Source organism: Cherax quadricarinatus, chromosome 46, assembly GCF_038502225.1.
Source record: "Cherax quadricarinatus isolate ZL_2023a chromosome 46, ASM3850222v1, whole genome shotgun sequence".
Taxonomy (NCBI): Eukaryota; Metazoa; Arthropoda; class Malacostraca; order Decapoda; family Parastacidae; genus Cherax; species Cherax quadricarinatus.
The window spans coordinates 12330736-12399886 of record NC_091337.1 but is presented as its reverse complement, the minus strand read 5'-3'; the positions used below and the strand labels follow the sequence as shown (position 1 = coordinate 12399886).

At 39.9% G+C, this 69151-nt stretch overlaps 3 protein-coding genes across 5 annotated transcripts in view; 1 reads left to right on the top strand and 2 right to left on the bottom strand.

Annotated features, from left to right (window-relative positions):
* Positions 1-9971: 9971 nt before the first annotated feature.
* Positions 9972-37437, bottom strand: LOC128696747 (dnaJ homolog subfamily C member 30, mitochondrial-like). Its single transcript, XM_070094529.1, has 3 exons — positions 36835-37437; positions 36547-36652; positions 9972-11156 (listed from the first exon to the last, which is right to left on the bottom strand). The coding sequence occupies exons 1-3, from the start codon at positions 36954-36956 to the stop codon at positions 10671-10673; spliced, it is 714 nt and encodes a 237-aa protein (XP_069950630.1). The 5' UTR covers positions 36957-37437; the 3' UTR covers positions 9972-10670.
* Positions 37438-42610: 5173 nt separating this feature from the next.
* LOC128696701 (UPF0390 protein zgc136864) lies at positions 42611-55297 on the top strand. Its single transcript, XM_053788069.2, has 3 exons — positions 42611-42819; positions 47553-47686; positions 55131-55297. Exons 1-3 carry the CDS (start codon positions 42720-42722, stop codon positions 55173-55175), a joined length of 279 nt encoding a protein of 92 aa, XP_053644044.1. The 5' UTR covers positions 42611-42719; the 3' UTR covers positions 55176-55297.
* Positions 55298-66654: 11357 nt separating this feature from the next.
* LOC128696697 (putative uncharacterized protein DDB_G0282133) overlaps positions 66655-69151 on the bottom strand; it is an 84544-nt gene continuing 82047 nt past the window's right edge. For all 3 annotated transcript variants that reach the window (XR_008408191.2, XM_070094528.1, XM_053788058.2), the window contains one exon: positions 66655-69151. This exon is cut by the window's right edge. The gene's annotated coding sequence lies outside the window, so the exon portion shown is untranslated.

The following is a 69151-nucleotide window of genomic DNA, read 5'->3' as shown; positions in this document are numbered from 1 at the left end:
GGTGTCTTAATTATACAATGTGGTGTCCTTAAAAAAAATGACAAAGGTCAAAAGACACTACAAAATGGCTCCACAACTAAGAAATATGTAGTTAACTTTCAGTTTGGGAAGAAAAAATGAGGAGACATGAGAAACATGGGACACAAAAATAGATAAGGAAGAATATTTTAGCACTATCAACAGGGAGAACAAAAGGCCACAAATTGTAATCTTAAGGAAAAAAAAAATAGTAGTGCCAAATAGACAGTAGGTAACATTTCTTCCCAGAGTGGTAGAGTGCTGGAATGGGATCCAACAACAGGAAGTGTGTGCTACATCCACTTTCAACTTAAAAAATATAACAAACTGAAGACTTGGATAACATGAAAAGAGCTCAGCTCCTGTAGAAACAAATTCTGTAGCTGTGTTGTACAGGCTGGTAGTTAAATTCCTGAAAGCAGCTATGTATAAATAATTCATGCCATAAAAGCACAATAAAATATATACAAAAAATCAGGTTTTCCCGAAATTTGAAAATCTGCACACAAAAAAATCTACAAATTGTTAGTATAGATAATGTACTATATAACTTACTGCCCATTCTGTCGGCTCTAACTTCCCAAGGTTGAATGCTGTACAGTACTCTATTTTAAGTTTAGGCTTTTAATCACCTAGAGTTAAATTTGCCATGCTTTGAAGGAATAACCTAACATTATATATAAATGATACTTTTGCTTAAGAACAAAATTTTGTCACCTTATGTTTATAGTACTGGTGACTGAAACATCCAATAATCACAAGACTTTGTGATTCCTTTATATATGTATGTATACACACATACATACAGTACATATGTACACAGTTGTATACACACTTCTTTCTTTCAACAAACCAGCTATATTCCATCAAGGCGGGGTGGCCCAAAAGGAAAAATAAAAGTTTCTCCTTTTAAATTTAGTAATATATACAGGAGAAGGGGTTACTAGCCAATTCCTCCTGGCATTTTAGTCGCCTCTTACAACACGCATGGCTTACGGAGGAAGAATTCTGTTCCACTTCCCCATGAAGACTGCATTCACACACCTTAATAATTTCACTATAATGTGAAAATAAATGTTAGAAATAGTGTGAAGCAAATGCCTATATCAGAAAGGAAAAAACAACTAAGGGTGTATATAATGCAGAAGCTATTGCCTGAGCCATGTAAACAGGATAACATAAGCATCATATGCAGCATTAGCAAACATAAGAATAGCTTTCAAGGAACATCAGCAAGGAGTACTGTACTTCAAAATCATGTACAATAATTGTGTAAAGTCAGTATTGGAGTATACAGCACCATCATGGAATCCATACATATTCAAATGTATAAAACTTGAGTAGGTTCCTAGATTTGCTTCCAGGCTAGTCCCTGAAAATAAGTACCTGAGTTATGAGAGTGAGCTTGAAGACCTGAATCTTCAACACTGAAGGCATGAAGAAATAGAGATGAATTGGTCACGACATTGACAAGGTGGATGTGGATAGACTGTTTGAAAGGGGCAGAAAAGATCAAGGGAAGACATATGAATTGTAAAACTAAAATAAGAGATGCAAAAAGACTCATATAGTATGAGTACAGTGAGGAAGTGACATGCACTGTGAAAGGAAATATAATAGTAGAGGCTTTAACTCCATAGGAGAGCTGAAGTGTAAAGATGACAAAGTTCATCAGGCTAGTAATTAGTTCAGAGGCAGGGCATTAAGCTGGAGTTTGATTCCTGCCAACACAGGTAGGTAAGTACATGCATGCATGAATTACGAAAAAGACTGAACACATTGGAAATGAACTTGCTGATAAACAGGAGGAAAAGAAAAGATATACAGTAGATCGTTATATTACTCGGTAGTTACATTCCTGAAAACGCCGTATTAGGTAAATCTGTGTTAGATAAACTGAAGAACTTGTGGGGAAAAATAGGGTTGCATTCCTGGGAGCTCCCAAAAAGCCAAACAACTCTTTTTAGACCTCCATATCTTACAAAAATAAAAGTGAATATGTAATAGTAGTTCATTTTCGTGATGTATTATGTTGTTTTTTACTGCTTAAGACTACAAATGCAACAGAAATAATAGTATTTTGTACCTTAAATTGTGGGTGCTGGTGTTTGTGGATGATTGTGAAGAAAGTAGAGTGTTATGCTGTGGCCCTACTGGGCTGAGGTGGATGGTAGAGGTTCTGGTACTGAAGTCGATGGTTGTACTGGAGTGTGCATAAATTCTGTAATGGATTTCCATTCTATTTTATCCCACAGTACGTTATACAACTGACGGTAAGGCATCAGCTGCTCTAGACATCGTTTCAGGGCCCTCTTCAGTGAAAAAGTCTAACTTTAAGTCAGTCAGTCAAGTCAGTAAATCAGTCAAGTCAGTCAGTCAGTAAATCAGTCAAGTCAATAAATCAGTTAGTCAGTAACTCAGTTATTCATCACACAAACTCATATATTTACTTCATTTATATTTACTTCATTCTTTTTAATTGCACAGTGATGCTTCATTACAGCCACAGGCTATCTCTTGCCTAATATCTCTTATTTTCTTCATTAATTCTAAGACTTAAATGTTTATACCTTTTCTTGCTACTCTCAGCAACACTGGTGTGCTTACTGGGTGCCATGATTTCTTGGCAGATACAAGATATGGTAATTAAAAGATCAAAACACAATTCACAAGCACAGCTAGCTCCTAAGACAGAATGGAACTGAACACATATTCACGAAGGCTGGATTGGTGGTGGCAGGAGTGTTGGGGGTGGCAAGGGATGGCAGGAGGTTTCTCCTGCTGACCCACAACAAGGTGGCAGCTTGAGCTGGGAAAATTTTTTCTGCGCACGCAAATGGAACCGTGTAGTTAATTTTACAAAGTGTTGTATAAAATTGTGCCACAATTTTTCAATAGTGCAATAGCCAAAATGTGGCAAATAAATCTGTGTAATATAATGGTCTACTGTAACTACATAGAAAATCACAAAAAATCAGAGAAAATAGTGAGGGAAGCTTTCATATTACAGTACCTTTAACAAGGAAAAAAGGCACACAACAAAGAAAAAACTGTGGAAGGGCTCAAGAAAGTATTTTGTTAGTACATATTAGGGTACTGAAATAATATCAAAATAATAACTAAAAGTCTATATGAAATAATAACTAAAATAATAACTAAAAGTCTATATGACAATGTATATGTAAAAGACAAGACATCACAAACACAGGAAAGTATAATTGATTGCATATGCACAGACACTAGGAAACATTTTCATAAACAGTAGTAGATAGTGGGAATGGAATACAAGCAAAAGTAGACTGTAAATTACAAATTAATATGACAAACTTAATGACTGAAGATGGGACACCATAAGCATAAGTAGGCTCCTGTGATTACCCATAGGTAATCGTAAATAAGTAATATGCACAGATTAGTAGTGTATAGCACGTTGGTCTTATTCTGAACCACAACCCATAAAATGATTGTAAAATATTCAAATACAGAAAAATTTGAAAAAGATATTCAGTGAAGCAAATTATTAACGTACATAGGTGGCAGGTTTTTTGGTACTTCAAAGTAAAGTTTGTAATTACAGTATTTGTTTATAAGCACAATGTTGGTAATATTGTATATACTGTATAAGGATTCTGGGTTACCAAAATGTGGGTTTTATACAATGTATTGCCTTTTGAATATTGTGTGTGTTAGGCATTGGTTTTCTCATAACATGAATTTCATTTTTATAATTTAAATGTTAATTAGATAAGTTGATGTGCAATTGGACAGCCTCTACTGCACTTTGTTAGGCCCAAGGAGCCAAGTAACACAGTTTAATCCAAATTCTTAATTTTTGTGTTGAGGAAGATTGTGTTTTATTACACTGAGATATGAATATGTCAGTGTTACAGAAAAGACAGGATATTGAAAAATCCATTAATCCATTGACATCGTTATTTATTTTTTAGATGCATGTGAGATATGCATAATGCTGTGAAACCCATGACTCTCCTTTTATTTTATATTCAGTTTATTGCAGTTTAGTAATAATAATTGTTTAGATTAAACTGAGTGATATTATAAAGGTACAGTACTATACAATACAGTGGAACTTTGACTTAGGAGTGTCCCAACATACAAGTTTTTCGAGAAACGAGCCATTGCTCGGTCAATTTTTTGCTCTGAGTTACGAGCCAACATCTCAGTGGGAGACGGCCGACTTGTTAAAAAAAAAAAATTATAATAATTATTATAATAATAATACATAATACGTAATAATAATACAACAAATTGTATCAGTTAAGTTCAATGATAAAACAAAACAAATTGTGTCAGTTAAGTTCAGCGATAAATGTAGCATTAAGAGTGTAGCAAATAAGTTAAGCGATTCAGCGATAGAAAAAGGACGAAACGAAACTAACTCCTCTAGTGTTGTTGGAGGTTTATATGGCCACTGACATCATATGCCGCACTGCCTCTTCCACCCTCCCACCAGCTCTGCTCCAAGTGTGTAAGTATACACTTTATATAAACAGTTTATTTCTTTACATTCTCTATTGTTTTTATACAATATTTCTTATTTATAAATACATTGTTTCAGTGTTTTCCTTAGTAAACTAGTGATCTACTGCAGTTAGCTTCACAAACACACTGTTTTCTCTTATAATAAGAGCATGGGAAGATGACTCAAGAAATCGTAATGACACGATTGCAAATAAACCATACCCCCGGCCGGGATTGAACCCGCGGTCATAGTGGCTAACGCGACGGGCTGGAGTTTTGAGACTCTATGACCGCGGGTTCAATCCCGGCCGGGGGTATGGTTTAGCATGGGAAGATACTATAGTCAGTGGGAGAGGAAATGGCGGATGCTGCTGCTGCCACCATCACTCACCATATTATGGCCTATTTTAGTCATTCTAGAGTATATATCATGTTTCTTTGTTAGTTATATTGTTTATTATGTCATATTAGATGAATTGTGATAGATGTTATTATAATCAAAAAGAAGCACTAAGCCACAAGGGCTATACAGTTGTGATAGATAAATAAGCCTTAGTTGATATTAGCATCATATTCAAGTATTTTGTCCTGCCTCCAGAGAGCTGGATTTCCACTGGAACGGATTAATGGCATTTCAGTTAATTTAAATGAGGAAAACTGATTTGATATACAAGCAAATTGAATTACGAGTTAGGTCACGGAACTGATTACACTCGTAAGTCAAGGTTCCACTGTATTCCTTATATAGTATGCACGTTATTTAAATAAGGGGGATTGTCAATTACAGACAAATAATTTGGATTTTTGAAATTAAGAAAGTTTTAAAAGTAAGGTGCTCATTTTGCAACACATTGATATGTGTGTATAATGTATATCACAGTATTCTCAATGGATTTATTTAATATAAGTATTAAATATACATATGCTCTGTTTTCTGTTAGTGTAATCAAGCACATGTAATAACTGTATGTACAGTACTGCATGTTTTTTCTGTTTTGCTTTCCTTTGATACCGATAATCCTTGATAACCGCTAATCAAGGGAGAAGCAGTGCTGAGGGTACTCCAAATTATGCAGTTAAGAAACAAGGTGTACAGTAATGTGATGTGTGTTGCTCCCTGAATTTGCTTTTTTCCAAATTTGCATGTTATGATTATCTTTTTTTATTTTCCAAGTTTACACTGTGCCTATTTTTTGGTTTGGCACATGACCCTTAAATTGAAAATCAGCCATAGGATTGTGTTCAAAATGTGCTCCCTGGATATTCCACATTCATTACAAATGTCAGTAATACAAGTACTGAAATACAATTATCCAAAATAAGTTATTATTTGGACAGAACTTACTGGTAACCCTATTCAAGGATTCTAACACAAGGACCCCATGGAAATGAGTCATATTATTTGACTTTATTGGGTCATTCTAGGTTAAATTCTACATAACTTATTACAACCATTGTGAGCTTGCTGGCCCACATATATCTCACAGTCTGGTTGATGAGTGAGATAGGTTGCATTTGAGAAGGACTTGCCTAGCATGGGCCAGCAGGCCTAATTACACTAACTTACCACATATATATTAGTTCTGTCCAGCTTGTACAGTATTACTTGTGATTGATCAAGTGGGGGAGTGAGGGCCAATAATTGTGTGTGCTAAATACACTCTGCCACCTTTGTTGCTGCTGCTGCTCCTACACACATTTTTCTCAGTTTTCACTTAGTCAGATTTATATATTTGTGGTATATGTTTGATTAAGAAATGTGGATTTTTATTTAATTAATGATTGATTAGGGGAAATATTCACAATTACGTATTTTTATTTTATTTTCTCTTAGATTTTTTGATAAGCTATACTGATGTTTGGCATGAAAATATTCAGTGACATGTTCTGTCAGACTAACAGCATGTACATTCAAACCCGGTTTGTTGATGATGGTTGCCTCTGACATGAGGTTATATGAGTGGGAACTGTCATTCAGAAGGGGAGGCTATCATTGGCTTTTCTGGGTTATTTAGTATTACATTCTGCAAACAGTTGCTAAGCAGGCATTCATTGTATTCACTCAGAATAATAATAGTAAAATTGAAGAGGCTCGAATTGAGAGTATGGTACGGTACGTTTAGTACTCTTAAATTATATTAAGGATTTACAAACCTTCTTAGGGACAATTAATAAACCTTAATGCCAGAGATATTACCATATGTTTTAATATACATACAGTATTCTTTTTTTTTCTTTTATTATTCATGCAGTCATTTGAAACAAATGTCATTTCAGTTTTTTAACGAATTGCTAATTATTTTTGGACATCAGGTTTTGTGACTGAATGCCCCCACATTATGTTGTAAATAAATTCCAGCAGTGAAAAATATAGGCTCATGTTAACATATTCACCTGATGAACACCATTAATATTTTGCCATGATTATGTGCAGACTAAATACATAACCTGGATAATTTATTTTTACAACAATGGCTGTTTAACACCAAAGTAGGCTGACACAAAGCAGGAAACACAGTCACCATTGTTCACTCAGTAACTGTCATGTCAGTATTGTGCAGATATCACAACATTTCACTCTGTGCAGAACTTAATTACAATAAAAGTTTGTGACAGTATTTCTCTGTGTGGAGAGATTAATCACAATGCAGACTTTCTCTGCTTCTGTCTTTTCTCCTTTCTGCTATTGTATCCAGTTTGTAAAAATTCCGGCAATATGAAGAATTCATTCAGAATATAGATCACGCTGACTTGATAAAACTCTACAGTGTGAAAAATTGTCACAGTAAAATCTTGCTCTGCACCTGTGGTTTTTCTTCATTACTATTGCTAGTATACTGCTGTATTCAGTAGTTTCTATAACTGGGCCAGGAAAATTCATTTAAAGCTGGGACTCATATTTTGCAGATTTTTTAAACATTAAGGCAACATGAAAAGCATGTGTCATAGTAATTCTTGTTCGTGGTGTTCATTGTTATGATCATGTTCTGTACTAACTTTCATATGGAGCTGTCCTTAATTGATCATTTAACAATATAAAAAAGTGTGAGATTAATATGAATGTAGGAGTAATATAGGAGTAATCATTTTTTGCTCTTTTAGTTCAATATTTGAACTTTACTTTTCTCTTGAGTAAGATACCGAATTATGTTCTCTATATTATTTAATCTGTTACTAAAACTTCAGATATTATATTGCTCAAATATTGTAAAATATATAGTCAGCTGTAATATGCTTGTGTTAAAAAACATACTTATGCCTAAATGACATCTTTTAAATTGTGCTTCTGATAAAAAGGCTAAATTATCTCATAAATAGCATACATCAAACAAGGTCACATTTCTTGTACAGTAGAATTTAATTATGTATCATTTGATGTTATAATATCAGTGTTATTAAAGTTTTTATATAATGTAGCTTAAATAAATTCTGTTTAATATATACATTAAGAATATATATATATATATTTTTTAACCTTAAGTAGGCAAGAACAGAGTTGCAGATGAACATGGAGGGAAAGTGTAGACCAAGTGCTTACATTGAAACATAAGTGAATAATATTTATATAAAATTAAGGAAGATTTTCTTGTATTCATGGATTTAGAAAAGGCATATGATAAGGTGGATAGGGGAGCAATGTGGCAGATGTTGCAAATATATGGAATAGGTGGTAGGTTACCAAAAGCGGTTAAAGAGTTTTTGTGAGGATAGTGAGGCTCATGTTTGGGTATGTAGGAAAAGGAGATTATTTTCTAGTAAAAGCAGGCCATAGACAGGGATGAATGATGTCACCATGGTTATCTAACATATTTATCAATGAGGTTGTAAAGTAAGTGAATGTTAGGGCATGGGAAGATGTGTGGGATTAAAAATAGGCAGAATCTAATACAAAATGGGAGTTTTCACAGTTGCTTTTAGCCACTGACATTGTGCTTTTGGAAGATACTGAAGAGAAGTTGCAAAAGTTGGTGGGTGAATTTGGGAGGGCATGTTAAAAGAAGGAAATTAAAAGTGAACATAGAAAAGAGCAAGGTGGTGAGGGTAGCAAATAATTTATTTAATGGAAGATTGGATATCAGACTGGAAGGCTGGAAGGGGAGAGTATGGAGGAAGTGAATGTGTTCAGATGGACTTGTCTGCAGATGGATCTATGAAAGACAAGGTGAACCATAAAACTGAAGAGGGGGAAAGGATAGGTGGTGCAGTGCACTGAGGCATCTGTGGAGACAAAGAACGTTATCCATGGAGGCAAAAAATGAAATGTAAGAGTATAGTGGTACCAACACTCACATGGGTGTGAAACATGGGTTGTAAATGTTGCAGTGAGGAGGAGGATGGAGCAAAACAGATGACTTGTAGGATGTATAAATCTGTGGTGGAGGGAATGCTGGGAAGAGGTCATCCTAGGAGGGGTTGGAGGGAGTAAAGGAGGTTTTTTTTTGTACATCCAGAAAGCATGTTTGAGTGTGCTAGATATGAGTGAGGGGAAGAAAATGTTTTTTTTTGGACTTTACAAGCTGTTAGAGTGTGAGCAAGGTAACATTTGTGAAGGGATTCAGGGAAACTAGTTAGCCAGATTTGAGTCCTGGAGGTGAGAGGTAACAGTGCCTGCATTCTGAAGGAGGGGTGAGGATATTTGCAGTTTGGAGGGGCATCTGAACTGTAGTATTCGCACACGTCTGGAAAGATAGTGATAGAGTGAATGATGCCGAATGGTGTTTTTTTTTTTTTTTTGGTAACCTTTCCTTAACCCTTTCAGGGTCCGTCCCGTAGATCTACGGCTTTACGTTCAGGGTCCAAACCGTAGATCTACGTCATGAGCTCAGCTCACTCTGATAAACTGTGAGTGGTAAATTTGGGCCTAGATATGAGAGAATACATCTATGTGGTATGTGTGCACCACATAAAACAAATCCTGCAGCACACTGTGTATAATGAGAGAAAAAAAACTGAGACCATGATTTTTTATTAAAACAGCGACTTTGCAGTGTTTTTTCGTATGTTTTTTATAGTTATATTTGTGATTTCTTGGTCTCATTTGATAGAATGGAAGACATACTACAGAAATAGAGATAATTTTGATTGGTGTTAGCACTGGAAATGGCTTGAAATTGAGCTCAAAGTGGCGGAAATGTTAAATTTTTGCCGATGTTCAAGAGTAAACAAACGACCTCACACGTCTAATACACGCCAGCTGGTGGGTCTAATATACATTCACAAATGTGGTGATGATATTTATACAATTATTACAATATTGCATAACAGTAAATCTTCTATTTTTTGGTGTGAATAAAAATTCATTATGTGAATAAAAAATAAAAATGGAATTTATTTGTAAAGCCTCAAAACATAACTAATGAACAGAGGAAATGTTAGTTTAGTGCCAGGAATACCTACATTGTTTATTCTGGACCCTGTTTTGAAATTGGAATATTTTGAACTTTGTGTTAAATTGGCCAAATTACCAATTTCCGGTCACTTTATTTTGTAGTTGAAACAGTTGACTTGGCGATTTCTTGTGCTCAATCGATAGAATAGAAGTAATACTAGTGAAATAGCTGAGAATTTGGTCGACTGGAATATTGTAATTGGCCTAAAATGGGAGTCAAAGTCGGCAAAATCGCCGATTCGTAAATATTGCTGACACATCAAAATTCACGAGAGCATAATTTCGTCAATTTTCCATCAAATTTCGTACTTTTTGTTTTATTACATTCACAAAAAGATTCTCTACCATTTCATAAGAAAAAATAAAAAAAATTTTTTTTTTAAATTCTTGGACACTGGGGCACCACTTCAGATTTTGGCCTTGGACCCTGAAAGGGTTAAAAAAAAAAAAAAAAAAAAAAGGATGCAGCATCAATCTACTGGTACTTAATTTTGCACTATATGACCTATACAGGTGTAGCTCACTTTTTAATATACAATAAAAATACAGTAATACTGCATGTAACCATGTAACTTAAAGTTACATGCAGAAACTAATGAATAACTCGATATATATCCAGTTACGTGTATTAAGAATTGCTCACTTTATATTAGGATTATTCCTATATACTTTCACTATTCCATTTTTTATTCCTTCCATTAAGTGTTTAGTTCAGAAAATATATACAATACATAGAAATTACACACTATTTACATTTAAAATAAATTATATATGAAATGTACTATTTACCTTTATCTTTACTAGTATCATACTCATTGTGACGCATCATGTAAAGCATGTAAAAAATTACTCCAAGCAAAAATAGTGCAACAACTGAGTCTGTTTTTGCCCTTTCAATACGTGCTAACTTCCTCTCCTGATATATTTTATGTCGAATTTTTGCACCCTCTCTTCTCTCACGATTAAAATCATAATGAGCCTTTGACCATTCATCAAAGTTAAAAATAGGAGTATGTCCCATTGTAATTGGAGAACTGTTTTTCTTTCTTTGTGATTTATAAAGTTTTGCTGCATACTGCTCTGCTTCAGCTGGAGTTGCAGCTGGTGAAATATTAAAAAATCCCTTGTCATACATCTTCCTCTTTTGAAAGTTTCCCAAAACTTCATAAGCTTCTGTTATCTCTCGGAACTTGACAGAAGCATCCTCAGTTCCTTTATACTGGTCAGGATGATAGGTTTTGGATAAGTTGTAATAAGCCTTTTTCACCTGAAACAGAAATAGTATTTTAATACGTATTCTATACAGCACTTAATAGATAAAATTAAATGGTAAAAATCTGTGACTTCACATTTATTCAGACTAATTTGTACTGCACTTTGGGAGTCCAAAACTCCTGTACAATGAATGAAAAGGAAGCTATGGTTGCAAAGTGACAGCAACAAGTATTGCATATAATTTTGCTATGAAAATGCTGGTCAACTCTGTTGGATATCCTTGAATTAATCTTCTCGAAAAACATAAAGGAAGGAGGTAATATGATATGGATAGACATAATTATGGAAGGAGGTAATATGATATTGATGGGCATATCTGGAGTATAACTGGAGAATGTTCTGGGAGTCAACACCCCCATGGCCAGGACTTGACCAGGCCTTGTGGTGGATCAGGGTCTGATCAACCTGGCTGTTACTGCTGGCTGCACACAAATCAACATATGAACCACAGCCCAGCTGGTTAGGTACTGACTTTACGTGCCTGTCCAGCTCCCTCTTGAAGACAACCAGGGGTCTATTGGTAATCCCCCTTATGTATGCTAGGAGGCAGTTGAACAGTCTTGGGCCCCCCAATTATTATTATTATAATCAAAAAGAAGCGCTAATTATTATTATAATAAAAAAAGAAGCGCTAAGCCACAAGGGCTATACAGCGCTGCAGGGTAGGGAAGGAAGCGAGGGTATTGGATGGCAGAAGGGAGGAGGGATGATCAGCAGGTTACAGAAAACAGCTGGGCAGGGGATAGTACGGGGGTAGAGGGTAGCAAGAGATTGAAGTAGAAAGGGCTGAAGGTATCAGAATTTGTGAAGTAAGTCAGTTGTTGTCAAAAAGTCAATGAGAGAGTCCGGATGAAAGGTGGGTCCATCAGCAAGAAGGGAAGGTAAAGAGAGAGCAGCGGAGCGAAGACGACGACAGAGGTAAATTATGAGTGCTCGTTGATAAAGTGGGAAGTCCAACAGAACGTGGCTGACTGATAATGGAGCTTGGCAATTCTCACAGAGAGGAGCAAGACGCCTCTCCATGAGATATCCATGAGTAAGACGAGTATGGCCAATGCGAAAACGGGAGAGAGTAGTCTCCCAACCTCGACACTGGTGATAAGAAGACGGCCAGTAACCTATACTCGGTTTAATTGATTGAAGTTTGTTGCCGAGCATAGTAGACCAACGTTGTTGCCAACGGGTGTGAAGGTGGGAAGATATTGCAGCAAAATAGTCCGTAAATGGAATACCTCTATAAGAAACTGGTAGGTCATGTACTGCTGACCGCGCAGCAGTGTCTGCCTGTTCATTGCCCTGTACGTCAACATGACCAGGGACCCAACAAAAAACAATATCTTTATGCTTGGTAAAGATGCGGCGTAGCCAAAGTTGGATAGGGAGGACTAAGGGGTGAGGTGTATCAAATTTTTGTATAGCCTGTAAAGCACTAAGGGAGTCTGAGACAACCACAAATGATGACACAGGCATAGATGCAATACGGATAAGTGCTGTAAGGATGGCTTAATGACAACAGCATTCTCCATAGCTATCAATCGGGCTTTAGAAGATCCTACTCAACCGATACCTCCCTTATTAATCTGATGGATTACCTGAGAACTGAAATGTCAAAAGGGAACCTCATAGGTATGGTAACCTTAGACCTGCAAAAGGCCTTCGATACTGTCAACCACAATATATTATGTAAGAAACTTCAAGCTATCGGTATAGGTTCTGTAGACTGGTTTAAGTCCTACCTTAGCAACAGGAGACAAATAGTCAAAATCAACAAAACGGAATCAGAACCCCTGCCGATAACATGTGGAGTTCCCCAAGGTAGTATTCTGGGTCCCTTACTATTCTTATGTTATGTCAATGATATGCCTATCAGTGTCAAGTGCAAACTCCTACTGTATGCAGATGACAGTGCTCTGTTAGTGACAGGTAAAGACCCACAAGATATTGCTAATGTTTTAACACTGGAACTGGAGTCCTGCAGCAAATGGTTAGTAGACAACAAACTATCAATTACACCTAGGGAAAACTGAAGCCATTCTCTTTGGAACGAAACATAAACTGAGAAGGGTAAATAATTTTAATGTTCAGTGTAATGGGGAGTCCATCACTTTGGTTTCATCAGTTAAATATCTGGGAATCCCCTTTGACCCATGCATGTCAGGAGAATTGATAGGGAACAGTGTAGTAAAGAAAGCGAATGCCAGGCTGAAGTTCCTGTATAGACAAGCACAGTGTCTACCTACTGAGGCTCGCAGGACCCTATGTCTAGCCCTTATACAATGCCATATGGATTACGCTTGCTCTTCTTGGTACTCTGCCTTGACAAAAAAACTGAAAGATAGACTGCAAATCACCCAGAACAAAATCGTAAGATTCATCCTGAGGCTGGGACCAAGAGAACATGTAGGCCAGGATGAATTACAGCAGTTGGATATGCTGAATGTTGAAGACAGAGTAAAACAACTGAAGCTAAATCATGTTTATAAAATTGCTCACGAACAGTGTCCAGAATATCTTGCTGTCAATTTTGTCAAGGTTGGGAACCAAAGCAATCATAGTACTAGGGGGAGAGAGCACAACTTTGTAGTACCCACAGTCAGTGGCCAGGCTTCAAACACCTTTTATTGTACAGCAATAAAGGAATGGAACAGACTACCCACAAATGTCAAGGCCAGTCATAGCTTGAACCAGTTCAAGAAGACTGCCAAAAAGTGTCTGATGAATGAAGCAACAGATAGGGAGGGGAATGATTTTCTATTTTTTAGCTAAAATACGTGTAAATTTTACCTTATCCCTAGTAATGACCCTCGTATTGTAGATAGTCGTAATGACCCTCGGGTAGTAGATAGTCTTAATGACCCTCGTATTGTAGATAGTCTTAATGACCCTCGTGTAGTAGATAGTCTTTTTAGTATGATAATAAGATGTTATCTTCATTATAGAATAATAAGAAAATATTATAACCTTTATATTATAATAATAAGGTAAAAGGACCCCAATGGAAATAAGTCACTCTGTCTGACTTTTTTGGGTTATCCTAGGTTCTCTACACATATGCTGCTATGTATGATAATTCTATGTAACTGTATTGTGTATACCTGAATAAATTTACTTACTTACTTACTTACTTACTTATATAATTCAGCAGTAAAAATACTAGCCGAAGATAGTAAATGCCCTTGTACGACGCTGTCCGGAAACACTGCTGCGAATCCTACGCCGTCAGAAGACTTAGAGCCATCTGTGTACACAGCAATGGCATAAGAATGAGAGTGAAAGTGGTCAAGAAAAAGAGAGCGGGAAGCGACCGTAGACAGTTGGGTTTTCGAGCAAGACTCGAACAGCTGGAACTTCCCAGGGGGGTAGGGAAAAGTGAGATGCTACAGGTACATAGAAAGGTGATAGTTGAAGAGAAGACAAGAGCGAATGAAGGCGAAGAGAGAAGGGACGGAGTAAACAGGGGCGGCGAACAAATAAAGAATGTCTACTAATATCAGTGATCATTCTATAAATGGAAGGATTGCGGAGATCATGAGAGCGTACATAGTAGCGCAGGCAATGGGCATCACGGCGATCGGATAAGGATGGAACGTTCGCTTCTGCATAGAGGCTCTCGACAGGGGAAGAGCGAAAAGCACCAAGGCATAAACGTAATCCTTGGTGATGAATGGGGTTAAGGCTAGAGAGAGTAGCAGGAGATGCCTCTGAATAGATCTGGTCACCATAATCAAGTTTCGATAAAATAAGGGTGGAATGTAGGCGAAGGAGGGTTCGACGATCAGCTCCCCATGAAAGATGAGCAAGGGTTTTAAGAAGGTTCAGCCGGCTGTGACAAGTTGCCTTCAGAGAGGTAATGTGAGGTTTCCAGGATAACCTACGATCAAAGAGGAGGCCCAGAAACTTGACTGTATCACGTTCAGGGAAACGGGAGCCATAGAGGTACAAAGGATGATCGGAGATGACAGAGCGTCTAGTGAAAGTAATTTGGTGGGTTTTAGTGCTAGAAAATTTAAACCCACGTGTGGTGGCCCAATTGGAAACACGGTCGACTGCATGTTGGAGAGAAACTGTAATGAGGTGACAGTCAGCGCCTGCACAGGCAATAGCGAAGTCATCAACATAGAGTGATGACCAAATATTTGATGGAAGACTAGAGGCCAAATCATTAATAGCAAGGAGAAAAAGTGTTGTGCTCAGAACACATCCCTGGGGGACACCTTCAGCTTGGATAAAGTCCGGGGAGAGCACATTATTAACCCGAACACGGAAATGCCTGTCAGTTAAAAAGTTCTTAAGGAAGGATGGTAGATTGCCTCGAAGGCCTAAGGAGTGGGCTTGGGCTAAAATATTATACCTCCAAGTTGTGTCATATGCCTTCTCAAGGTCAAAAAATATGGCAATAACCGAGTGGTTATTCGCAAAGGCATTACGAACATACGTATCCAAGCGTAGTAAGGGGTCTATGGTAGAACGTCCCTTACGAAAGCCATATTGACGAGTGGAAAGACTGTTGTGTGTTTCTAAATACCACACTAAACGTCTATTTACTAGGCGTTCCATTACTTTGCAAACTGCACTGGTAAGAGCAATGGGACGATAGTGGGAGGTTTCATGTCCCGTAGTGCCTGGTTTGCTGAAAGGGAGAACAATGGCGGATTTCCACAGCTGTGGAAGAACTCCTTGTGACCAAATAAGATTGTAAAGGCGTAATAGGACTGCAAGGGCTGACTGATGTAAATGTTGTAGCATACGAATATGAATGTCGTCGGGCCCAGCTGCCGATGATCGACAAGCTGAGTGTGTTGCCTCCAGTTCTTGAAGTGTAAAAGGCACATTATACTGTTCTTCTCTGAGAGAAGAAAAGTCCAAGGGTGCTAACTCTCTGGCAGACTTTGAGGAAAGAAATGAGGGGCATAGATGGAGTCCCTGAGAAAAACGGACCAGACGATTGCCAATTTCATTGGCAACATCTAGTGGGTTTGCTATATCAACACTGGCAACCCGCAGAACAGGAGCCGGGTCAGGAGAATATTTACCACTCAGTTTTCGTACTTTTTTCCAGACTGCACTCATAGAGGAAGCAGAGGTGATGGTGGAAACATAATCTCGCCAGCAAGTGCGTTTAGCATCATGGATGACACGGCGAGCGATCGCACGCTTCTGTTTAAAATCAAGGAGTCTCTCTGTGGTTCTATTGTACCGATACCTGCCCCATGCAGCGCGTTTCAAACGTACTGCACGAGCACAAGCAGGAGACCACCAAGGCACGCATTTCTGAGAATGCCTGCCCGAAGTTTGGGGTATAGAATGAGAAGCTGCGGTGAAAACGGAGGACGAGAAGAGGTGTAAAAGCTCATCGATGGAGGATGAAGAAGGAACCTCTTTAAAAACAGTTAGGTGTGAGTAAAGGTTCCAATTTGCCTGATCAAATTGCCAGCGTGGGGTGCGAAGAGGTGGCGAATATGAAGGGGAAGTAAGAATGATTGGGAAATGATCGCTGTCATGTAAGTCCGGGAGAACAGACCAAGTGAAGTCTAATGCGGCGGAGGAAGAGCAGACTGAGAGATCGATGCAAGAGAGAGTATGAGTCCGAGGATCAAAATGGGTGTGAGTACCTGTATTTAAAACATGGAGGGGGTGGGTGGTAAGAAAAGCCTCTAACTGAATTCCACGGGAATCACAGTGAGACCCCCCCAGAGGAAATGGTGGGCATTAAAATCACCAAGTAACAGAATCGGTGGCGGTAATGACGAAACAAGAAAGGCAATATCCAGAATAGATAATGCCCGAGAAGGAGAGAGATATAAAGAACAGAGCATATACCACCTATGTAAGTGGATACGGGCTGTTGTGTAATGCAGCGAAGTATGAACAAATAGCTGATGGTACGGAATATCAGTGCGTAGAAGAAGGGCACTTTCATTAAAGGTCCCTTCAGGAAAAGGATCTGAAGAATACAATAAATTATAGCCTGAGATGGGAGAAATAACAGCAGAGTGTAATTTTGGTTCCTGTAAGCAAACACCAACAGGGGCAAACTGGGAGAGTAACATCTGAAGCTCACCCCGATTACCCCTGAGGCCGCGTATATTCCACTGTAAATAGGCCATGATTGGCAATGATAAAGATACTTGAAATCCGCAGGTAAGGGTTCCTACGGACTAGAGGGGTTAGAAAAGTCCACATGCGGAGGCAGTGGAAAACGTTCAAGCAGCGAAGGAACGGTGCGCTGTGAAGAAAGGGGTTGCGCAGATGGAGTAGAGGAGAGAGAAAGAGAGGAAGGTGGATCAGTGTCCATTGATGGTTTGGTCTCTGCAATATATTCAGAGATTGCTTCAAGTGTTTCGGAATTCAGAGACGTCGTATGGGAGACAATAATGGAAATGGTAGGGGGAGGATGAGTAAAGATTGGAACTGTATTGGACTGTACCAAGGTAGGGGGGAGGGCGAAAGGGTGGAGGGAACTGGAGAAGCGTGGCAGGGGACAGAAGAGGCAGAAACCTGGGAGGTGGCAGAAGAGGAAGAAACTTGGGAGGGAACAGGGGAGGAAGATACAGTACGAGGAGGAGGGTGAACCTCTACACTTGTAACTGAGCCAGTGAGAGGGGGAGAACCAGGGACAGAGACAGGGAGGGTAAAATGAGGAGGTGGAAGATGGGTAGGAGGTGTTAACGGACCCTTTTTTGACTTTTGAGAAGTAGAGGGACGATTGGGAGGAGGTGTCGTACGAGGTCTCGTCGATACTGAGGCTTGTGAAAGAGAACACGAAGAAGCGAGATCAGACTGAGGCGTTGAAGTAGGGACGTCTGAGCCGAGGACAGCAAAAGGATTAGATACAGGAGTGACTATGGGAGAGGTAACCACAGAGGTGGGTGTAGAAGATGGGATACCAGAAGTGGGGGGACGTTTTGAAACACGGGAATAAGAAACACATGGGAGTCTCCCTTGGAGGCGGAGATGAGAAACTGCCATGGCATAAGGGAGACCTTCTGTCTCTTTGAGGTAACGGACTTCCCACTCGTTTAAATAGACTTGACAATGGCGAGAGTACGAAGGGTGAGCCACATGACAGTTAAGGCAAGAGGGAGATCGATTGCAAGACGTATTAGAATGGTCATCAGCACCACAGACTGGGCATTCGGCGATAGATCTGCAATATTTCGCTGGATGGCCAAATCGCCAGCAATTTCTACACTGTTGTGGTGTAGGGATCACCTTTCGAACTTGTAACCGATGTCCTGCTATATAAACTGAGGATGGGAGTTCTCGGCTGTCAAAAGTTAAACGAGCCACATTGCTAGGGTATCGTCTCCGCCCGCGGGCAGGAAGAACGTAAGTGTCTACCTTGAGGATTGGGAGATCTTGGAGTTCCAGCTGTTCAAGAATGTCAGTGCCACATGTCTGGAAATTTTGTTGAACTATGGTATGGGGGAGAATGACGGTACCACTACAAGAATTGAGGGAATGATGTTTTTCAAGAGTGACAGGAACAGTATCGATATGGGAAAGACCAGAGAGCTCATGAGCCTGGGTAGCATTCTGTACGGTGATGATGCGCGTACCGCTCTTAAGAGCATGAAAAGAAATATCTTTCCCAACATGGCGTAGGAGTGCCTTGCCAATACTGTGGTCAGAAAGATAGGCAGTAGAGGAAGTCGGTCGTAAAGTGAAGAATTTAGTCCATTGTTCAGTCTGAAACTGAGCGTGGAAAGGTAGTGAAGGACGTGTCGATCGTTTCTGAGAAGAACGAGAAGGTGGAGAAGTATCATCAGCAGGTAATTGTCGTTTGCATTTAGGCGTGGGACCAGAGTTGGTCCGATGTGGAACGGGTCGGCGATTTGAAAATTGCCGCACCGTAGAGGGAGAGGCCAGAAGCATAGTCAGAGAGCGAAGGTCCGATAAATCGAAGGAGTCAGTCGAGGCCTCAGTACCTGAAGCGGGTGAGAAAACAGCACCGGCAAGAGGTACAGAGGCATGAGGAGTGTCTGAAGAGTGGTCCAAAGACGAGGCGGGGTCAGAACGGGGTGCGATATCAAAAAGGGGCCCGGGGGTAGTAGGTTCATCGACTAGGGCTGCCATGGTTAGGTTACTTCTTTCTTCTTGTTTTTAAGAAAAAAAAAGAAAGAAGAAAAGAAAATAAAAATAAAAAAAAGAATAAAAAAAGGGGGGACCGGGGAGGGATAGTTCCTAGGAGGAATGAAAGGGCCAGAAATCTCCCTCCGTGCCCAAGAGGACCTCAGCACCGCAAGTAGCGCAGATGCAGCATGGAACCTGTGCCATACCCTACCCATCATGCTAGTAAACTAACAATCCGGGATAGCAACCTCACATCTGCCGAGCTACCTCGGTGGACAAAAGAGAGGGCGGCCGGATATCCGCCACAAAGCATACCTCCTTTGGCCACCACCCCCGGAATCCGAAAGGTGGCTTCCAGAGATACACTCGTCGCCCGAAAGACACCCAAAGCTACTCCGGGATACCGGAGAGGGATCGGGACATCCCCAGGCGATCCAGATTCCACGGCAAACTACGCCACCGCCAAGAACCTCAACGGAATGGGATGGACCCCGGTATCCTTTCCCCTACCTAGGAACTAGCGCGCCTGTGGGAGAAATCCCAAAGGCCAAAAAGAGGAAGGACAAAAGGGAGGGGTGGGGAGGAGGAGGAGGAGGAAAGGAAAAAGGAGAGGATGGGGAGGATGGGATAGGGGAGGGGAGATTGGGGGGTAATTAGGTTCGGTCTGAGGAAGAAGACCGACAGGGCTAATTCCTCAGACCAAGAGCCTCTTCACCACGCCAAGGAGCCCCCCTTGAAGAGGAAAGAAGCGCTAAGCCACAAGGGCTATACAGCTTGGGCTCCCAATACTTATAACGCCCCTGCTTTTCATTGGGGGGATGTTGCACCGCCTGTTGAGTCTTTTGCTTTCATAAGGAGTGATTTCTATGTACAAATTTGGGACTAGTCCCTCTAAGATTTTCCAAGTGTATATTGTCATGTATCTTTCTCACCTGCACTCCAAGGAGTACAGGTTAAGGGACTTCAACCATTCCCAGTAATTTAAGTGCTTTACTGTACAGTACTTATACATGCAGTGAAAGCTCTCTGTATAGTCTCCACGTCTGCAATTTCTCCTGCCTTGAAAGGGGCCACTAATGCACAGCAATGTTCCAGCCTCAAGAGAACAAGCAATTAGAAGAGAATCATCAGTGGCTTGGCATCCCTAGTTTCAAGGGTTCTTATTATTCATCCTATCATTTTCCTAGCAGATGTGGTAGAAAAATTGTTGTGATCTTTAAAAGTGAGATTCTCTGACATTATCACTCCCAGGTCCTTCACATTAGTTTTTCACTCTATTGTGGTTGGAATTTGTTTTATAGTCTGATCTATTTTTTATTTCTTTTAGTTTTCCATAGCAAAGTAATTGAAATTTGTCTTTATTGAACTTCATATTGTTTTCTGAAGCCCATTTAAAAACTTGGTTAATGACCACTTGGAGATGTGCAGTGTCCTCAATAGATGATACTCATGAAAATTCTAGTATCCTCAGCAGAGGAGGACATAGTGCTGTAACTTACATCTCCAATCTCTATGTCAGATATGAGGATGAGGAAAAGGATGGGAGAGAGTACTGTACCTTGTGGAACAGAGCTTTTCACTGCAGCTGCCTCTGATTTTACTGTTTACTGTTACTCTCTCTGCTCTATTTGTTAGGAAGTTATGGATTCATCCACCCACTTTTCCTGTTATTCCTTTATCACGCATTTTGTATGTATTATGCCATGATCGCACTTGTTGAAGGCTTTCGCCAAATCTGCGTATATAGTAGACTGTTATATTACATGGTTTTATCTGGCATGTTTTGGTTATTGCACTACTGAAAAATTGAGGCACAATTTTATACAACACTTTGTAAAATTAACTTAACATGGTTCGATTTGCGGGAGGGGAAAAAATTTGGAGCGTCGCCTGTGGGATACTTCCCCAACTCAGGCCTCTGCCTGGCTGTGGGGTATTATTATTATAATCAAAAAGAAGCGCTAAGCCACAAGGGCTATACAGTGCTGCAGGGTAGGGAAGGAAGCGAGGGTATTGGGTGGCAGAAGGGAGGAGGGATGATCAGTAGGTTACAGAAAACAGCGGGGCAGGGGATAGTACGGGGGTAGAGGGTAGCAAGAGATTGAGGTAGAAAGGGCTGAAGGTATCAGAATTTGTGAAGTAAGTCAGTTGTTGTCAAAAAGTCAATGAGAGAGTCCGGATGAAAGGTGGGTCCATCAGCGAGAAGGGAATGTAAAGAGAGAGCAGCAGAGCGAAGACGACGATGGAGGTAAATTCTGCGTGCTCGTTGATAAAGTGGGAAGTCCAACAGAATGTGGCTGACTGATAATGGAGCCTGGTAATTCTCACAGAGAGGAGCAGGGCGCCTCTCCATGAGATATCCATGAGTAAGACGAGTATGGTCAATGCGAAGACGAGAGAGAGTAGACTCCCAACCTCGACACTGGTGATAAGAAGACAGCCAGTAACCTATACTCGGTTTAATAGATTGAAGTTTGTTACCGAGCATAGTAGACCAACGTTCTTGCCAACGGGTGTGAAGGTGGGAAGATATTGCAGCAAAATAGTCCGTAAATGGAATACCTCTATATGAAACTGGTAGGTCATGTACTGCTGACCGCGCAGCAGTGTCTGCCTGTTCATTGCCCTGTATGTCAACATGACCAGGGACGCAACAAAAAACTATCTTTATGCTTGGTAAAGATGCGGCGTAGCCAAAGTTGGATACAGAGGACTAAGGGGTGAGGTGTATCAAATTTCTGTATAGCCTGTAAAGCGCTAAGGGAGTCTGAGACAACCACAAATGATGACACAGGCATAGATGCAATATGGATAAGTGCTGCAAGGATGGCATACAATTCAGCAGTAAAAATACTAGCCGAAGATAGTAAATGCCCTCGTACGACGCTGTCCGGAAACACTGCTGCGAATCCTATGCCATCAGAAGACTTAGAGCCATCTGTGTACACAGCAATGGCATGAGAATGAGAGTGGAAGTGGTCAAGAAAAAGAGAGCGGGAAGCGACCATAGACAGTTGGGCTTTCGAGCAAGGGAGAGAGAAAGAACAGACTCGAAGAGCTGGAACTTCCAAGGGGGGTAGGGAAAAGTGAGATGCTACATGAACATAGAAAGGTGGTAATTGAAGAGAAGACAAGAGCGAATGAAGGCTGTGGGTTAGACCACTGAGATAAGGAAGGCCTGAAAAAGTGTGTTGTTTATCACTGGCTAATTTTAAACATTAAGTTGCATAAGTTGCATAATATTAAGTTTTCTGGTGAAAGTGCTTCAATTGACCATACAGCAGCAAGTAATTTTCCTGCTGAATTGCAGGAAATTATTTCTAAGGATGGCTATGAACCACATCAAGTGTTTAATTCTGACGAGACAAGTGTTTTTTGGAAGAAAATGCCAACAAGAACTTATATCAGTCAGTAAGAGAGAAGTGCATTGGGCTTCAAGACAGCAAAGGATCGGTTCACCTTGTTCCTTTGCGGTAACGCATCAGGTGATTTCAAGTGTAAGCCCATGGTTATTTACTGCTCTAAGAATCCTTGTGCTTTGAAAGGTGAAGATAAAATCACCTTACCAGTAATTTGGAGGTCAAACCAGTCAGCATGGATGACAGAGGAAATATTTATTGAGTGGTTTAAGCATCACTATTCCTGAAGTCAGTTTTACCTGCACATCAAGAACCTTGCATTCAAGGCTCTCTTCATTCTTGATAATTCATGTACTCATCCACAAGCTTTGCTGGATGTGACCCCACATGTAAAAGTTGTATTTTTACCTTCAAATACAACATCTTTAATACAACCACTGGATTAGGGAGTTATTAAGTCATTCAAATGTAACTACACAAAAAAAGTTATGAAAAAAACTAGTTGCATCAATGGACTCTGACTCCAACCTGGCAGTATCAAGTTTCTGGAATAAATTTAACACTGCAGATACTATCACCCATGCTAGAAGTGCATGGAATGAAGTGCCCCAATCAACATTAAATGCAGGCTGGGGAAAGTTATGGCCTTCTGTGGTTAATTCTTTGTCTGGTTTTCCTTGCTTGAGAGTCAGGTTCAGGAAATTGTTTAGCTGGCAGGGAGATTACCAGGTGATGGTTTTGAAGATGTGAATGAGCTCTCAGATGATGATGAAGACAGGAGTCCAGAGGAAATATTGGCAGAGCTCGATGCACAGATACAAGGGAGCCACATAACAGAAGATGAAGAACAACCTGAAGAAAATTATTCTAATCAAAAAGAACGCTAAACCACAAGGGCTATACAGCGCTGCAGGGCAGGGATGGAAGCGAGGGTATCGGGCGGCAAAAGGGGGGGAGGGATGATTAGTAGGTTACAGAAAACAGCGGGGCAGGGGATAGTGCGGGGGTAGAGGGTAGCAAGAGATTGAGGTAGAAAGAGCTGAGGGGAGTGCTAAAGGTATCATCATCAGAGTTTGTAGAGTAAGTCAGTTGTTGTTAAAAAGTCAATGAGAGAGTCCGGATGAAAGGAGGGTCCATCAGCAAGAAGGGAAGGTAAAGAGAGAGCAGCAGAGCGAAGACGACGACGGAGGTAAATTCTGCGCACTCGTTGATAGAGTGGGCAGTCTAACAGAATGTGGCTGACCGATACTGGAACCTGACAATTCTCACAGAGAAGAGCAGGGCACCTCTCCATGAGATATCCATGAGTAAGACGAGTGTGGCCAATGCGAAGGCGGGAGAGAGTAGTCTCCCAACCTCGACAGTGATGACAAGAAGATGGCCAGTAACCTATACTCGGTTTAATAGAACGAAGTTTGTTATTGAGCAGAGCAGACCAATGTTGCTGCCAACGGGTGTGAAGGTGGGTAGCTATAACAGCAAAATAGTCCGTGAATGGAACACCTCTACATGAAACTGGAAGGTCATGTACTGCTGACCATGCAGCAGTGTCTGCCTGTTCATTGCCCTGTACGTCAACATGACCAGGGACCCAACAAAAAACAACATCTTTATGCTTGGTAGAGATACGGCGTAACCAAAGTTGGATACGGAGAACTAGGGGGTTAGGTGAATCAAAATTTTGTATAGCCTGTAAAGCACGAAGGGAGTCTGAAACAACCACAAATGATGACACAGGCAAAGATGCAATATGGATAAGTGCTGCAAGAATGGCATACAATTCAGCAGTAAAAATGCTAGCCAAAGACAGTAAATGCCCTCGCATGACACTGTCCGGAAACACTGCTGCAAATCCGTCACCATCAGAAGACTTAGAGCCATCTGTGTACACTGCGATGGCATGAGAATGAGAGTGGAAGTGGTCAAGAAAAAGAGAGCGGGAAGCTGCCGTAGGCAATTGGGCTTTTGAGCAAGGGAGAAAGAACAGACTCGAACAGCTGGAACTTCCCAGGGGGGAAGGAAAAGTGAGATGCTACATGAACATAGAAAGGTGGCAACTGAAGGTAAGACAAGAGCGAATGTAGGTGAAGAGAAAAGGGACGGAGCAAACAGGGGCGGCGAACAAATAATTTCTACTAATATCGGTGACTATTCTATAAATGGAAGGATTGCGGAGATCATGAGAGTGTACATAGTAGCAGAGGCAATAGGCATCACGGCGATCAGACAAGGATGGAACATTCACTTCTGCATAGAGGTTCTCAACAGGGGAAGAGCGAAAAAGCACCAAGGCTTTATATAAACGTAATCCCTGATGATGGATGGAATTAAGGCTAGAGAGAGTAGCAGGAGAGGCTGCTGAATAGATCTGGTCACCATAATCGAGTTTCAATAAAATGAGGGCTGAATGTAGGCGAAGGAGAGTTCGATGATCAGCTCCCCATGAAAGATGTTGACGTGTACTTGGCTCTGTGAAGACCTGTTTGCGCGCTCTCTAGAATTGAAGCAAGATGCCCTCCATCGAGCAACTTTACCAACAGCTTAAGGAAGAATTGAGGTTGGCGAATATGGAAATTCGGCGACTGACCGAGGAAAACAAAAAGATTCGGAGTAGTCCTCCTGTTTTGAGTCCTCAGGTCAAGAAGGGAAACTGGTCAGTGGCTGGACAGCAGGGTAAGAAGTTGATGATCAAGAAGACGAATGGAAAGGTAGAAACGATGAAGAAGAAAGAGACTGCCGTGGAAACTGTTGTGGAAACATCCAATACATTCTCAGTGCTACCCGACGAATGTGAGTCGACTACTGGGAACGTCACGACGAAAGACATTAAGGAAGGTACGAATATTGTTGTTGTTGGGGATAGCCAAGTTAGGTATATGGATAGGGCTTTCTGCTTGAAGGACAGGAGTAGGAGACAGAGAGTTTGCTTTCCTGGGGCTGGGATGGAGGATATTGTTAGCCGTCTGGATGACATCATGAAAGGTAATGGGAGCAATCCTATTATCTGTCTCAGTGCTGGAGGCAACGATGTTGGCAGACGTAGGAGTGAGGACCTGATTAGCAGGTATAGGTCAGCAATAGAAATAATTAGAAGTAAGGGTGGGAACCCTCTCATATGTGGTATTTTGCCAAGGAGGGGAGTTGGAAATGAATGGTTGTCCAGGGCAATTGGTGTCAATTGCTGGCTGGACAAATACTGTAAGGAAAATGCGGTAACATTCATTGACAACTGGGACCTCTTCTATGGCAGAAATGACATGTATGCTAGGGATGGGGTTCACTTATCTAGGTGTGGGGTGGGAGCACTGGCAACTGCAGTGGAGGGAGCAGTTAGGACTTTAAACTAGGAATAGTTAGTGGTATGGGTTTTGGCAGGAAAACAGTGAAGTCCCAGTGTAGTAATATTACGAGTTCTAGGGGAACTAGTAATAATAAGAACGAGATAGATATTGAAAAGCCAGGGACCTTGGGTGATAAGGACAGTAATAGGTTTAGGAGAAAAATAGAAATGAGCAGGAAGGGTAAAGAGAAAGGAGAGTCTTTCAATGTTTATTATGCTAATTGCCGTAGTGCTAGGAATAAGATGGACGAGTTGAGATTAGTTGCTAGTGTAGGTAACATTGATGTATTTGCCTTAACTGAGACGTGGTTTAATTCAAAAAGTCGGGACATGCCTGCAGAATGTCATATTCAGGGTTTTAAATTGTTCCAAGAAGATAGAAGTATTGGGAGGGGGGGTGGGGTGGCATTGTATGTCCGAGATCGCTTGAACTGTTGCATAAAAACGGGTATTAAGTCTGAAGTAACACATACAGAGTCTGTTTGGATAGAATTTTCAGAGGGGCATGAAAAACTGATTTTAGGAGTGATATACCGTCCCCCAAACTTAGATAGGGGCCAAGGGAAACTACTATGGGAGGAAATTGTTAAGGCCACAAGGCACGATAATGTAGTAATTCTAGGAGACTTTAACTTTAGTCATGTTGATTGGAATTTCTTGACTGGGAATTTAGAATCATACGACTTCTTAGAAGTATTTCAGGATTGTTTTTTGAAGCAGTTTGTGACAGAACCTACAAGGGGAAATAACCTGCTTGACTTAGTTATGGCAAACAATGAATCCCTTGTTAATAATTTAGAAATTTCAGAGGAACTGGGTGCTAGCGACCACAAATCAATTACATTTAGCATTGAATGGAAGTACGATAGTAGCGATAACTCAGTAACAGTCCCAGATTTTCGCTTAGCAGATTACGATGGGCTTAGAGAACACTTATCATCTGTTGACTGGGGTAACGAAGAGAGCTATCAATATGACAGTTTTCTGAACACTATACATGCTGCTCAAAGAGCGTTTATCCCATATAAAGAAATTAGATCAAATAGAAATGACCCAAAATGGATGAATAATAGGCTGAAATATCTACTAGGGCATAAGAAAGGAATTTATAGGCATATCAAAAGAGGTGAGGGTCATCTTATGAATCAGTATATTGACATTAAGAGGGACATTAAAAAGGGGATAAGAAAAGCTAAAAGGGACTATGAAATCAAAGTTGCTAGGGATTCTAAAACTAACCCAAAAAGTTTTTTCCAGGTCTATAGAACAAAAGTTAGAGATAAGATAGGTCCCCTTAAAAATAACTATGGGCACCTTACTGACAAAGAGAATGAAATGTGCTTGATTTTAAATAATTATTTTCTCTCAGTTTTTACACAGGAAGACACTAACAATATTCCAGTAATTAATTTTTACAGTGGGCTAGAAGAAGATAAATTATGTAACATCACAGTCACTAGTGAGATGGTTGTGAAGCAGATAAGACAGACTGAAGCAAAATAAGTCGCCGGGTCCTGATGAGGTTTTTTCAAGGGTTCTTAAGGAATGCAAAATGGAACTCTGTGAACCATTAACTAATATTTTTAATTTATCTCTTCAAACAGGTGTAGTGTCTGATATGTGGAAGATGGCTAATGTAACTCCTATTTTTAAAACAGGGGACAAGTCGTTACCGTCAAATTACCGCCCAATAAGCCTGACCTCAATTGTAGGCAAATTACTAGTCAATTATAGCTGAGATTATAAGAAGCCATCTCGATAAGCATAGCTTGATTAATGATACTCAGCATGGATTCACAAGAGGCCGGTCTTGTCTAACTAATTTATTAACTTTCTTCAGTAAAGCTTTTGAGGCTGTTGACCACAATAAAGAATTTGATATTATTTACTTAGATTTTAGTAAGGCTTTTGATAGAGTTCCGCACCATAGACTGTTAAAGAAAGTGGCAGCTCATGGCATTGGGGGAAAAGTGCTCTCATGGATCGAGTCATGGCTCACTGACAGGAAGCAGAGAGTGTCCATAAATGGGGTTAAATCCGAGTGGGGATCTGTAACAAGTGGCGTTCCACAGGGATCAGTCTTGGGCCCGTTGTTGTTTATAATATATATCAATGATCTTGATGGAATTACTAGTGATATGAGCAAATTCGCCGATGACACAAAGATAGGTAGGATAATTGATTCAAACGTAGATGTTATGGAACTTCAGGAGGATTTAAACAAACTCTATTCTTGGTCAGAAAAGTGGCAGATGCAGTTCAATGTAGATAAATGCAAGGTTCTGAAGCTTGGGAGTGCCCATAACCCTAGTACTTATAAGTTAAATGATGTAGAACTTAGCCATACAGATTGCGAAAAGGACTTGGGGGTTATGGTGAGCAGCAACCTTAAACCAAGACAGCAATGCCTAAGCGTACATAATAAGGCAAATAGATTACTGGGATTTATATCAAGAAGTGTAAGCAACAGAAGTCCAGAGGTCATACTGCAGCTTTATACATCATTAGTAAGGCCTCACCTAGATTATGCAGCTCAGTTCTGGTCTCCGTATTACAAAATGGACATAAATTCGTTAGAAAACATTCAGCGTAGGATGACTAAATTAATACATAACATTAGAAATCTTCCTTATGAAGAAAGATTGAAGACTCTTAAGTTACATTCACTTGTTAGACGAAGAATGAGGGGAGACCTGATCGAAGTGTATAAGTGGAAGATAGGTATTAATAAAGGGGATGTTAATAAGGTCTTGAGGATGTCTCTCCAAGAGAGAACCCGCAGTAATGGATTTAAATTAGATAAGTTTAGATTTAGAAAGGACATAGGAAAGTATTGGTTTGGAAATAGGGTAGTTGATGAGTGGAACAGTCTACCTAGTTGGGTTATTGAGGCTGGGACTTTGGGTAGTTTCAAATCTAGGTTGGATAAGTACATGAGTGGGAGGGGTTGGATTTGAGTGGGACTTTCACATCAGAGCTTATTTCTTGGGTGGCATTGAAAATTGGGTTGGGCAAATGTTTTGTTAGTGGGATGAATTGTAAAGGACCTGCCTAGTATGGGCCAGCAGGCCTCCTGCAGTGTTCCTCCTTTCTTATGTTCTTATGAGCAAGGGTTTTAAGAAGGTTCAGCCGGCTGTGACAAGTTGCTTTCAGAGAGGTAATGCGAGGTTTCCAGGATAACCTACAGTCAAAAAGAAAGCCTAGAAACCTGACTATCATGTTCAGGGATACGTGAGCCATAAAGGTACAAAGGATGATCGGAAATGACAGAGTGTCTAGTGAAAGTAATTTGGCGAGTTTTGGTACTGGAAAATTTAAATCCATGCATGGTGACCCAATTAGAAACATGGTCGACCACATGCTGGAGAGAAACTGTAATGAGGTGACAGTCAGGGCCTGCACAAGCAATAGTGAAGTCATCACCATAGAGTGACGACTAAATATTAGATGGAAGACTAGAGGCCAAATCATTTATAACAAGGAGAAAAAGTGTTGTGCTCAGAACACATCCCTGGGGGACACCTTCACCTTGGTCTGGGGAGAGCACATTATTAACCCGAACACGGAAATGTCTGTCGGTTAAAAAGTTCTTTAGGAAGGATGGTAGATTGCCTCGGAGGCCTAAGGAGTGGGCTTGGGCCAAAATATTATACCTCCAAATTGTGTCATACGCCTTCTCAAGGTCAAAAAATATGGCAATAACCGAGTGGTTATTCGCAAAGGCATTACAAATATACGTATCCAAGCGTAGTAAGGGGTCTATGGTAGAACGGCCCTTATGAAAGCCATATTGACTAGTGGAGAGACTGTTGTGTGTCTCTAAATACCACATTAAAAGTCAATTTACCAGACGTTCCATCACATTGCAAACTGCACTGGTAAGAGCAATGGGACGATAGTGGGAGGCATCATGTCCCGTAGTACCCGGTTTGCAGAACGGGAGAACAATGGCAGATTTCCACAGCTGGGAAAGAACTCCTTGTGACCAAATAAGATTGAAAAGGTGTAAGAGAACTGCAAGGGCTGACTTATGTAAATGTTGTAACATCCGAATATGAATGTCGTCATGCCCAGCTGCCGATGATCGGCAAGCTGAGAGTGTCGCCTCTAGTTCTTGAAGTGTAAAAGGCATATTATACAGTTTTTCTTTGAGAGAAGAAAAGTCCAAGGGGGCTAACTCTCTGGCAGACTTTGAGGAAAGAAATGAGGGGCATAGATGGAGCCCCTGAGAAATACGGACCAGATGATTGCCAATTTCAATGGCAACATCAAGAGGGTTTGCTATATCAACACCGGCAACCCACAGAACAGGAGCCGGGTCAGGAGAGTATTTACCACTCAATTTCCACACTTTTTTCCTGACTGTACTCATAGAGGAAGCAGAGGTGATGGTGGAAACAATCTCGCCAGCAAGTGCGTTTAGCGTCATGAATGACATGGCGAGCGACCGCATGCTTCTTCTTAAACTCAAGAAGTCTCTCAGCGGTTCTATTGTACCGGTACCTGCCCCACGCAGAGCGTTTCAAACGTACTGCACAAGCACAAGCAGGAGACCACCAAGGCACGCACTTCTGAGAATGCCTGCCCTGGTTGATCAGGCTCTGATCCACCAGGAGGCCTGGTCACAGACCAGGCCGCGGGGGCGTTGACCCCCGGAACTCTCTCCAGGTATAGAATGAGAAGCTGCGGTAAAAACTGAGGACGAGAAGAGGTGTAAAAGCTCGTCAATGGAGGACGAAGGAGGAACCTCACTAAAAGCAGCTAGTTGTGAGTAAAGGTCCCAATTTGCCTGATCAAATTGCCAGCGTGGGCTACGGAGAGGTGGTGAATATGAAGAAGTAAGAATGATTGGAAAATGATCGCTGTCATGTAAGTCCGGGAGAACAGACCAGGTGAAGTCTAGTGCGGTAGAGGAAGAGCAGACTGAGAGATCAATGCAAGATAGAGTATGAGTACAAGGATCAAAATGGGTTGGAGTACCTGTATTTAAAACATGGAGGGGGTGGAAAGCAAGAAAAGCCTCCAACTGAATGCCATGGGAATCACAGTGAGACCCCCAGAAGAAATGATGGGCATTAAAATCGCCAAGTAACAGAAGTGGTGATGGTAAGGACGAAACAAGAAAGACAACATCCGGGATAGATTATGCTCAAGAAGGAGAGAGATACAAAGAACAGAGTGTATACCACCTATGCAAGTGGATACGGGCTGCTGTGTAATGCAGCAAAGTACGAACAAATAGCTGATGGTACGGAATATCAGTGCATAGAAGGGCACTTTCATTAAAGGTCCCATCACTAAAAGGATCCGAAGATTACAATAAATTATAGCCTGAGATGGGATAGATAACTGCAGAGTGTAATTTTGGTTCTTGTAAGCAAACACCAACAGGAGAAAACTGGGAGAGCAACATCTGAAGCTCACCCCGATTACCCCTGAGGCCACGGATATTCCACTGTAAATAGGCCATGATTGGCAACGATAAAGATACCAAAAATCCGCAGGTAAGGGTACCTACGGACTAGAGGGGTTAGAAAAGTCCACATGGGGCGGTAGCGGAAAACATTCAAGCAGCGAAGGAATGGTGCGCTGCGAAGAAAGGAGTTGCGCAGATGGAGGAGAGGAAAGAGAAGGGACAGGGGGTGGATCAGTGTCCATTGATGGTTTGGTCTCTGCAATATATTCAGAGATAGCTTCAAGTGTTTCGGAATTCAATAACGTCGCATGGGAGACAATATTGGAGATGGAAGGAGGAGGGTGAGTAAAGATTGGAACCGTAACAGACTGTACCAAAGTAGGGGTGGACGAAAGGGTGGAGGGAACTGGAAAAGTAGTGTGGGAGAGGACTGAAGAGGCAGAAACCTGGGAGGTGGCAGAAGAGGGAGAAACTGGGGAGATGGCAGAAGAGGAAGAAACTGGGGAGGGGACAGAGGAGGAAGGCACAGCACGAGGAGGAGGGTGAGCCTCCACACTTGTAACAGAGCCAGTGAGAGGGGAAGAACAAGGTACAGAGACCAGGAAAGTAAAATTTGGAGGTGGAAGAAGTGAAGGAGGGGGTTAAAGGGGATTTGAGCAATGGAGATTTTTTGGACTTCTGAGAAGTAGAGGGACAATTGGGAGGTGGTGTCGTACGAGGTCTTGTTGATACCGGGGCTTGCGAGGGAAAACACGAAGAAGTGAGAACAGACTGAGGTGTTGAAGTAGGAACTTCTGAGCCCAGGACAGCAAAAGAATTAGAGACAGAAGTGACTATGGGAGGGGTAACCACAGAGGAAGTTGCAGAAGATGAAACTGCAGAAGTGGGGGGACGTTTAGAAACATGAGAATAAGAAATACGGGGCAGTCTCCCTTGGAGGCGCAGTTGAGAAACTGCCATAGAATAAGGGAGACCTTTAGCTTCTTTGAGGCAAGGGATTTCTCACTCATTTAAGTAGACCTGGCAATGGCGAGAGTAAGAAGGGTGAGCCTCATGACAATTAAGAAAAGAGGGAGGTCGACTACAAGACGTATTAGAATGGTCATCAGCACCACAGCCTGGGCATTCGGCTATAGATCTGCAATATTTTGCAGGGTGACCAAATCGCCAGCAGTTTCTACACTGTTGCGGTGTAGGGATCACCTTTCAAACGTGTAAATGATGTCCTGCTACAAAAACAGAGGATGGGAGTTCACGGCTGTCTAAAGTTAATCGAGCTACATTGCAAGGATAACGTTTCCGCCCGCGGGCAGGAAGGACGTAAGTGTCTACTTTGAGGATTGGGAGATCTTGGAGTTCCAGCTGTTCAAGAATGTCATTGCCACATGTCTGGAAATTCTGTTGGATTATGGTATGGGGCAGAATAACAGTACCACTACAAGAATTGAGGGAATGATGTTTTTCGATAGTGACAGGAATAGTATCGACATGTGAAAGAAGAGAAAGATCACGAGCTTGGGTGGCATTCTGGACAGTGATGATGCGGGTACCGCTCTTGAGAGCATGAAAGGAAATATCTCTACCAACATGGCATAGGAGTGCCTTGCCAATACTATGGTCGGAAAGATAGGCAATAGAGGAAGTCGGTCGTAAAGTAAAGAATTTAGTCCATTGTGCATTCCGAAACCGAGCGTGGAAATGGAGAGCATGACATGTCGGTCTTTTCTGAGTAGAATGAGAAGGTGGCAAAGAAGTATCATCAGGCAATTGTCGTTGACGTTTAGAAGTGGGACCGGAGTTGGTCCGACATGAGACGGGCTGGCGATTCGAATATTGCCGCACCGTAGAGGGAGAGGCCGGAAGCATAGTCAAAGGAGAGCGGAGGTCAGACAAATCGAAGGAGTCAGTCGAAACCCCAGCACCTGAAGCAGGTGATGAAACAACACCAGCAAGAGGTACAGGGGCCTTAGGAGTGTCCGAAGAGTGGTCGAAAGACGAGGTGGGGTCAGAACAGGATGCGGTAACAATAAGGTGCCCGGGGGTAGCGGGGTCGTGGATTGGGTCCTCCATGGTTAGGTTACTTCTTTATTTTTGTTTTTAAGAAAAAAAAAGAAAGTAGAAAATAAAAATAAAAAAAAGAATAAAAAAATGGGGGACTGGGGAGGGATAGTTCCTAGGAGGAATGAAAGGGCCAGAAATCTCCCTCTGCGCCCAAGAGGACCTCAGCACTGCAAGTAGCGCAGATGCGGCATGGAACCCGTGCCATACCCTACCCTTTATGCCAGTAAATCAGCAATCCAGGATAGCAACCTCACATCTGCCAAGCTACCTCGGTGGACAAAAGAGAGGGCGGCCGGATATCCGCCACAAAGCATATCTCCTTTGGCCACCACCCCCGGAATCCGAAAGGCAGCCTCCAGAGATACACCCGTCGCCCGAAAGACACCCAAAGCCACCCCCCGGAGACTAGAGAGGGATTGGGACATCCCCAGGCGATCCAGATTCCACAGCAAACTACACCACCACCAAGAACCTCAACGGAATGGGATGGACCCCAGTACCCTTTCCCCTACCCAGGAACTAGCATGCCTGTGGGAAAAATCCCAAAGGCCAAAAAGAGGAAGGGTAAAAGGGAGTGGTGGGGAGGAGGAGGAAAGGAAAGAGAGGATGGGATAGGGAAAGGGGGGATTGGGGGGTAATTAGGTTCAGTCTGAGGACGGAGACCAACAGGTCTAATTCCTCAGACCAAGAGCCTCTTCACCAGGCCAAGGAGCCCCCCTTGAAGAGGACCTGAAGAAAAACAGTTAACATTGCAGCAGTTAAACTAGCAGACTTTTTCACTGAAGAGGACCCTGACAAATCTAAAAGCAGTGCTTTGAAATGGGGTCTAGACCAAATGAAGATGCCTTACCATCAGCTGTATAATGTACTGCAGGGTAAAAGAGCCCAGACATCCATTCCAGAATTTATGCACACTCTAATACAACCATCAACTTTAGTACCAGAACTTCTGCCATCCACTTCTGCCTACAACAACCACCATCCACCTCAGTCCAGTAGGGCCAAACCATGCATCCCCACTCTCTTCACAATCATCCACAAACACCAGCACCCACAATTTAAGGTAAGAAATACATGTACTAATATTTCTGTCACATTTGTAGTCCCATAAGTTCTTCAGCTTATCTAACACAGTTTTCCTAACACGGCGTTTTCAGGAATGTAACTACCGTGTAATATAACGGTCCTCCAGTGCATCGAAGACCATGTCATAGTGGTCCAGTAGTTGTGAGAGGCAGGAGTGACTTGTTCTAAGCCCATGCTGCCCTGGGTTGTGCAAATGATGGGTATGAAAGTGGTTGGCAATCTAGCTTCTTAGAACCATTTCAAAGATTTTTATGATGTGGATGGACACAAAGGAAGATGGTAATATAATACGGATGGACATAAAGGAAGGAGGTAATATGATATGGATGGACATAAATGGAGATTATATGATATGGATGGACATAAATGGAGATAATATGATATGGATGGACATAAATGGAGATAATATGATATGGAGGGACATAAATGGAGATATGATATGGAGGGACATAAATGGTAGTAGGTTGGTAGACAGCAACTGCCCAGGGAGGTACTACCGTCCTGCCAAGCGAGTGTAAAACGGAAACCTGTAATTGTTTTACATGATGGTAGGATTGCTGGTGTCCATTTTTCTGTCTCATAAACATGCAAGGTTTCGGGTACATCTTGCTACTTCTACTTACACTTAGGTCACACTGCACATACATGTACAAGTGGAACAGAATTCTTCCTCCATAAGCCATGCGTGTTGTAAGAGGCGACTAAAATGCCGGGAGCAAAGGGCTAGTAACCTCTTCTCCTGTATATATTACTAAATGTAAAAGGAGAAACTTTCATTTTTCCTTTTGGGCCACCCCGCCTCGGTGGGATACGGCCGGTGTGTTGAAAGTGTTGAAATGATATGGAGGGACGTAAATGGAGATAATATGATATGGAGGGACATATATGGAGATAATATGATATGGATGGACATAAATGGAGATAATATGATATGGAGGGACATAAATGGAGATAATATGATATGGAGGGACATAAATGGAGATATGATATGGATGAACATAAATGGAGATAATATGATATGGATGAACATAAATGGAGATAACATGATATGGAGGGACATAAATGGAGATAATATGATATGGAGGGACATAAAGGAAGGAGGTAACATAATACAGATGATTATAAAGAAAGGATGGAGATTAAAAGATTGAAATAAATAAATCAATGACGAAATAAATTGATCTTGTTTACATCTGTGAGCATTCACTATGTAAGATGCAATGGGCACTGCCTTCAGTGCTGCAAAGAAGATATATTTGTCTCTGTATACAAGCTCTTGGCTAAGGAAGACTAAAAAGCCCTGAGACAATTGTAATCCTTGACATGGAATGACATTAGTGTAGTTAGGGAAGGCAAGAAACATACTTGGTCTGTTTTATAGCTTAGATAAGATCAGGGTTGAATGAAGGCAATGATGGTTTTTGTCTATCAGCTGCTCAAGAAAAATGAGCTATAGTTTTAAATATTCTCAGACAACTAAGGTAATAAGGGAATTCCATGACATTCAACAACCAAACAAAAGTTCAATAAAATTTAACCGTATCATGTACTGAAATTAGTGGAAGCACACAGGTGGTGTCCCTCATTTTATACTATCCAACAGATGTTTTCCAGTATCTGATAGATGTGTTCTACTAATAGACGTGTTCTACTATCTGACAGATGTATTCTTCTATCTGACAGATGCATTCTATCTGACAGATGCTGTCTACCATCTGATAGATGCATTCTATTATCTGATAGATGCATTCTATTATCTGACAGATGCATTCTATTATCTGATAGATGCATTCTATTATCTGACAGATGCATTCTACCATCTGATAGATGCATTCTATTATCTGAGAGATTCATTCTATTATCTGACAGATGCACTCTACCATCTGATAGATGCATTCGACTACCTGACAGATGCATTCTACTATCTGACAGATGCATTTTATTATCTGATAGATGCATTCTACTATCTGACAGATGTTTAATACTATCGGATAGACGAGTTCCTGACCGATGGCAAAAAATTTATTTGTATATATTTTTTTTATACCTGTGCCTGTGTAGCTTTAGGGGAGAGTTGAAGAATGTCATAGTAGTTCTTGCGTTCTTGGTGTCTGCCTCCACCAGATATTGCCTTTAGCTGCTGATAGATAACATTATTATTATTATTATAATCAAGGGGGAAGCGCTAAACCCGGAGGATTATACAGCGCCTGGGGGGGGGGGATGTGGAAGGCATTCAGGCTTAATTCGGGGAACTGGAGCACAGATCCAATTCCCTAAATCAAGAGCCCCTCACCAACATCAAGGAACCTTCCTTGAGGGGTGATAGATAACAGAACCAGAAGCTGCTAGTAGCCTGGGGTCATGATAAACACACTTTTCCATCAAACCACGACAGACACTATAATTCCTCAAAATAGTGCTTAAATTAACATTAAATTTCTTCCTACAAATCATAGTCAATATATAACAAACAACATAGATGACTGAGCTATCAAATTCTTCACAAATTCTGTATTTTTCTTTTCTTTTTCTTTGTTGGGGTTATCAGGGCCACTGACAGTATAAGGAGTATCGAACCCGACTTCTCGATGGTACGAGGAAGATTGTTGCCCAAGGCTGGGCGATGAGAGAAAAGGAACAAAAGTTCCTTTGTAAACAGAAACAGAAACTTGAAGTTTCCAATTAGATCCAGTAGACTCCCCCGGGCAAGCCCCGGCAGAGAGGGACGCCCACACTCCCACCTGAGTTCAGTAACCGGCTTCCCACCAAAGACCGATAAAGAATTATAAGCAGAGCGGAAAAAATGGAGCTGGGTAAAGTAAGCCGATGAACAGGTGCCCCTCCTGTAGAGTGCCCGGCTGGCAAAATAGATGAGGAAAAGCGTCCCAGTGAGAAAGTGGGGAATTTGTCACTGATACTGTTGTTTTTTAAAACAGTTTGTGACAGAGCCAACTAGGGGAAATAACCTCCTTGACTTGGTTCTTGCCAGTAGGGAAACACTAATTAATAATCTTGAGGTTAATGATGAGCTTGGGGAAAGTGATCACAAATCACTCAGTTTTAATATATCATGGAATTCCCCTAATAATGGCAATCAAGTCTCCGTCCCTGACTTTCGCTTGGCTGATTTCATAGGACTGAAAAATTACTTAGGTGGGCTGAACTGGAATGACCTGACTAAGGGTCAGGTAGGTGGTGATGGTTGCCGATATGATGCTTTCCAGGGCATAGTTCTAGCTGCTCAGTCAAATTATGTTCCAAATAGGGAAATCAGATCAAACAAAAATGATCCTAAATGGATGAACAATAGATTAAAATATCTGATTGGTCAAAAGAGAGGCATATATAGGCAAATCAAAAGAGGAGAGGGGCAATTGAGAAATCGATATATTCAGTTAAAGAGAGAAATAAAAAAAAAAAAAAAAAGGGAATTAGAAAAGCAAAAAAAAAAAAAGAGATTATGAGGTTAAAGTTGCAAGAGAATCGAAGACTAACCCAAAAGGATTCTTTCAGGTATACAGAAGTAAGATCAGGGACAAGATAGGCCCACTCAAAAGTTCCTCGGGTCAGCTCACTGACAGTGATAAGGAAATGTGTAGAATTTTTAACACATACTTCCTCTCAGTTTTTACACAGGAGGATACCAGCGATATTCCAGTAATGATAAATTATGTAGAACAGGACGATAATAAACTGTGTACTATTAGGGTCACAAGTGACATGGTCCTTAGGCAAATAGATAAATTAAAACCTAACAAATCCCCAGGCCCTGATGAACTGTATGCAAGGGTTCTAAAGGAATGTAAAGAGGAGCTTAGCACACCTTTGGCTAATCTTTTCAACATATCACTACAAACTGGCATGGTGCCAGATAAGTGGAAAATGGCAAATGTGATACCTATTTTCAAAACAGGTGACAGGTCCTTAGCTTCGAACTATAGACCAATAAGCCTAACCTCCATAGTGGGAAAATTTATGGAATCAATAATTGCCGAGGCAGTTCGTAGCCACCTTGAAAAGCATAAATTAATCAACGAATCTCAGCATGGTTTTACAAAGGGGCGTTCCTGCTTTACGAATTTATTAACTTTTTTCACTAAGGTATTTGAGGAGGTAGATCATGGTAATGAATATGATATTGTGTATATGGACTTCAGTAAGGCTTTTGACAGGGTCCCACATCAGAGACTATTGAGGAAAATTAAAGCACATGGAATAGGAGGAGAAATTTTTTCCTGGATAGAGGCATGGTTGACAAATAGGCAGCAGAGAGTTTGCATAAATGGGGAGAAATCAGAGTGGGGAAGTGTCACGAGCGGTGTTCCACAGGGGTCAGTGTTGGGCCCCCTGCTGTTCACAATCTACATAAACGACATAGATGAGGGCATAAAGAGCGACATCGGCAAGTTTGCCGATGACACCAAAATAGGCCGTCGAATTCATTCTGACGAGGACATTCGAGCACTCCAGGAAGATTTGAATAGACTGATGCAGTGGTCGGAGAAGTGGCAGATGCAGTTTAATATAGACAAATGCAAAGTTCTAAATGTTGGACAGGACAATAATCATGCCACATATAAACTAAATAATGTAGATCTTAATATTACGGATTGCGAAAAAGATTTAGGAGTTCTGGTTAGCAGTAATCTGAAACCAAGACAACAGTGCATAAGTGTTCGCAATAAAGCTAATAGAATCCTTGGCTTCATATCAAGAAGCATAAATAATAGGAGTCCTCAGGTTGTTCTTCAACTCTATACATCCTTGGTTAGGCCTCATTTAGATTATGCTGCACAGTTTTGGTCACCTTATTACAGAATGGATATAAATTCTCTGGAAAATGTACAAAGGAGGATGACAAAGTTGATCCCATGTATCAGAAACCTTCCCTATGAGGATAGACTAAGGGCCCTGAATCTGCACTCTTTAGAAAGACGTAGAATTAGGGGGGATATGATTGAGGTGTATAAATGGAAGACAGGAATAAATAAAGGGGATGTAAATAGTGTGCTGAAAATATCTAGCCTAGACAGGACTCGCAGCAATGGTTTTAAGTTGGAAAAATTCAGATTCAGGAAGGATATAGGAAAGTACTGGTTTGGTAATAGAGTTGTGGATGAGTGGAACAAACTCCCAAGTACCGTTATAGAGGCCAGAACGTTGTGTAGCTTTAAAAATAGGTTGGATAAATACATGAGTGGATGTGGGTGGGTGTGAGTTAGACCTGATAGCTTGTGCTACCAGGTCGGTTGCCGTGTTCCTCCCTTAAGTCAATGTGACCTGACCTGACTAGGTTGGGTGCATTGGCTTAAGCCGGTAGGAGACTTGGACCTGCCTCGCATGGGCCAGTAGGCCTTCTGCAGTGTTCCTTCGTTCTTATGTTCTTATGAGAGAGAGACGTCCACGCCCGACGAAGGCTGGCGCAAAGTCTCAAATTCTGTATATCTTTCTCCAGTACTGTGTTTGGGGTTTATAGGGCCGCCACAGTTCATGCTGCACTAAAACCATACCCCCGGCCGGGATTGAACCCGCGGTCATAGAGTCTCAAAACTTGCATTTGTGGTCACAGTGGTGCCTGTGCTAACCTTCCTATGGTGTAGATATATACCTAGTTGGATGAATCTTATTGTGGCTAGCTGGTCTAGTGGCTAACGCGACGGGCTGGAGTTTTGAGACTCTATGACCGCGGGTTCAATCCCGGCCGGGGGTATGGTTTGTTTGCAATCATGCCATTACGATTTCTTGAGTCATGCTGCCTGGAGTTTACCTGGAGAGAGTTCCGGGGGTCAACGCCCCCGCGGCCCGGTCTGTGACCAGGCCTCCTGGTGGATCAGAGCCTGATCAACCAGGCTGTTGCTGCTGGATACACGCAAACCAACGTACAAGCCACAGCCCGGCTGATCAGGAACTGACTTTAGGTGCTTGTCCAGTGCCAGCTTGAAGACTGCCAGGGAGGCAGTTGAACAGTCTCGGGCCCCTGACACTTCTTGTAAGGTCTCTTAACGTGCTAGTGACACCCCTGCTTTTCATTGGGGGGATGTTGCATCGTCTGCCAAGTCTTTTGCTTTCGTAGTGAGTGATTTTCGTGTGCAAGTTCGGTACTAGTCCCTCTAGGATTTTCCAGGTGTATATAATCATGTATCTCTCCCTCCTGCGTTCCAGGGAATACAGGTTTAGGAACCTCAAGCGCTCCCAGTAATTGAGGTGTTTTATCTCCGTTATGCGCGCCGTGAAAGTTCTCTGTACATTTTCTAGGTCGGCAATTTCACCTGCCTTGAAAGGTGCTGTTAGTGTGCAGCAATATTCCAGCCTAGATAGAACAAGTGACCTGAAGAGTGTCATCATGGGCTTGGCCTCCCTAGTTTTGAAGGTTCTCATTATCCATCCTGTCATTTTTCTAGCAGATGCGATTGATACAATGTTATGGTCCTTGAAGGTGAGATCCTCCGACATGATCACTCCCAGGTCTTTGACGTTGGTGTTTCGCTCTATTTTGTGGCCAGAATTTGTTTTGTACTCTGATGAAGATTTAATTTCCTCATGTTTACCATATCTGAGTAATTGAAATTTCTCATCGTTGAACTTCATATTGTTTTCTGCAGCCCACTGAAAGATTTGGTTGATGTCCGCCTGGAGCCTTGCAGTGTCTGCAATGGAAGACACTGTCATGCAGATTCGGGTGTCATTTGCAAAGGAAGACACGGTGCTGTGGCTGACATCCTTGTCTATGTCGGATATGAGGATGAGGAACAAGATGGGAGCGAGTACTGTGCCTTGTGGAACAGAGCTTTTCACCGTAGCTGCCTCGGACTTTACTCTGTTGACGACTACTCTCTGTGTTCTGTTAACGAGGAAATTATAGATCCATCGACCGACTTTTCCTGTTATTCCTTTAGCACGCATATGCTGCTATGTATGATAATCTATGTAACTGTATTTGTGTATACCAGGCCCGGTGGCCTGGTGGCTAAAGCTCCCGCTTCACACACGGAGGGCCCGGGTTCGATTCCCGGCGGGTGGAAACATTTCGACACGTTTCCTTACACCTGTTGTCCTGTTCACCTAGCAGCAAATAGGTACCTGGGTGTTAGTCGACTGGTGTGGGTCGCATCCTGGGGGACAAGATTAAGGACCCCAATGGAAATAAGTTAGACAGTCCTCGATGACGCACTGACTTTCTTGGGTTATCCTGGGTGGCTAACCCTCCGGGGTTAAAAATCCGAACGAAATCTTATCTTATCTTATCTTATCTTACTGTGCAGCCTACTCTGCCTCACTGCTGCCGCCGCCCTCACCATCCCCTCCTTGGGAGTCAAGTACCGAAACCCTTCATTCCCCTCCATCCATGCCTGCAGTACATCTGTACGACTTACACCGAAGTGGTTGGGCCACTAACCTTTCTTAGCTCTCCTCACTCCCATCCTTTTCCAGTATTTCCATCCTTCCCCTTCCTTCCCATCTTACCACAGCTCTGGTGGTGCTGATGATGATGGTCCGGCACTGACTTTAGGTATCTGTCCAGCTCCCTCTTGAAGACAACCAGGGGTCTATTGTTAATTCCCCTTAAGGTTGGTGGGAGGCTGCTGAACGGTCTTGGGCCCCGGACACTTATTGTGTTTGGGTTATCCTAGTTAATTTACACACGTTACTATGTATGATAACTACTTATGTGTACCTGTACTGTACCCAAATGAACATACTCTGACATATTAGTGTTATCCTAGGTAATTTACACTATGATAATTGTACTTATGGGAATAAGTCACTGACTTTTTAGTGGGGTTAGCCTAGGTAATTTACATACATGCTACTATATGATAATTTGTGAAGCTGTATTCATGCGTACCTGTACTTAAATAAATTACTTGCTTGTTTAATAAAACATATACCAGTTGGTCTAGGGGTATGATTCCCGCTAAGGGTGAGAGAGGTCCCGGGTTCAACTCCCGGACAGGCTCGCTGACTTTTTAAGGACCCCAATGGAAATAAGTCACATTATCTGACTTTTTTGGGTTATTCTGGGTAATTTACATATATGCTATTATATATGACAAATTATGTAGCTATTTATGTGTACCAGTACCCGAATAAACTTACTTAAGGTGGTGAAGTAGATGGTAGTGTGTGCTCGGCTCCTCCAGCTCTCTCATCCCATAACATGAACTTTTGAAGGGAAACTAGCGTTATCCCATAACAAGAACAGAAACACGTTGCAGGATGCCTCAGGGAAGCTTTAAAAAGAATAAAAAGGGACCACAGGTTCCTACGAAGCTGAAAAAGGGAAAACGACAAAACCCTCTCAAGATGAAGAAAGGAGGTAGGTGAATGCTTTATATGTAATGAGTCAATGTCACTGACTTTTTTTTTGAGTCATCCTAGGCAATTTACAGTGATAATTTTATAATCATTATAATCTTTATTTCTGCAAGTACATGTACAACGTATACAAGCTTAGCTGATATCAGTGACATGCTATATAGAAAGCCCCTTGTTATGTAGAGCATTTCGGGCCAATTAGGTCAATTTTGTCCCCAGGATGCGACCCACACCAGTCGACTAACACCCAGGTACCAATTTTACTGATAGGTGAACAGGAACAGCAGGTGTTTTAAGGAAACACGTGCTGATGTGGCCACCTGTACCGGGGATCGAATCACGGACCTCAATGTGTGAGATGAGTGCTCTTGCAATCGAACTCTGGGACTCCCCTACAAAGGTACCTTAAAATGCTGTTGATGATTGACCTTTTAAAAAAATAGTTGCCTTTTTTTAATTATTATTGTTATTATTATTATTACCGTAATTCAGTAATAGGAGTCTTCGGCTCAACTGAAAAGCCCCTTAAAGGGTTTCTTTATACTGGTGAAAGGCTCTTGATATAATGTGATAGCCATTTACAAGGTGGAGATAGGTCCCTATCTTCATATTATGGACCAGTCAGCCTAACCTCATTTATGGAAAAGTTGATGGAATCAGTAAGTGTAGATGCAATTCTAAGCAAGTCACCTTGAGGTATTATTCAGCGAATTTCATCATACAAAGGGACATTCTTGCCTTATAAATTTACTAGCCCTTTTTGTTAGGGTATTAGAATTGATTATTTTGTATGTGTAAGATGCACAGTAGTATGAGTTAATTTTATGTATGTATATCAAGTGAGTTTAGACTTTTGAAGAGTGAGGGAGTGTGTTGTCTGGCACTAGACTGAGTAATCATTCATACAGCTACTTTTTGTTGAACTGTATGATCCTTGTGGGTTTAGTGCTTATTTTTTGTAATATTATTGGCTTAAGGTGATTTGCTGTAGTGGATCCCTAGGCACAAATAGCATAGGTGAAGAAGGAATAGATTAGAGAGTAGTATAGTGTAAGTAGTTCTGTTTGAGGTACATAATAATGTATCATAGAGAAGATTCCGACTTACTGGTATACATTTTTTGATACGTGCTGAACGTGGGTGTTGAATTTCAAGTTGCTGTCATGGAACAGACCTAAGAATTTTCCTTCATTTATCTTGCAATGGAAGAATCATTAATCATAACATTTAGATAAATTAGACACATGTGCAACTCTTGGGTATCTTTATTGAGGAAACGTTTCGCCACACAGTGGCTTCATCAGTCCATACAAAGGAGAATCTTGAAGAACAGGAGGAGAATGAGGTAATCAGTCCCTCAACCTTGAGTCGATGTGGTCAGTCCATCAATCTTGAATAGAATACGGCATACGTGCTGAGAAGGAGCTTATAAACCGTTGGCAGGAGAGGTGCAGCAGTCATAGGTCGTGTAACATTTGTTCAATGTTGAAGTAGGTCGTGCCCAAGAATTAGGCAAGCGAAGAATTCCCAAGTATTAAGATCCCAAGAAGTTGCAGTGTCTGACAGGTTTGTAGATGAATGGTTCAGAGAACCGACATGTTGATAAATTAGACACATGTGCAACTCTTGGGTATCTTTATTGAGGAAACGTTTCGCCACACAGTGGCTTCATCAGTCCATACAAAGGAGAATCTTGAAGAACAGGAGGAGAATGAGGTAATCAGTCCCTCAACCTTGAGTCGATGTGGTCAGTCCATCAATCTTGAATAGAATACAGCATACGTGCTGAGAAGGAGCTTATAAACCGTTGGCAGGAGAGGTGCAGCAGTCATAGGTCGTGTAACATTTGTTCAATGTTGAAGTAGGTCGTGCCCAAGAATTAGGCAAGCGAAGAATTCCCAAGTATTAAGACCCTAATTCTTGGGCACGACCTACTTCAACATTGAACAAATGTTACACAACCTATGACTGCTGCACCTCTCCTGCCAACGGTTTATAAGCTCCTTCTCAGCACGTATGCCGTATTCTATTCAAGATTGATGGACTGACCACATAGACTCAAGGTTGAGGGACTGATTACCTCATTCTCCTCCTGTTCTTCAAGATTCTCCTTTGTATGGACTGATGAAGCCACTGTGTGGTGAAACGTTTCCTCAATAAAGATACCCAAGAGTTGCACATGTGTCTAATTTATCAACATGTCGGTTCTCTGAACCATTCATCTACAAATCATAACATTTAGTTGGACATTTGTAGCTCTGTTCCCAAACATTATGTAGAAGGTCTTATCAATGTTAAGAGTGAGATTATTGGGAGTTATCCAGGTAGATATCTTTATGAGCTCATCATTGCTGTTGAGAGAATTCTGATTTGGGTGAGAGATGACGGAAGCCATGTCATCTACAAACAGAACGGGTCTAAGTTGTTGGAATTTTGAAGATCATTGATGTATATGACAAAAGCAGAGATTAGATTTAGATTTTGCCACTGAAGTGGCTGGTTTATTGTGCGCCTCATATCCATCCTGTGGACAGTAGCGCAAGAGCATATGAATACACAAAAGGCCTAGGAATTAGGTCACAAAAGGGTTAAGTGTACATTTGGATTTATATCTACAGTTCACTTATCTGGTATCTTATTTTCATTAATAACATATCTTGATATGTCACATAGGTTATTATATTCTCTCTCTCTATATTCCTCAATAAGTAGACAATTAAGCACATAGTGTTCAAGACCATGACCATATGCCTGACCACATAATTTGCATTTGGTTTGATTATCTGTGTATCTCCCAAACTGCCAGAAGTACTTGTAACCAAGCCTAAGCCTAGCCTCTACAACATCAGTCTGTTCACGTTGCAAGTTGCTCCATAATCATACTTATCTACATTCATGTTATCATAGTGGGTTATAGATCTACTCAGGCTTCTAATTGCATTCCTATAACATTAATTTTCATTAATTACTTCTCACCTAATATTACTCCAAATGCTAGACACAGATATACCAAAGTTATATTCTACATTCTCCTTCAGGGTACTCCTCTTGGCTAACATATCAACTAAGAAGAGTACCCTGAAGGAGAATGTAGAATATAACTTTGGTATATCTGTGTCTAGCATTAGGAATAATATTAGGAGAGAAGTAAACAATGAAAATGAATGTTATAGGAATGCAATTAGAAGCTTGAGTAGATCTGTAACCCACTATGATAACATGAACGTAGGTAAGTATGTTTGAAAAACAAAGGGACTAAAATAGTGACATAAGTTTGCTGATGACACGAGAATAAGTCATCAGATAATTTCTGATGACACCAGAAAGCTACAGGATGATCTGGATAAGTTGATGTGGTTGGAGAAGTGGGAAATGCAGTTCAATGCAGACATATGTAAGGTTCTAGTCTTATGAAAATAAAATAACTATGGTTCAGTAACCTACTGGTAAATGTTGTAAATATTAGGCATGTTCACCTGAACCTTGTTAATTAAAAATTTGTAAATTAATGAATTCAGTCACAAAATTTAAAAACATTTGAACATAATATAGCTGTTTTCTTGAAACGGTTGTTAATATCTCTCTAAATTGTCATTAAACTTTTTATTTCCAACTTATAATAAATTACACTATGTTCCTTAACTTTTTAAAAATTAATCATATCTTCAAATTCAAATTCTTTATTTCAACATGATAGTACAATGCTTGTACAGAGATGGGTAACATTTAGGTGTACATGCAGAAAGTCCTTAGTATGCAGTGCAAAATATTTTGGGCAAATCTTCAACCAGTATTACTGTATATCATTACTTTCTTATTTGTTTTTTAATTAATTTAGCATTAAATCATGTCTTCACCAAATGCTGAGTTTTCACCAATATTTCTATTATAGTACTGTACAGTATTATATAATTTTATGTACATATTTAGTGTGTTCTGTACTACATTTATATAGTATGTATGTTCTCAGGTACTCCTAGCTTAAGACTTTCTGAAATACTATCCATAACTATGGGTTTTTTCTTGTAAGAAATATGCACTTTAATGGTTCTTCTTGGGAGATACTTATTATTAAATTTGTTGCAATAAGGTAAGTAATGTGTGTACTGTATATTAATTTTTTTAGGCCTAGCTATATTGCTCACTTAATACATATATGATGGTGTAAACGTGTTGTTAGGCTTTAATATGCATTTGAAAGTGAAAAAAGGCTATGGCTCACTTTACAGCAACTTTTGCTTTACAACGGTAACCTGGAACCTAACCTACTGTATATGGAAGAATTTTTCCCAGTACAAAAAACTCATGGCACTTCTGACCAATTTACGACTTGGTAATGTCAGTGAGATTACTGACATTAAACCTAACCTAGCCCTACCTAAACCTAGATTGTAATGTTGGATAACTTGTTATATTTTAAAGTCATTGAACCTTCCACCAGGATAACTTACTGATGTAAGTGATTTGAAAAACTGTTGACATTACTGACACCATTCAGTTTTAATCAGTACATTTTATTTATTTTAAATCTGCTGTAGTTTGTTTATCAGTCTTACCTATTAAACATATATGAATCTGCAGAATTCATTTGATCTCAAATCCTTGTATTTTTTTTTTTTTTAAATTTTGCATTTATGTAATAGTTGTGGATTAATTTTTGTGGCTTGTGTATTCCTTTTTGACAAAATCTGGGCTAAAATTAATCCATTAAATACTGGTATCTATTAATTTCAGGACGTACAATTGCACCAAAGAAAGCCAAGGCACAAGAGAGAATGTTTGTACAAAAACAGTTACAGAAAGCCATTAATGCCAATATTGAACAAGATATGAAACAAAGAGCATCTAAGGACTGTACATCTTTTAAAGTATGTATCACTACATTCACGAAACTTCTCAAAACTTATGTGGGTTACACACTTTCATTACACAGTATGCACCATGGAAGTACTACATATTAATTGCTGTGACTTACATACAATTATGCTTGATTTTCTTTTAAAAAATTGGTCATATCCTGTAAAGAAAGAGATCTTAATTTTGTGATTACAGTACCTTATTTGTAACATAGTACCTATTTGTAGCAGCAGGAAAAGAGCAAAGTTTGTCATGTGGTTGTAGCACACACTTTCTTCTCTTGCAAATTTGTCTATATTTTTGAAGGAAAGCCTTCTATGGCAGTATGCTTTCAGCAGTGTTTTCTTAGTTTATGATCTTTTGATCTGCCAGTTGATGGATGAGGCTTGAATCTCTGTTAATTCTTTTATAATCTTTAATTCGGTTATAATGTCTCCTCATTTCCTTCTTATTTGTACTTTGTTTTTAATGCAAGAAGCATTTTGCATTTTATCTTTTGACTTTTTTTTAGCTTGTCCACGTGTTCTTTAGGTGTGAACAACATACCGATACATCATAGTTCACTTTTTATCTAGTGTCTATAGTGAACAGCTTTTTCAATATTCATTCATTCATATACACTAAAGGCTAAAAAATTTAGCATTGAAGAGTGATTTTCCAATGATCTTTGATGGCAGTTTCTCTTAGGCCCTTGTAATTTTTTTTTATCTTTATTTTTTCTTACATGGTTTATAATGCATAGGATGTGTAGTGCATAGGATTTTTGCATCATATGCAAACTTGTTCATGCAGTAACCTCTCAGTTATCAGTAGGGTTACATTCCTGAAAATCATCATCTAATCTAAAATAGCATTAAGTGATGTGAGGACCATATTCAGAGATTGGGTTATGTTCCAAATGCCTCTGAATTTGCTAAACTTTTTTTTTTTTTTTCAACGAACTGGCAATATCCCACCAAGGCAGGGTGACCTAAAAAGAAAAACTAAAGTTTCTCTCTAAATTTAGTAATGTATATAGAAGAAGGGGTTACTAGCCCCTTGCTCCCGGCATTTTAGCCATCTCCTACAACATGCATGGCTTATGGAGGAAAAATTCTGTTCCACTTCCCCATGGAGAAAAGCAGAAATAAACAAGAACTAGAACTAGCAAGAAAATAGAAGAAAATCCAGACGTGTGTGTGTATATATTCTTTCCTTTATTTCAACACACCGGCCGTATCCCACCGAGGTGGGGTGGCCCAAAAGGAAAAACGAAAGTTTCTCCTTTTACATTTAGTAATATATACAGGAGAAGGGGTTACTAGCCCCTTGCTCCTGGCATTTTAGTCGCCTCTTACAACACACATGGCTTACGGAGGAAGAATTCTGTTCCACTTCCCCATGGAGGTAAGAGGAAATAAACAAGAACAAGAACTAGAAAGAAAATAGAAGAAAACTCAAAGGGGTGTGTATATATATGCTTGTACATGTATGTGTAGTGTAACCTAAGTGTAAGTAGAAGTAGCAAGACGTACGTGAAATCTTGCATGTTTATGGGACAGAAAAAAGACACCAGCAGTCCTACCATCATGTAAAACAGTTACAAGTTTCTGTTTTACATTCATTTGGCAGGACGATAGTACCTCTTTGGGTGGTTGCTGTCTTTTTATAAAAATTATACTCTGTAAAAGAATAATTACTTCAAGCATTTGAAGAGTGTAGGTAGGGTTAATGTGGGCCTCCTGGGCTGTATTGGATGCTCCATGTTTTATCGTCTGAAATAAACTCAGTGTGTGTAAACCTCTTAAAAATAAAAGCCATATTTCCTTACCAGATTGTACCAAACATATAGGAACTCACCACATCTATATTAAATGAACAATTAGCAGAGTTAGGTATCACAACAACTTTGCTAATGACACGACTTTTGTCATCTCCCACCCAAATCTAGCCTCACTCAGCACTATTGTTAATGAAGAGCTTGCAGTAATAGCAACCTGGATGACTGTCAGTAAACTTACACTTAATACAGACAAAACTTTTTACATTGTGTTTGGGAGTAGAGCAAGTGAATTCCAACTAGTCATTATGCTTAACAACACCCTTATTGCTAAATATAATGAGGGAAAATTCCTGGGTCTGCACCTTGACAGCAACCTGAAATTCAAAACCCATATCCGACACATAAAAAAAGTCAAACGGTTGGCAACTTCTCATACGTTACTATGTACCACAGACAGTACTACTTACACTATACTTTTCACTGATCTACCCCAACCTCACCTATGCTATTTGTGCCTTGGGCTCTACAACGACAAATCACCTAAAACTAATAATAACCCAACAAAAAGCTGCAGTGCAAATGATCACACAATCCACTGCTAGACAACACCCCCCTCCCCCACTCTTCAAAGACCTAAACCTACTCACTATACAAAATATTCACTCGTACTATTGTGTAACCTACATTTACAGAACAATCAATTCTAACATAAATTCCGACATAACATAACACTAGGCACAAAAACCTCTATGACATTCCCCGTGTCAGGCTAAATCTTTTCAAAAACTCGCTGTGCATAAAAGGACTAAAAATCTGGGACTCTTTGCCAGAAATCTCCGGAACCAGAGGCTCAGCTAGCATTTTGAAACTACAGTTAAAAAACACCTTTTCTCCTCAACCTACCCCAGCCCATCTTTAATACATATCGAAAAACTATACATGCATTTGCTCAATATCATGAACATAGATAAAACTTTATAATCAGTATATGTATACTTAATCTCAATATCTGTATTCATCTCAAATGTTAATCACTCCATTGTGTCCCCCTAATGTTAATAATCAAAATTGTAATTCTTCTCTACAAAACTTATTAAAGCCATATAGCACAACTTAATGGAATACTCATTTCTCTTGTATTCATTGTAACTCGCCTAATGACCATATGTACTGTTATTGCCTTATTAATCTTAAGTTAGTTTTAAGTTTGCCCAAAATGTTTTGCACATAAAGGGGCTTTTGGTATGTACACCCAACTATTATAAGTATTCCTTTGTACAAACATGTATCATGTTGAAATAAATTATTATTATTATTATTATTATTATTATTATTATTATTATTATTATTATTATTATTATTATTAATAATAATCAAAATATTCAAGGCAGCCTCAGGAGCTTTGTTGTTATAGTTTATAGTCATTGAAAGCTTATGCTGTATTTGACCTGTATGTTAACTTTGGTAAGAATAGAAGCCACATTTCCTTACAAATTGTCCACATTTATACTAAACAAATATATCTTAAGGACATTTAAGAGAGTAATAACTCAGTAAAATGAAGTGATGTTGTAATAAAATGGTGTGGAAAAGTGTCCAAGAGATGTGGAAAAGTTCTATATAGTGCCTTAACTTGTCAGTTAATCTTAATTATCTTTAAACTTTTATTTTGTATGATCTGTACATGAGGTGTCAGTATTGTGCTTAGGGGAAAAGAAAGCAGTACCACATGCTTTGGGTAAAGCAAAGTCAGAATCATTAATGAAATAGGATTAGTAAATAATAGCTTAGGACCAGTAAATAACTAAATAACTTTCAAGAAATTTCAGGTTTTATATTCAAGCGCATTATTTAACCCTTAAACTGTCCAAATGTAGATCTACGTTTGCGCGCGTAGCGCTCTGACCTCGATTTTCTCCATAAGAAACAATGTTAAAAAAACATAGATCTACGTTCGGGGCGCTACCCAAGCAAATGTAGATCTACATTTGGACAGTTTAAGGGTTAAGTACAGTGGTACCCCAAGTTTTGTACAGCTCCCAACTCAACAATTATGTAAGTGTATTATTGTAAGTGCTTTTGTAAGTGTATTTTTTGGGGGTCTGAAACAGTAATCTAATTTACATTATTCCTTATGGGAATAAATTCATTTGGTAATGGCACTCGAACAGCCTTCTGGAACAAATTATCGCCGAAATTCTGGGTACCACTGTACAAATACTTTTTTTTTTTTTTTTAGAGTGAATGACTGTATTCATGAGTAAAGGCATGTGAAAGGTGTGATTTTTGAACTTAGCCAAGTAATATCCATAGGTTTCTGCAGTATTCTCTACTCGGAGCATGGCATTGATATACACTTGTGTACATTGCTGCATAACAGCCACTGCCTTACTACACCTCTTAATAAATGTTGGGCATTTTCTGACATGGCTGTTTGTATTATGTTTTATTGTTATTTATTGTTTTTGTTATTTTTTGCAAAACCTTTTATACATGCAATGATAAAAATGCTGAAAACAGCATAAATATACGTCATTTAATCATGCATCAGTGAGCACTCCTCCTCCAGACATCTGTTATAGCACCTACACTGAACCTAAACTCATCCCTGTCCAGAGGAAAACTCCATCCATTTAGTAATGATGCTGGATGGTGATTTTTAATGAATTAACAAAAAATGTAAAAAAAAATAAAGTGAAAAAATTGCCAAAAATTCAGTAATTATGGAGGAATATATTACCTGTGATGTCATCACATGAAATGTTGTAATTATGATAATTCACTTTAGAAATATTGTAAGGAATTGAGATTTGCATCAAAATGTTGCCAGATTTTAGGAATTTTTTCAGTAAACTTAATTCTTTTTTCAATTTTTTTTTATTACATGTATGCTCTACCAAAGAAAGATATGTACCAGGAAGCCAAACACCTTCAGTGAAAATCATGTGTTGATTAATCATTCAGAATTTTACTACCTTGATAGATAGGTTAAGTTATATTCATCCTTATTTTTCAATCTAATGAACCAGAATACATGACTGGGCGACTGTACTGCATGGCTTACAACTATGTAAAATGTACTTTTTTTTCCATTGTTCCAACACATTTTAGCATTTTATGTACAAGTTCATGTTCATATTTTGTTCAGAGGATCCTTGAGCTTTGATATGTAAAGTTAAGCCATGTTTATAATTTATTTGGTAGCTTAACAAGATAATGGATGATTGAGAAATTGAAGGGCTTGAATACGTCCTCCACTTAGCTGACTCCAAAGTGAAGCATTTATATTACGGTGCTAAAACAGTAAATGGTTTTCAAATCTCACCTTTCTTTATTTTTATCATTACTGTACATAAACACTGGCATGTAAGAGGTTTCCTTATACAGTGGAACCTCGGTTATTGAATGCCTTACTTGTCGAACAAATTAGTTTTCGAATGAGGAGTTCAAAAAAAAAATGTCCTGGTTTTCATACTTGCTCTTGGTTGTCGACGGACAGTGCAAACGGGACAAAGAGGCTCACCATATCCACTTTTATTATTTATTTATTTATGTCTTTGCAAATAGTACATTGAGATTATGTATTTACAATAATGGGTTGCAATGCAAAGAGAGCCTCTATTATGCCTAGGCATTATGGGCCGACTTAACATTATTGGCTTTAACCTTTTCGGTGTCAGTCTCGTTGTATAGCAGCTTTGAAGCCAGTGTCGGTCCCTTAGTATGACACCATAAGCTCAGCTCACTCAGATAAGCTGAGAGTGGTAAATTTGGGCCTAGAAATGAGAGAATGGGTCTATGTGGTAAGTGTGCACCACATAAAAAAATCCTGCAGCATGCAGTGAATCATGAGAAAAAACTGTGACCGTGTTTTTGGTTTAAAACTGCAGCTTTGTGGTGTATTTTCTTATGGGTTTTATGGTTGTATTCTTGGTTACTTGGTCCCATTTGATAGAATGGAAGATAAATTACAGAAATAGGATGATTTTGATTAGTTTCATGACTGAAAGTAGCTTGAAATTGAGATAAAATAGCAGAAATGTTTGATTTATTGCTGATATTCCAGAGTACACAAATGATGTCACTTGTCCAATACACATCCAACTGGCTGGTCTAATATGCATTCACAAATGGGTTGACATTATTTATACAACTACTACAATAATGCAGTAGTCTGTATAACTAAAAATCCTATTTTTTTTGTGATTAGAAATTCAAAATGGAAAGCAGGTGTAATATAAGAGGGGCCTGGAGATGTGACTAATGAACAGAGGAAATGTTTTTTTTCAGTGCCAGGAATGTCTGCCATGTTTATTCTGGACCCTATTTTTAAATTGGCATTTTTTAATTTTGTGTGAAATTGGCCAAATCACCGATTTCCGATCACTGTATTGAGTAGTTGAAGTAGGTAAATGCGCAGTTTCCTGTACTCAGTAGAATAGAAGGAATACTAGCAAAATAGCTGAGTTTGGTCAACTGGAACAATGGAATTGGCCCAAAGTAGGGCACAAAGTGGGCAAAATCGCTGATGCATATCGCCATGACTGCTAACTTTGCAAGAACATAATTCCAAGGTGTTAGTGGTGAAAAGAGACAAAGAAGAGAAAGCACACCAGAAGGAGAGTTGCCTGACACGTTATTCAAAGGTGACTCTCCTTCCAAGCAGTAATGTATCCTCCCTCGTTTCCACCTCCTGCTTCCAGTATGCCATTAGCTCTCCTCTGACAGGTAAGAGGCAGTTAAATTTTCATTTACTACTGTACAGTATCTCAGCTAAAGTTTCTATTAGTATTCATTTTTACAGTTTTAAGTAGTAGTTAATACGTTTTTAGTAAATTATTATATTGTCATTTGGGGTTTGGAACGGATTACTTAATTCTATTTACATTATTCTTTATGGGAAAAATTGCTTTGGTTGTCGCCTGTTTTGGTTGTTGAATCGACATCTGGAACAAATTAAATTCGACAGCTGAAGCTCCACTATGATGGTAAATGTCAGAATCATTATAATTTTATTTAGGGGAAAGCACTAGGGTTGTCATTGAGTGCCTGGAGAATAGTGGCAGTCAGGTCTATTTCAAGGAAATGGAGAACAGGTTCAACTCCATGAATCAGGAGCCCCACACTAACATCAAGGAACTTCCCTTAAGGTGTGTTTATAGAAGTCACAAGAAATAAAATACAGTGGTACCCTGAGTTCCGTACGGCTCCCAACTCGAACAGTTATATAAGTATGTTATTGTAAGTGCTCTTGTAAGTATATTTTTGGGGTCTGAAACGGTCTAATTTAATTTACATTATTCCTTATGGTAACAAATTCGTTCAGTAATGGCACTCGAACAGCCTTCTGAAACTAATTATGGCTGAAACTTGGGGTACCACTGTATCTGTTTATTAAAGAAAATACTGCACTATGAGACATTCTTAAGTGATATGAGTTGTGTCCTGTTCATTATTTTTTTGTTTGTTCTGAAAGCCTTGTACTTTAAAATATATATTGAATGGGGTTAGCTTTTAATATGTTTGGAATGTAATCCAGTTTTTCCCATGTTATTAAGTTTGTGTATTGCATTTTTACAATATTCGCAAATTTTAGGGAGTGTAACCCCACTTCTTGTGAGAGTTAACTGTATTGTCATTATACAGTATTCTTTTATATATAATGTACTGTATGTATTTTTTTTTTTTTTCAGTTATTCAAGAAAGAGAAAAATCCTGAAGATAATGTGAAGAAATAGTTTGCTTCTTGTCAACTACAGCAGTAACATTTCCTGACTAAATCTTGCACTGAAAGGTAATTTTAAAGATATACTCTATGCATATTTTGTGGGAAGTCAGTTGAATAAAATTTGAGAAGTACTGTATGTCTTTTTTTTATTACTGCATTTAAAGCTTCCACCTTGCAGTTAGAAAAAGAATATGGTAGGGTATGTTTCAGTTAGAAAAAGCATATGATAGGGTGGACAGGGTAACAGTGTGGAAGAGGTTGCAAATGTATGGAATAAGTGGTAGGTTGTGAAAACCTGTAAGACTTTGAGAATGAGGTTCAGGTTATGGTATGGCATATAGAAAGGACAAAAGAATGCAAAAAGGAGAGTCAGAGAATGGGCAGGTTTTTATCAGCAAATTTTGCTGAGAATAAGCAATGGCTTTGGAGAAAAATCCAGGTTAAGAAGCCTGGAGAGCAAATGGACTTGGCAGTTAAAAACAAAAGAGTGAAGATGTTAGATGGGAAGGTGATGGAAAGACAGAGAGAATAATTTAAAGAGTTGCTAAATGTTATTGAGGCCAGTGGCACTTGCGAAGATCTACATCTTAATCACAACACCCTTTAATATGCTGCATGGCCTAAATTTTGGCTTGGACATAAGAGAATGGGTCTGTGCAGTGGGTGTGCACAGTACATATAAAAATAATCCTGCCCCCCACAGTCCATAATGGGAACAGCTAACCTCTGGCCTTATGTTTGGTTTAAATTAGATAATTTGAGGCATGCTAGTGAAATGGAGATGATTTTGGTCAAAGTGAAAGTGGCTTGAAATAGGTTTTTATGTGGTGGAAATATTTTATTTTTGATGATTTTCTTGAGGAAGGGTAGGGGCCCCATTACCTCCCCCTCCTGGTCTGTTTTATGGCGTTTTACTAGATTTACTGCAGTTACTCGGATGGCCTAAACCATGATCCTGGTTATATTTTATTCCAAGATATAGGGTAAAACTTCAATATTTTTGTTCGATGATATTCAAAATGGCCAAATTACTGCCTTTTGTGCACTATACAGAAAATTATATTTTCCAGTATATAAGGTGCTATCCCCCCCACCAATTCTTACAAGCATATTCTGGGAAAAATAGTAGTTGCAGTATTGCACTTGCTTATGTGCACAGCATATCTGAAAGAGGTGGGGCTTGCACAGCCTGTCGTCTGCTCTACCACCACTAACCACTACAGCATGGCCACCTGTTGTTTGCCAACTACTACTTTGGAATTATTAACTCTAGAAGCTGGTTTGCTTATTGTACATGTATACTGGAAATATGTAAATTATAATATATAATACAGTAAGCATCTGATAAAATGGACCTCCAAAAGTGGATATTGGCTAAAACAGACAAAAAGTCTGGTCAGAGAAAGGCTCAACATGGGGTATGATTAAATTAGCCATGAAGAGCTATCCTGTCTGGACATGCATTTTATAAAATGTACCGACCCTGCTTAATCACAGGTTTGCGCAATCCAAGGTTTATCCTGGACACGTCTGTTTTCATTGTTCCTGGGCAGCAGAGTCATTGACTGCTCAGTCAGCTTGTTATTGTCTGCGTGTGCTCAGACATCATTGTCACTTTGTCTCCAATTTTCCCCTGGATTTACAATGTTTTTAATCATTTTATTAAAGTACTGTGTAGTGTTATTAACAATGGCCTCTAGAGCATGTGATGGGGCCAAGAAATGTGTGACCTTAACTATTAAGCAGAAACTTAAAAAAGTAATATAAAAGCTGGAGGCTGGCATTTCTGTGGCCTGGGTGTGTGAGGAGAATGGTGTAGGAAAATAGTGTCTGAGATTCTTAGAAGCAGGAAAAAGCTTAGACAATATGCTATGAAGTAGTGTAGATGCTAGCTAGTAAGCCCAAGGCATCTACTTATCCTCAGCCACCTACATCTGGTGAACTATTTACATCATGCCATCTGCATATCCCATGCCATCTGCAATGTTATTGCTGTTGCTTTACAACTCCTCTGACTCAGAATAATTTATTCTGGGTCACTAAACCACATGGGAGTACTGTGTTATACATTTGTAAGCTTGTCTATCCACCAGTAGAGTACGAAAAATTACTGTTCTGTACTCGACTGTGCTGTACTTTTTAACTTTTTCTTTTCAAGTACATTTAGTGGTAATAATGTATTATGCTCCAGTTTAGTCTGTCTGATGGTCCATCAATACAGCAGACTAAGTCTTGTTTTATTGGGTGTCTATCCATATAGTTATTATTATTTATTTTATTAGCACACTGGCCAATTCCCACCAAGGCAGGGTGGCCCAAAAAAGAAAAACTTTCACCATCATTCACTCCATCACTGTCTTGCAGTTTTTAAACTGCAACATTAACACCCCTCCTTCAGAGTGCAGGCACTGTACTTCCCATCTCCAGGACTCAAGTCCAGCCTGCCGGTTTCCCTGAATCCCTTCATAAATGCTACTTTGCTCACACTCCAACAGCACGTCAAGTATTAAAAACCATTTGTCTCCATTCACTCCTATCAAACACGCTCACGCATGCCTGCTGGAAGTCCAAGCCCCTCACACACAAAACCTTCCTTACCCCCTCCCTCCAACCTTTCCTAGGCCGACCCCTACCCCGCCTTCCTTCCACTACAGACTGATACACTCTTGAAGTCATTCTGTTTCGCTCCATTCTCTCTACATGTCCGAACCACCTCAACAACCCTTCCTCAGCCCTCTGGACAACAGTTTTGGCAATGCCGCACCTCCTCCTAACTTCCAAACTACGAATTCTCTGCATTATATTCACACCACACATTGCCCTCAGACATGACATCTCCACTGCTTCCAGCCTTCTCCTCGCTGCAACATTCATCACCCATGCTTCACACCCATATAAGAGCATTGGCAAAACAATACTCTCATACATTCCCCTCTTTGCCCCTAAGGACAAAGTTCTTTGTCTCCACAGACTCCTAAGTGCACCACTCACCCTTTTCCCCTCATCAATTCTTTGATTCACCTCATCTTTCATAGACCCATCCGCTGACACGTCCGCTCCCAAATATCTGAATACATTCACCTCCTCCATACTCTCTCCCTCCAATCTGATATCCAATCTTTCATCACCTAATCTTTTTGTTATCCTCATAACCTTACTCTTTCCTGTATTCACTTTTAATTTTCTCCTTTTACATTTTTTATTTTATTATCACACTGGCTGATTCCCACCAAGGCAGGGTGGCCCGAAAAAGAAAAACTTTCACCATCATTCACTCCATCACTGTCTTGCCAGAAGGGTGCTTTACACTACAGTTTTTAAACTGCAACATTAACACCCCTCCTTCAGAGTGCAGGCACTGTACTTCCCATCTCCAGGACTCAAGTCCGGCCTGCCGGTTTCCCTGAATCCCTTCATAAATGTTACTTTGCTCACACTCCAACAGCACGTCAAGTATTAAAAACCATTTGTCTCCATTCACTCCTATCAAGGAGACAAATGGTTTTTAATACTTGACGTGCTGTTGGAGTGTGAGCAAAGTAACATTTATGAAGGGATTCAGGGAAACCGGCAGGCCGGACTTCGAGTCCTGGAGATGGGAAGTACAGTGCCTGCACTCTGAAGGAGGGGTGTTAATGTTGCAGTTTAAAAACTGTAGTGTAAAGCACCCTTCTGGCAAATTCATCCACCAACCTCTGCAACTTCTCTTCAGAATCTCCTAAGAGCACAGTGTCATCAGCAGAAAGCAACTGTGACAACTCCCACTTTATGTGTGATTCTTTATCTTTTAACTCCATGCCTCTTGCCAAGACCCTCGCATTTACTTCTCTTACAACCCCATCTATAAATATATTAAACAACCATGGTGACATCACACATCCTTGTCTAAGGCCTACTTTTACTGGGAAATAATCTCCCTCTTTCCTACATACTAACTTGAGCCTCACTATCCTCGTAAAAACTCTTTCACTGCTTTCAGTAACCTACCTCCTATACCATACACCTGCAACATCTGCCACATTGCCCCCCTATCCACCCTGTCATACGCCTTTTCCAAATCCATAAATGCCACAAAAACCTCTTTAGCCTTATCTAACTATAGGCCAATATTAAACTTACCATTGCTATCCAAAATCTTCGAGAGACTCGTGCACAGGAGACTATATTCATTTATAACGTCACAAAACATACTCAGCCCCTGCCAATTTGGATTCAGGAAAAATAAAAGCACTAATGATGCAATTATAAAAATGCTAGACCTGCTTTACACAGCATTGGAAAATAAGGAATATCCGCTAGGAATTTTTATTGACCTAAGAAAAGCGTTTGACTCCACAAACTTGACCACTATGGTATAAGAGGCCATGCACTTGCATATTTTAAATCCTACCTTTCTAATAGGTATCAGTATGTCACCATTAAAGACACAGCCTCATCTATACGGCCACTTGATACTGGAGTTCCACAGGGAAGTGTCCTTGGACCCCTGCTCTTCCTCATTTACATCAATGATCTTCCAAACATATCCCAACACCTGAAACCCATTCTCTTTGCTGACGACACGACTTATGTCATCTCCCACCCTAATCTTGCCACCCTCAACACCATTGTTAATGAGGAGCTGCTCAAAATATTGACTTGGATGGCAGCCAATAAACTTACACTTAACACTGGCAAAACCTACTATATTATGTTTGGTAGCAGAGCAGGTGTTGCGCAACTTAACATTAAGATCGACAACACTCTAATTGCCAGACATAATGAGGGCAAATTCCTTGGCCTGTACCTCGACAACAACCTAAATTTCAGCACCCATATCCAACACATAACAAAAAAAGTATGCAAAACGGTGGGGATCCTCTCCAAGATACGATACTACATACTGCAAACTGCCCTTCTCACACTATACCATTCACTTATATATCCATACCTCACCTATGCTATCTGTGCTTGGGGTTCAACTGCAGCAACACACCTAAAGCCAATAATAACCCAACAAAAAGCCGAAGTAAGAATAATCACTAAATCCCATCCCTGGCAACACACCCCCCCACTCTTCATAGATCTAAACTTACTCCCTGTTTAGAACATCCACACTTACTACTGTGCAATCTATATCTACAGGACCTTAAATTCCAATATTAACCTTGACCTAAAACGCTTTCTTGATAGTTGTGACAGGATCCACAGGCATAACACCAGACACAAACATCTCTATGACATTCCCCGTGTTCGACTAAACCTTTACAAAAATTCAGTGTATTTCAAAGGACCTAAAATCTGGAACACCCTACCTGAAAACTCTAGAACTGCAGACACATTCACTTTCAAAACTACAGTTAGAAAACATCTTATCTCCCTGATCCACCCCAGCAACTAACTACATGATAACCACCTGGTGGTTCAAAATTACACTCACTCACCCACTGACTATAAACCCAGAAATACTAATCTTAATCTTAAAATAATAAATCCTAACTAGTAATAAGTTTGCCTATGATACTCAAATATAGACAGCTTGTATTGTGCCAAAACAAAAGCATTCACATTGCTAAACTCACAAATTATGATGTAGTCACTTAGCCTTAATACCGTAATCTGTAAGAATTTAATGTTAAGAACTAATCTAAGTCTGCTCAAAATGCCTAGCCATGCTTGGTGTTCTAGTGGCCCCCTCTGTAATTAGTATTTTATAACATGTAAACCACAAAATACCCAAAACCTGTAAATCCCAAATTGTAACCATTATAGAGAATAAACTTGAATTGAATAAACACCTGGTCCACACACCCCCTACCTTTCCTAAAGCCTCCTTGTTCATCTGCTATCCTATTCTCCGTCTTACTCTTAATTCTTTCAATAATAACTCTGCCATACACTTTACCAGGCATACTCAACAGACTTATCCCCCTATAATTTTTGCACTCTCTTTTGTCCCCTTTGCCTTTATACAGAGGAACTATGCATGCTCTCTGCCAATCCCTAAGTACCTTACCCTCTTCCATACATTTATTAAATAATAGTTCCAACCACTCCAAAACTATATCCCCACCTGCTTTTAACATTTCTATCTTTATCCCATCAATCCCAGCTGCCTTACCCCCTTTCATTTTACCTACTGCCTCACGAACTTCCCCCACACTCACAACTGGCTCTTCCTCACTCCTACAAGATGTTATTCCTCCTTGCCCTATACATGAAATCACAGCTTCCCTATCTTCATCAACATTTAACAATTCCTCAAAATATTCCCTCCAACTTCCCAATTCCTCTAACTCTCCATTTAATAACTCTCCTCTCTTATTTTTAGCTGACAAATCCATTTGTTGTCTAGGCTTCCTTAACTTGTTAATCTCGCTCCAAAACTTTTTCTTATTTTCAACAAAATTTGTTGATAACATCTCACCCACTCTTTCATTTGCTCTCTTTTTACATTGCTTCACCACTCTCTTAACCTCTCTCTTTTTCTCCATATACTCTTCCCTCCTTGCATCACTTCTACTTTGTAAAAACTTCTCATATGCTAACTTTTTCTTCCTTACTACTCTCTTTACATCATCATTCCACCAGTCACTCCTCTTCCCTCCCGCACCCACTTTCCTGTAACCACAAACTTCTGGTGAACGCTCTAACACTACATTTTTAAACCTACCCCATACCTCTTCGACCCCATTGCCTATGCTCTCATTAGCCCATCTATCCTGCAATAGCTGTTTATATCTTACCCTAACTGCCTCCTCTTTTAGTTTATAAACCTTCACCTCTCTCTTCCCTGATGCTTCTATTCTCCTTGTATCCCATCTACCTTTTACTCTCAGTGTAGCTACAACTAAAAAGTGATCTGATATATCTGTGGCCCCTCTATAAATATGTACATCCTGAAGTCTACTCAACAGTCTCTTATCTACCAATACATAATCCAACAAACTACTTTCATTTTGCCCTACATCATATCTTGTATACTTATCCTCTTTTTTCCTAAAATATGTATTACCTATAACTAAACCCCTTTCTATACAAAGTTCAATCAAAGGGCTCCCATTATCATTTACACCTGGCACCCCAAACTTACCTACCACACCCTCTCTAAAAGTTTCTCCTGCTTTAGCATTCAGGTCCCCTACCACAATTACTCTCTCACTTGGTTCAAAGGTTCCTATACATCTGAACATCTCCCAAAATCTCTCTCTCTCCTCTACATTCCTCTCTTCTCCAGGTGCATACACGCTTATTATGACCCACTTTTCGCATCCAAGCTTCACTTTAATCCACATAATCCTTGAATTTACACATTCATATTCTCTTTTCTCCTTCCATAACTGATCCTTCAACATTATTTCTACCCCTTCCTTAGCTCTAACTCTCTCAGATACTCCAGATTTACTCCCATTTATTCCCCCCACCGAAACTCCCGTACCCCCTTTAGCTTTGTTTTGCTTAAGGCCAGGACATCCAACTTCTTTTCATTCATAACATCAGCAATCATCTGTTTCTTGTCATCCGCACTACATCCACGCACATTCAAGCATCCCAGTTTTATGAAGTTTTTCTACCCTCCTGGTAGTCAATCAATTAAGCAGATTAATCTTGTAAATCGCTTAATCGAAACTTTCAGTACAATAGATTTCTTTTGCTAAAACGGACACCCCCTCCTGCCTATTAATCTGTATATTGGATGTTTACTGTAATTACTAATCACTCTAATCTGAGCAGTAGTTTTGAAGGAAAAGTGGGTTGTTTGGAAGTTTAGTTCACAGATACCTCAGCATTAAAACCACCACTTGCTGGTAACCCAAAGCTTACCCTTGAACATACAAGGCATAGGATGATTTTTCTGAGATTTTTTTTTTTTTTTTTTGTGAAAAAAACATGTCTAATATATTAGCCAGAATACACAGTAGTTCTAATAGTTAACCCTTAAACTGTCCAAACGTAGATTTATGTTTGTAGTGCTCCGACCTTTATTTTTCCCATTTGAAAGCATGTAAGAAAACATAGATCTTCGTTCAGAGCCCCTCACACGTGAACGTAGATCTGCGTTTGGACAGTTTAAGGGTTAAATGGGCAGTTTCTTGTGTTCTCTTGATAGAATGGAAAGCATACTTAGCAAAGTTACGTCCAGACTGCCAACTTTGTGGTTGCATTTTTTTTTTTATTATGTCAGCAGTCTCCCACGGGCAGGGTCACCCAAAAAAGAAACTTTCACCTTCATTCACAGTCACTGTCTTTGCAGAGGTACTCAGATACAATAGTTTAGATGTCACTCCAAACAGCCAATATCCCAATTATTATTATTATAATCATGGGGGAGTGCTAAACCTGTAGGATTTTATAGCACATGTGAGGGGGGGATGGAAGGTATTCAGGCTCAATTCAGGGAACCAGAGCACAGATCCAATTCCCTAGATCAAGAGCCCCTCACCAACATAAAGGAACCTCCCTTGAGGGACCAGTATCCCAAACTCCTTTAAAAGTGCAGGCATTGTACTACCCACCTCCAGGACTCGAGTCCAGCTAACCAGTTTCCCTGAATCCCTTCACAGAATAATTACCCTGTTCACACTCCAAAAGCTTGTTAGGTCCCAAAAACCATTTGTCTCCATTCACTTCTAACATGCCTACTGCATGTCCAAACCCCTTGCACACAAAACCTCTTACTCCCTCCATTCTTTCCTAGGATGACCCCTACCCCTCCTTTCCACAACAGATTTATATACCCTGCAAATCATCCTATTTTGCTCCAGCCTCTCTATATGACCCAGCCACCTCAACAACCTTCTGAATAATACCTCTAGTAACTCCACACTTCCTCTTTAATTTTAATTTTTAATTCTCTGCATAATATTTACACCCCACGTTGCCCTTAGACACTACATCTCCGCTGCCTCCAGCTTCCTCCTTGATGCAGCATTTACAACCCATGCTTGAAACCAACATAAGTGTTGATACCACTATGCTCTCGTACATTCCCTTCTTTGCCTCTATGGATAGCATTTTTTTGTCTCCACAGATACAGTGGAACCTCAGTTTTCATATGCCCTAGTTTGTATGTAAAACTGAAGTTCTTTCAACAAACCAGCCGTATCCCACCAAGGCAGGGTGGCCCAAAAGGAAAAACGAAAGTTTCTCCTTTTACATTTAGTAATATATACAGGAGAAGAGGTTACTAGCCCCTTGCTCCCGGCATTTTAGTCGCCTCTTACAACACGCATGGCTTACAAAGGAAGAATTCTGTTCCACTTCCCCATGGAGCTAAAAGGAAATAAACAAGAATAAGAACTAGAAAGAAAATAGAAGAAACCCCAGAGGGGTGTGTATATATATGCTTGTACATGTATGTGTAGTGTGACCTAAGTGTAAGTAGAAGTAGCAAGATGTACCTGAAATCTTGCATGTTTATGAGACAGAAAAAAGACACCAGCAATCCTACCATCATGTAAAACAATTACAGGTTTCCATTTTACACTCACTTGGCAGGACGGTAGTACTTCCCTGGGCGGTTGCTGTCTACCAATCTACTACCTACAAAAACTATAGTTATTCTCTATAAATGTATTTTTTGTTAATATTTTTGGGTGTCTGGCATGGATTAATTGGATTTACATTATTTCTTATGGGAAATATTAAAAAAAAAATATTTTATAGATAATAACTATAGCTTTTACAGGTAGTAGGTTGGTAGACAGCAACCGCCCAGGGAGGTACTACCGTCCTGCCAAGTGAGTGTAAAACGTAAGCCTGTAATTGTTTTACATGATGGTAGGATTGCTGGTGTCCTTTTTTCTGTCTCATGAACATACAAGATTTCAGGTACGTCTTGCTACTTCTACTTACACTTAGGTCACACTACACATACATGTACAAGCATATATATATACACACCCCTCGGGGTTTTCTTCTATTTTCTTTCTAGTTCTTATTCTTGTTTATTTCCTCTTATCTCCATGGGGAAGTGGAACAGAATTCTTCCTCCGTACGCCATGTGTGTTGTAAGAGGCAACTAAAATGCTGGGAGCAAGGGGCTAGTAACCCCTTCTCCTGTATATATTACTAAATGTAAAAGGAGAAACTTTCGTTTTTCCTTTTGGGCCACCCCGCCTCGGTGGGATACGGCCGATGTGTTGAAAGAAAGAAAGAAGAACTATAGCTTTACATACAGAGTAAGGCATACAAAAACTAAGGATCCACTGTACCTCAATGCACCACTCATAACCAAGCGCTAAACCCATAAGGGTCATACGCCACTACTGTTTGCATAATTCAGTTAACTTTTTCGTCATGTTTTGCATTTTTGGTGTCATTGTCTTCATGCCATTTTTTAAATTGTTACATTACTGGGACTTAATTTTTGGGTTTGTGACGGTGAAAAAATTTAATTGTGGGGGTTGTAAATGAAAGAGCTAAGAAACTGGAGAAAGTGCAGGTATGCAGCAAGGCTTTTTCCTGAGTTATGGGCATGAGCTATGAGAGGCTAACAATTAAATCTAATTACATTGGAGAACAAAAGAATCATGGAAGACTGTAACATACAAAATACTCAGGATAATTGATAGGTACACAGGGACAGGATGTTTGAGAGATTGAAACCCAGGGACATTTGGAATTCAAGTCACTGATAAGCCACAGGAATGTTAGGAAGTATTTCTTCAGTTTGAGTGGTCAGGAAGTGGAATGAACTTGGTGAGGAAATGGAGGTATGACAGGGTCTGTAAGGCATTTGGTACTATACCCCACAAGAGGCTAGGCAGACAAATAACAGGAACGTTCTGTGGATCAACGAGCATGAGCTTGAAGAGGCTAACAGAATTGAATCGAACATCACTGGAGGACAGAAAGACCAGGGGAGACAAAGTATTCAGAAGAATTGATAGGGTGGACAGGGATAGGCTGCTTGATTATTATTATTATAATAAAAAAAGAAGCGCTAAGCCACAAGGACTATACAGCGCTGCAATAGGCGAGAAATGGGTACCTGGGGACAAAGCTGGATGCTGCATACACGAGCTACAGGGTTGTCAAGAAGTATTTCTTCAATCTAAGCAGTGGGGAAATGGTACGATGTCAGTAGATACAGGGTCTATAAGTAGTTTTAAGTGTATGATAGAACTCATGAGGCTAGGAGGGACTGAACCTGGCAAATGCCAATTTAGGTGATGGGAGCTAGGAGCCAAGACTTCACTCCTGCAAATTTGTAAAGGTTAGTACATATACACACCTTCACATGAATGATGAGCATTCTGAGAAGAGAATCTATTAATACACTGGCTGGTGAGTGGTGATAGAGCAACTGCGCTGGCTGCACTACCACCTTCCCTATTTTGTATTATCATCATACTACATACTCTTACTGTCCTGCACTATATGCTTCTGGTGGTGGTATCGATGTAATAGATTTTCATTAATTGAACACCCCTTCCCCCATATTAGACCATTAAACTGAGTTTCCACTGTGCTTCAGTGAATTACATAATAAGATAACTAAAACAAAATTATCAAACAAATCACATATTTATTGACAAGTTTCTGGGAGAGAAAGAATATGTGAAAGATGTACAAAAATATATATATTGCAAGATTCACATCATTCACATTACTAACAACAGTGTGGGTAGAAAAATGCTCCTCATCTGTTGAAGAAATATATCTACAGTATTAACGGCAAAGAACTGCCAAACTAAAATAAGGCTATTCACAAACTATTTTCAAATGTATAAAATTATGTCTGCTAAATGCAGAATCAAATTTCATAAACATTGTAAAAATACATATTCAAGTTCAAGCGGCTGTTTATATAAAACTCTTCAATCAATCATTATAAAGCAGTTATAAGATGATTCATTAATCATTTTTTTCTCATTATATTGCACTATGGTTCCACTATTCTCCTGCTCATATAAACATGGAATCACATATCTGTTTTTTGTATTATGATACTGTATCACATCCTCAGACAAATGTAATATAAATAATTTCAACACAAATTGTATAAGTCAAGTTATTCACTTGAGGTTTCCATTTCTTTTGGTCTATTTAACAAACAACCAATACATAGTTCCAAATATTAATTATATAAGATCAGTCAAGAAACTCTGACCATAATGCCCCAGCAGGAATTACATAAAATATGACTGCGTGTTTGAGAACACTTTGTGGAAGTAAATAAATTATGCAATAAATAAAAAAACTAAGTACCTGCAGTAGGTAAATTGTCATATAAACTGCTGCCACCAGCTACAACATACATTAAAATATGATTTTTAAAGATAAACCTAGTACTACATGCATAGCATGAGCTAATGTAATGTTTATTTTGTAATAATTAATATGAAGTGAGACAGAACATCACAGCTGTTGATTACATGCATACCAAAATACACAATTCCTCTAGGTATACATCAGAAAAATAACACATACTTGTAATTTATTACATAACTATACTCAGATATTTAAATTTATATTTCATTGGAGTACCTAAATGCACAATATATTCTTCATTTATGCATAATTTTTTTTTACACCATACAACATTGGCAACTTAAATGTCTGAATATACTAACAATAAATGCCAAAACAGACTGTACTTGGATTTGTGTGGAGGTCAAGTCTTGGTCCCTGACCCCACCCTTAAATTGATGCATGTACAGCAAATGCATATATTTACATATCTGAGTTTGAGAGGGAGTGAACTATCCTCTTAGGCTCGGCTATTAACTTTCAGTCGACTGCTGGGAAAGCTTACTTTTATGGTATTAACATATGAAATTGCAGTCAGTATCTACTGTATTGTTATCTAGCTGCTTCTGCCTCTTTATTCCTCTTACTATGAAAGTGTTTCATGGCTCGCATGTCTGACAAATATTTGGTGGTATTGAAGCTCAGAGTTGGACAGGTGAGGTACAAGGAGAATAATGTCAAAAGGATGGTAAGAGTTATGAGGGAGGTCATCAGAGGTATAATGTGGATTTAAAAGTGTAATGCTAAAGTGTGTGAGGGAGGAAAAAGGGATTAACATAATAATGAGGTGAACTGGAAAGGGAGATATGGTAACTATAGGAAAGGTTTTAACAATGTAAAAATGATAAAAAGCAGATAATATGGAGAAATTAAAGAGCTATGAAGCAGTACAAAGAAGAGCACATGAAAAAATTAGGCCAATTTTGTTGAGAATTACTGTATTTTATGGCAGACAAGATGCTCTGATGTCTAGGATGACACCCCCCCCCCTAATTCTCACAGGCTAAATTGTTTTGGGGAAAAAAAGATAAACCGTATCCACGGTAATAATGTTATGTTAAGCCTGAGGAATTACATGTAAAAACACCTGTTGAAGGTTTGTTGTGGTTGTTTACCAGTGATTCAGCTAAATGGCAGAGGTGCCGAATGAAATTTTCAAATAGAGCTAGTCTTGCATAAAATGTGGCAAAAACAAACTAAATTTAAGTGAAACTGCTAAAAAATGCACTAATGCTATTAGTTATAAAAATAACACATTATGCATTACTTTTGCTAACCAGTATACAGGCAGTTATTCAAGATCTGCTGTTTCTTGTTGTGACTGGCCATGTTCTCTTTCTACTTACTCTCTCAATGCGTGCAAGTGGATGTGTCTGCGGCTAGGACTGCTGCTGATTCGAGTTTTTTCCGTGCATTTTAAAAATATTTCATGTTTTATGTTTTAAAGTTTAATTTTAATATTTAACCCTTTGAGGGTCGACAGGCCCTCTCTGAAACTCGTTCTCAGGGTCGGCCAAATTTAAAAAAAAAAAAATTATTTTCTCTTATGAAAAGATAGAGAATCTTTTCCCGATCATAACGACACCAAAAGTTTGAAATTTGATAGAAAACTTACGGAATTATGCTCTCGCAAAGTTAGCAGTCTCGGCGATGTTTACGGATCGGCGACTTTGCCCACTTTGAGCCCCATTTTCGGCCAATTTCACTGTACTAGTCGACAAAAAACATGAATATTTCGCTAGAACTCCATTT

What these genes read in the sequence shown, in the direction of transcription:
- LOC128696747 (XM_070094529.1), bottom strand. Translation starts at nt 36,956, where the DNA reads ATGATTTGTAGGAAGAAATTTAATGTTAATTTAAGCACTATTTTGAGG. An exon ending in CTACTAGCAGCTTCTGGTTC is followed by an intron (nt 36,653 to 36,834) that starts TGTTATCTATCA and finishes TAATAATAATAA; the next exon opens with TGTTATCTATCAGCAGCTAA. An exon ending in CTAAAGCTACACAGGCACAG is followed by an intron (nt 11,157 to 36,546) that starts GTATAAAAAAAA and finishes TTTCTGTTTCAG; the next exon opens with GTGAAAAAGGCTTATTACAA.
- LOC128696701 (XM_053788069.2), top strand. Translation starts at nt 42,720, where the DNA reads ATGCCTCAGGGAAGCTTTAAAAAGAATAAAAAGGGACCACAGGTTCCT. An exon ending in TCTCAAGATGAAGAAAGGAG is followed by an intron (nt 42,820 to 47,552) that starts GTAGGTGAATGC and finishes TATTAATTTCAG; the next exon opens with GACGTACAATTGCACCAAAG. An exon ending in AGGACTGTACATCTTTTAAA is followed by an intron (nt 47,687 to 55,130) that starts GTATGTATCACT and finishes TTTTTTTTTCAG; the next exon opens with TTATTCAAGAAAGAGAAAAA.